The 72,089-nt window shown below is 48.3% G+C and overlaps 2 protein-coding genes across 2 annotated transcripts in view; both read right to left on the minus strand.

The window, feature by feature from the left end:
* Nucleotides 1–3,858: 3,858 nt before the first annotated feature.
* On the minus strand, nt 3,859–26,431 carry LOC133340536 (kinesin-like protein KIF3B). The gene is given in 12 exon segments (XM_061548835.1): nt 3,859–8,459; nt 9,207–9,430; nt 10,506–10,611; nt 11,204–11,320; nt 12,824–12,942; nt 13,583–13,705; nt 14,646–14,747; nt 16,250–16,429; nt 19,011–19,114; nt 19,117–19,813; nt 20,220–21,162; nt 26,216–26,431. Coding segments are annotated over 11 exon segments (2,277 nt in total). The 5' UTR covers nt 20,634–21,162; nt 26,216–26,431; the 3' UTR covers nt 3,859–8,368.
* Nucleotides 26,432–58,910: 32,479 nt separating this feature from the next.
* Nucleotides 58,911–72,089, minus strand: part of LOC133340853 (sex-determining region Y protein-like) — a gene marked incomplete at its 3' end in the record, with an annotated part of 23,236 nt that continues 10,057 nt past the window's right edge. Inside the window, exon 2 of the mRNA XM_061549290.1 lies at nt 58,911–59,848. Within this exon, the coding sequence (XP_061405274.1) occupies nt 58,911–59,848 (938 nt within the window). The remainder of the gene's footprint in view (nt 59,849–72,089) is intronic.

Consider the following 72,089-nt stretch of genomic DNA (forward strand, 5'->3'; position numbering starts at 1 on the left):
TTGCACGGTCGTAAGCAAGCAAGCAAGCACGCAAGCACACAAGCAAGCAAGCAAACTTAATATAAAGGATTTAAAAAGAAATCCACGCTGATGAAAAAAGAAGAGGCTTTTACCCTTTCCAGCAATAATAAAATAAATCCAGGTGTTAAAATGTTGAAACACCAAATAGACACCTGTTACCAGAAGACATATAATCGAGTCTGCATGAACCACACATTACGCTTGTGGGTAAGACAAGCAAAGAAAACGTGCTTTCTTGATTTGAAGCTTTCGTGACTGCAGGAATCCATACTCTTTGGTTCTTTCGGTAAAGTCACGTCGGTAGAAAATTTAAATAAAAAAATATATATATCACGACGTTTCGATCGCAAAACAAGCGGTCGAAACGTCGTGGTATATTATTTTGTATTTCATTATATTTTTCTACCTACGTAACTTTACCGAAAGAGCCAAAGAAAACGTGCTTTATGTTTCATTGGGTGCAATTGTGAACAATAGCCACATCAGACATTCGTACATGGAATCGACATAATCGTTGATTCACTGCAGCTCAAAGAGCAACTGAGAGTAGGATTCATAGGTCATGGGTTTGTTGACCCCTTGACCCCAGGCCAACTTCAGCAGTGCGGTGGAGGTAATACGCGATACCATGACCTGATCTGGAAGCATCCGAAGACTCATAACAGATCATGCTCAGGCATGAGCCACTCGGTCAAGGGTGGGGTGACCATCGTTGTTGATATACCCCCACAAATGTGTGCACTGTCCTGTTTGGGTTGATTTCGCTCCGATGTTTATTTTGATTGCTTCTCTTACAAATTGTATCTCTTCGATTTTGCGCCGATTTCTTCAGTACTTGGTTGGCCCTTGCTCTGGTTTTCATGTTTGCTTCGTTGTTGCCCATTCGATTGACTCCATTACGTTCGTCGTGTCGATGACGCCAGATCTGTGGAGCAACTCACTCGCGTCTCGGTTTAGCGAATAGCGTGACCGGCGTGGTTGTGGAATTCCCGACGTCCACACGTCGCCAATAATAGTATGCTCAGCTACCGTTACTAAACACCAGAGATCAGTGGTCGTAGCAACGATATTACCGGCTCAGAGGGTGCGGCAATCGATCAACTAGACCAGGGGTCGGCAACCAAAATAACAAGAAGAGCCATTTCTTTCCAATTCGATACAAAATTCAGTATTTCAAGAGCCGCAATGCATCTGAGTACATACTGTACATACGTACATATCGTCAAGAAGCAGCCCGTAAAGAGCCGCATGCGGCTCCGGAGCCGTAGGTTGCCGACCCCTGAACTAGATAGTGCCAGATAATTCTGGTTGCAAAAGTAGCTCCATATGCTACAGGCCCCACACTTTCAAGGGCCCTACGCTAAATGCTTTCAAGCTATAAATTCCGGTTCAGTGATTCTGCACTTGCTCGATTACTATAGTACTATACTGCCTTCAACTTTTATGAACGACTGGGTGTTTAAGGTTATCGATTTGTCGTATTTATATCTGGCTGTATAGCAAGTGAAAAAATACAATTAATCCGGCACTGCAGGTAGGGCCCCAATATTTGATTCGTCTCGCACGGTCATCTTGCCTCACCACATCATGGTTACGCTCACGGTCTCGAACATTTAACGCTGTAGGGGCGCTCCGTCTTCGCAAAATAATTGTTGTTGTTCTCTTACACCGCTGTTGAAAATTATCTCATGGTGGTTGTTAAGGGGGAGGGGGGGTGCAAGCCACCCACTGCCCCCACGCTAGTTACGCTACTGCCGGAGATTATTGCTCCAGATTTCCTGTATCGCGGATAGAATTTCCGTATCCCTAGATTGTCACCTGGTCACAAATGATAGCCCAACGAAGTGGTTTATTATTTATAATTAAATTTCCTTTTCCAAATGTTGTTATTTTTCCATGCGTAGGAAGTATTTGGAATATTGGTCCTTGACCCAATTGACCCAATGTTTGATCGGTACCACCCAAAGTGGCAAAAGCTAAAGATTATATTCCTTAGGGCATTTTACCTCCAGATCACAAAGATGTACGATAGCAATGTCACAATGTAGATGTAGTGTAATAGCGCCGGCTGGTGCCCAGCAGCGGCAACTGCGGTGGACAAATAGTACACACGCCGGTGAGCATATACACGGTGTGTGTGTCGGCAGGGCGGAGGAACTGGGGCAAGGGTCATGGAAGACCCCATCTGAACGCCCCTGGAACCTGTTAGTGGGTTCGAGAAGAGAGGCGCGGCCAGGACGGAGGCAGGCCGCGCAGGGAAGCATAAAAGGAGCTGAGAGCGGGAGCTCAGGGCTGCCGGTTTGGGGAGCGGACTCGCCTCGTCGTCGCTGTCGTCTTTCCGCCTTCGTCGCTGCCGTCTTCGCGAGATATTGCGCGGCCGGATAGTTGTTGGCTGCTCCGGTCAGCGCCATCAGTGTTACATGGTCAGGGTTGTGTTTAGACTAGGCTCGACAACCAAGGAGAGTGTACGGGTGAACCGGTGAAGTGTGAAGGTGTTGAATAAAGCAGGCGCCGCCTCCTGGAAACCCTCCGAACCGCTGACACTGCAAATGTATGTTGAACTTCTTTCGCACGGTACATAGCCAACCATGCTAATTGGAGGTGCGGGAGGACAATAAACTGAACACAAAAGGCAGCTCAAACGACATGAGTTTTCAATCTGGATGAGGATTTGAAAGTGCATATCTCCAGTGGTTTCCTAATGTCGGAAGAGCGTTGCAGACGGCCGCAGAAGCACATCTGAAAATGCACGATGCAGTGACCGTCTCTACGCGATGGTTAGCCAAAGCCGCTGCGAGGATGACTGGAGTTTGCGTGATGGTTTATGCTTCGTGAAGAGATCAGCAAAGTGTTGTGGTTCATTTCTAGCAAGCTCTTTGGGTGTAATGAGTGCGACCTTAATAACGTATTCGTTCAGCAACCGGAAGAACACGAGGAATGTCACACTGCAAGATGCCTCTGCAGTGAAAAACGGTGATAAGGTGTGAAAAGATGGTAAAACATACCATCTTCTAGCCATGTATTCAGAGGGTCTCAGCTCTTGGCGAAGGACGGACAGCTGTGCGCCAGTATTTGGCCTCTCTGAAACGTGCAGTCACTTCCACACATCTTTAAGGATTTTCCACTCTGCAGAGGCGTCTTGCAGTGATACTTTTTCATCGTAGATATAATTTGCCACAGATGGTAGCAGTGGCACTCATCACTGTGCGACCACGGCAACCCAGGCTTTCATAAGCGGGAAGATGGCTATTACGATTCGGTCACTATTCACATGCCAATTTAAAAACTGGACATTTTTTTTTATTCGTATCACACCCCGTGGTGTGTAGTGCAGTCTTCAACTCGTATCTATCTGGCATCTCTATGTATCTACTATGAAGGGGAATTGTCCCAAACGTTGCCTATCGTATATATATATATTTTTGCTAGTAAGTGGGTAAAGAATTGTTGAATGTTCCTTGGCAAATACGTATTACTGTAACATGTGGTGTTACAATGTGACACAAAGATAAAGATCCCCCGTATAGCCTTAACAGACTGTAGGGGCAAGTGTTGTTAGCGAGCACCTATGAAGGCCGGAACGGTACACGAGGGGGTGGGTGGCCAGCACCACGCCCGACCGCCTTTGTCTCCCTAGCGGCGATGTTTACACACCACACTAGGTACTCATTTGAGGCTGAGTCGACCTAGGGGAGGCCCAGGACCGGTTCAGATGATCGTCAGTGGTGTTTGCCGTGAGCGGGAATCGAACCCAGGTCGCCAAGTTCGTAGTGCAGCGCGCTAACCGCTACACTACCACTCCCCACACAATGAGACACAGACACACACACACGGTAATTAAGGCAAAACAAAAACATCCGTTTATTTGCCAATTAATAGATCAGTAGCAGCGTGCATTTCCCAAACGTGAATCTACAAAAATATATATACGTCAATCCGGAATCTGTCACAAACATGCTGACGCACATTACAAAAATCAACAGAAAACACTCTTAATAAATATAACCGGCTCTAAATTAATCGATTAAAACTGTATTTTTGTTACTTTAACCATTAATAACAACCCAATTTCTTACACGACTCCTCACGACACCAACGCAAGTGTATTCATTTTATTTTATAATAAATATTTAGGTGGAAACAGAGGGTACGAAATTCCAAGAGCAAATCTGCTAGTGGTGTTAACAGTTTATAAAGTGTTAGCCCTGCAATGGCTTGCCTGCTCACACGACTGCTGGCAGAAAGGGCATCCATTTGTATATTTATGGCCACAAATGTTACCCTTATAACGTTTGTAAAGTAAGCCGTGTTGAAGTAAAGGTTAGTGACGCCTTACGCAATGTATGTTATGTACGGTGACCTTCTTTCGCACCGTATGTAGCCAACCGTGCTAATCGGAGTAACAGCCTTACAAACCAATCCACTGCGTATGATTCATATATATTTGCACGTGTATTACACCGAATCAAATAAGCTAAGCCTTACTTGACTAAAGTTGGATAAGAGGCGACATTAAATCGTAAACTGGTCGCCATAACAGCAGTGGTGTATAATCTTTAGTGTTATTTAATATAGTGCGTTCTCTTAAGATTTTTTGAGTTATGTAACTGTACATTAAGCGGAATTGGCAGACAATGCACGAGCCAAACTAAGGCAGCCTTTTATAAAAGGAGGGTTCTGTGTCGATTGACACAAGGGTTCTTTATCAGCCGAGACAAGAGTTCTGTATCGGATGAGATTAAGGTTTTGTATCGGATGATATAGGTTCTATACCGTACGGGTAAATTACTCTGTTATCATAAATCGGATTCTCAGCTACATAAATCTAAGGGATAATTGTTTTTGGTAAACCTAACCTGTCCAATCATTATAGCTCATTTAACTTCAGATATATATTTTTTCCTACCAATTACATCCCAATCGCGCTGTCGACAGTTGAGGTATGTGGAAAACACCCCCCTCCCCCATTCTGGCGACTCCTACAGGCGGCAAAATCTTCGTGTCATCACCTAAGGCAGTGTTCTTCATTGCCAAGCCCGCGGGCCACTGGCTCCCTCAGGTGGCCTTTAGTGCGGCCCCTGACGTGCGCCCCCACCTCCCCCCCTCCGACAAATACACACATTTGAAAACACTCCTTACAGGTGGTGTGGTGGACCTCAGACTTATCTCTTATCGGCGAAAGTGCCCCCCGCCCTCCCCTCTCCGAAAATTAGTGAAGAACACTGCCCCTAAGGGAATGGGCCCCGAAAGTTGACACTACCAAGCCACTTCAAAAGGCGTCACATCGCGCAGAAGCCTCTCTTATCCAACACACTAGTCGGCGCACCTTCACGATCTGTAAACAGCGCATCACCGTGTGTCACTCGTCCCATATATTTGCACATTTCAGCCCTCAATGATCAGCTGGACTGAATTAAGTGGAAAGCTGTGTGCACGCGTACGGTAAAGGAGCAGCCGTAGAATTGCTTTGCTCATGCCACTGCTGGCGGATGGGCCTCCACGAGAGGGCTAGAGCCCCGCCCCCCCCCCCCCAGTGGGTAATTGGCCTACTCTTCCATGCTACATTTGCATGACAGTTTATTTTTGTGGAATAATTAGTCGAGAGCCCCAGTCTTGCTCTGCACAAACATAGGCTTAATCTCAAACCAAGGATCTTAGCGGTGCTCGCTCAGTGCACTGAGATGGCCATTATAAGCCCTGTGAACCATCCAGCCAGCTCGCCAAGATGGGATTACGAGTTGCTACTACTGGCGCCGCGTAATAGCTTGTGAGGACTGAACTGTCTGTGCCAGTAACGCAAAAATTCAGCAAGCTGTACCACTACCACTACTAACTGGCAGCGGCTAAATCGATGATCTCTTAACAATGCAGCAGCTAAGTCGTTTGCCTGTTTTGTTAATAGATGCACGAAGACATTAACAATCACTGCTAATGGGGGGGGGCAAAGATTTGTGACAATTTTGGTACCAGTAAAACCTAGCGTGACACAGGCATTTACCACGAAATAGGCATTACAAAACATTTGCGACTTTTGTCGACCTGAATATGAAGAACATTTTCCCCGTGCCACTTTAGAGCAGCCAGGAAAATCAAATGGTAGCCAGTTGGGTTAGAGGATCACTCGACGGTACTCGTAAGGAATTCTGGGATAGCTGTTCAAGAGGGCGGCAGCAGTAGGGAATTCCAGGACTGCGACAGCGGGAGGCTTTTGCAATTGTGCTGCACAACTCTCCGGAGCGATTTTGGGCCGCAACATCATACGTTGTCTGGCACGACGTCCGACGTTCCCCTCCACGTGCTGCGAGCTTCCTCGGGAACTGAATTCAGCTAATTGCTTCGAGCTTTGTCAGGAAGATCCCTTCCTTCTTGGTTCTTTCGGTAAAGTCACGTAGAAGGAAAGTAATAAAAATAAAACATAAGAAAATAATATAATTACTTTTTATTACTTTATTATTTTCCTTCTACGTGACTTTACCGAAAGAACCAAGAAGATGAATCCCTGCAGTCACGAAAGCTTTAAATCGAAATTTAAGATCCCTTCCGTTTAGGCACCGAATCGAGTTCCTGCAGAAGCTCCCAGCACCTGGAGTGAACCGTTGGACGTTACGCTGAACAACGGCGCGGGAACAACCCGAAAACGCATCGGAGAGCTATCGCTCTGGAGCTGCTGCGAAGCAGGGCAGCAGTAGTGCTGATGAGGGAAAAGTAGTACCGGTATAAAAACGGAGCACTGTTTCAGTTTCAGAAGGCCCGCGACTGCTCCTCGGTGTATTATTACCGCGCGACTGAAATAGTTGATAACCACAGCGCGACGGCTGCCATGAAAAGGAATTGCAAAAGACCCTGTGACGTAGTTACTCGCACGCGCGCAGACCAGCGCACGCCAGTGTCATTCGAAAAATTACTATCCAACGTACAAAAGGAAGTACACGCTGTTGTCCCTGACGTCCAGTTATTGCAAAAGATGACTGATGTTAAGGGCATTCCGCTTGCCTAATTAAAAAAGACGATTACTTAAAATGAGGGATGTACTGTAAAAATGGAAAATTGATAACCCACTTGGAGATATTTATGATGGCAACCCATGCTGGCTTCTTTGGAACACTTTACAATCCACTTTCGATAGTTTTTGTTGTATCCTCTCCTCACGATGAACGTAATCATCCACTCACTCAAATCTGCTCAACTACTCTCTGAACAATGATATTCGAGTGGGTTATCAAGTCTTTCCAGGACCATCCCACAAATGATAGTGGACATCACGGAATGGACAAAAGTGTTTCCAAAGACTTAAAAGGACAAATGCTCAGATTTCCGGCTAAGATTAGGCTACGGTAGGGGTAGGCGTGTTTGTGAGTACAACGGTTGGGGAAGCCTCGTGTCTACCATCAGAAATATTTACAAATTTTAACCCCTCGACGCATGGGCTGGGCGGGTGTATGTGAAACGCTAAATCTGATTGAGGGTTTTCTTTTTTGTGTGTATGTATGTGCAGTCATTGGGGACTGGGTTGAGTCAGACTCGTTAATGCTCGAGGAGCGTGCTGCAATCATGGGTGGCCGAGAAACCCAGATTTGAACTCGCAATGTCAGTGGTGGGTCCACTCAATGGCTCCGACATGGCCATTTTTGTATTGTTGGTTGTTCAAAGTTCTTGCCCCATGCTCCTACTGGACATCTGTGAAAAAGAGCTTTATAGCTCATCGAATTCCTCCAGTATAAATATTCAGATTCTGATGAATCCCGTGAGAAATAGACACACACACCCAGGATCTCAATGGTGCCAGCTCAATGGGGTGTTGTAACAATTCACCCCCACATGTAAATTCCACTAAGTGTCACAATTCAGGATCACAAATTCAACCTGACAATCAATTATTTTTCTTTTAACACTGTGGTGCATTGCCTCACCCCTAGTGGTTGCAGGGGGTCATGCGAACCCATTACATACAACGCATAAGCACTCAAGTACAATCGATTCTTGAACACGCGATTCTACGTATGCTCTGTATCTCGAGCTTGATAATCGAAATGTGACCGTTACGGACCAAAATCACTCTCACCCCCTGACAGAGATGCGTCCCAGGATCTCTCAGCATTGCCGGCTCAGTTACCACCCCCCCCCCCCCCCCCCCCGACAAAGCCATTATGGACCAACTGAGCCACCCGCGCAGCCACCTGACAGCTTTTTCATGGTTCACGTTCAATTAGAAGCGTGAAAGCAAAGTTAAAAGTAAAGGCGACCCTCGGCTGCGCGAGCGGAGACACGTTAGGTCGACAAGAGTCCGTCAAATTTCTATTCTCTCCCTGCCTGTGCTTGACCCCATAACTTGACCGCACGCACGCCCTTATTTGGGCACGAGCCCCCGGGGTTGTGGGTAAAGCTGCGAGGGGGGAGGATGGCCGCTCGGAGACGGAGATTTCTTCGCCGTTTTGGGCCTAAAAAAAACACAAAAGCGAAGAAAAATGTAAGAAAAAACGATGACAGCCGTAAGAGATGTTGAATGCCTCGTTGCACGCGCGTGAGCGAGCGACTGATGGCCAGGTCATAGTTTGCAGTAAAAAACGGAGAAGTAGCCGTCGTTGATGAGGAGAGGCGTGCGCGCGTTTTGTGAAGTGATTCGTTGACGCGGCGTTTTGAACTGGAATTTGGACGGTTGATTGGTTTTAGTTGTACGAATTGACCAGAAGTAGCAAATGTTCACCGAAATAAGACTAGAATACGATTAATGCGACGAGGTTTCAGTATGGGATGAAGTGAGGGTCAATAGGGGAAGAGATAAGAGTTCTATAGCTGATGACACGGGGGTTCTGTATCTGATCGGTCTTTGTAGCAGCTTGTGCAGGGCATCTATTATATATCTTATGCAAGGTGACTCATTTATCTTATACAGGGTTTTCATATCCACCTCATGCATCTCAATCAGAGCATCATATCCATCTCATGCAAGGTGTCTCAATCAGAGCATTATATCCAACTAATGCAAGGTGTCTGAATTAGAGCGCCAATCTATCTCATCATGCAGGACGTCTCAATCCGAGCGTCACATCTTTCCCATGCAGGGCGTCTCAATAAGAGCCTCACATCTTTCTCATAATGCAGGGTGTCCCAATCAGATCCTCGCATCTTTCTCACACAGGACGTCCAATTCATCTCATGCTGGGCACGCCGGCCCGGTGCCTCACCTCGCCCGGTCCCTCCTGCGCAAGGAAGCGCTGCCGCTGGTGCCCGTGGCGGCACCGGCGAGGTCGGCGAGGCCGTACGAGGCGCCGGCGTCCACGTGGATGTCGGCCTCCTGCAGCAGCGCGGCGTCCAGCGCGGCTTGCACGCTTGCCGCCACGGCCGGGCCCTCGTAGTCGCGCGTCGTGCGGTGAGGGGGGTCCAGCTCCAGCGACGCCACGTTCACCGCCTGCGGCGGGCAACGACAGCGCAGCGAGGGGGGAGGGGGTGAAGGGGGATGGGCGGGGGTGGTGACACGGCCGAGCGACAGCAAACCGCATGACAAGAGCCATTTTTTTCAAATTTGGTAACAACAAATACTTGATATTTTACGAGCCGCAATGCACGCGAATAAGAGACGGTGGCCCTTAATAAATAACGTCATGAAGCAGTCCTTCAAAAGCCCAACGGCCACCCTGGTTTATTCCGTGTAAAGTACTACACTACGCGCCGTCTCTGCTGAGGATGTTAAAGATCTCGTAAAATAATTTTCGCTAAAAGAGTGTGGGCCGTGTATGGTGGCGTCACGGTCCACATTTTGCCTAACTTTACCGATAGCGATATTGTCAGACTAATGTCCACTTGCAGGACAGTGCTGATTATTTAGCACTAATGGCTGCTGTGTTGCCAGCTCTGTAATGTCAGCCGGCATACACGTTACACAGACAAATATCCCCTGTATAGCCTTAACAGATTGTAGGGGCAAGTGCTGTAGTAAGCACCAATGAAGGGCGACACGGCACACGACGGGGTGGGGTGGCCAGCACCACACCAGGCGGCCTTTGTCTCCCTAGTGGCGATGTATACACACCGCACCAGGTACTCAATTGAGGCCGAGTTGACGTAGAGGTGGCCCAGAACCAGTTCAGATAATTTTCACTGGTGTTGGCCGTGAGCGGGAATCGAACTCGATTAGTCGGCGTCGCAGTGAAGTGCACTAATTGCTGCGCCACCGATCCCCGCAAACAAAACCACACCTCTCACGAAGCCTCAACAAAGATCCACCATGCAGCCTCAGGCTGTTGGAGCAAGTGCTGATAGCAAGCATCAATTAAGCCAAGCACTGTCGCCCTGTATCAGGCACTCATTTAAGGCCAAATCGACCTAGAAGAGGTACAGGACTGGTTTAGATAATCACCACTGATGTTGGCCATGATTGGAAATCAATCTCGGGCAGCAGGGTTCGTAGTGCAGTGCACGAATCCACTACGCTACCGCTCCCCGCACAGACACATCAGACACACACACACGGTTGCCATAGATACCCGGTAACGAGGGTTTGGAACGATGACTGATGAGTCCAGGGCATGCTGGGAAATGGGTCTCTTATATCCGACGGCTGATGCAGGCCGCTGCATCATCTGCTGCTCCCTGTACGCATATCATCACGATCACCACGATCAACACCACCATCACCACTATTATCACATTACCATCAACACCACCACCATCATCACTATTAGCATATCGCCGTCAATATCACCACCATCACCATTGCTATCATCACTACCATTAACTCCACCGTAACAACTACCACCACATTGCCATCACTGTGTCTGTGTGTAGCTACATGTGTTTGTGTAGGCCGTAGGAGGACCGTGCATGCGAGTGTCTGCCATACGCGTATAAACAAATACAAACGTGTGTCTGTGCATGCACGCGTGTATGTGTGGCGCAGTGGTTAGCATGCTGCACTACAAACCAGGCAATTCTTGGTCACTGTCACCAACAACAGTGACGATTATCTAAACAGGTTCTGAGTCTCCGCCTCAAATGAGTCCTGGGTGCGTGCAATGTGTAAACATCGCCACTACGGAGACAAAGGCGTGTGTGGTACTGGCCACCCACCCTCACGTGCCGGCACGCGAGGGTGCTCGCTAACAGCACTTACCCCTACATTATGTTAAGGCTATACAGGGAATCTTTGTCTTTGTGTGCGTGGCTTCCTGTGCGCGTGCCTCACCCCTGCGAGCGAATCAGCGGCTGCAGTTTCCACTGCTCTTCATCCTCATCGAAGAAAACCCTCTTCATCAGTTTCGTCTTCTCCTCGGGAGGGATGAAGTTCTCGATGATGAGACACCTGAGGCACGGCAGAAAACTCGGTCACGTAACGATTCGCAGAGGCGACTCCTGTGTCACGCAGCAACAAGATCCTGGGCTCGATCCCTGACTCGGGATACTCATCAAAAGTTCGGAAGTTTATTTTCCGAGTAAAGCCCATTCAGCTAAGAAGCTCTTTGCAAGTCTGCCGCAGTGGCAAGATGTTAACTACCTTGCCTGGTATGCAGGAGGTTGTGGGTTCGACCCCGATCATAACTCCTGTATAGTTGCAATTTGCATGTTCTTCCCGTGGTCACGTGGATTTTTCTCCGGGTCCTCCAGTTTTATCCTCCGTATTTAGAATCAACATGCGTTTTCAGTATTTGGCTGCTAGTTTCTCCCTTTTATAGCTTTAAAACACACACACACACAATGTAATTGGTGTTGGCCAAAACTTCCCAATGCTGAAAGGTTACCCGCAATTTGGATCGCACACACTGCAACATGCCCTGGGTCCCCCCACTGCAAAAACTTGGTAGGACCCTCTGGAGACTCAGCGAGGCTTTCTTTGGTAAACAAGCAAAATGTTAATCATCATAAAACAAATACCCCTCCTCGAACGATTGCATTGATTCCCCTTCTCTCCTCTTACTACAATTGTAATGAATACATTTCGTATATGCACATAGTATAGCCTGCCAGGAGGGGGCGATGCTGCCATCTGTTTTGTTCACAATAAAGTCGTAAGTAAAATCATCAGCCATGAAGCCCTCCCCAACAACACCGTCACCTCCCACAATCATGCGATGCAACAATCCATCCGGCAGCTGCATACGGACTTAATCCATCACTCCATCTCCTTGGTGGATGTCCTCTTGAACATATTTAATTCCTTGGCTGCCAATGTTATTATTCTTGACCATCATCCATCATCTCACGAATATAGTTTTAAAGGAATATTCAAATGATCTCCTGCTCATATGAGCATCGAGCAGTGAAAATTCCCCACTCTGATGGCAGGGGCGAGTCTATCCATAGAACAACCAATATTGACATCCCCACAAAGTGGTATTCATTTTATCATCGCTGGAGGGATCCTGGAGGGATAATGGCTCTACCGCCGAGACATTAATAAGACGTACGGATCTGAACATTGAACTCTGAAAACAGGGAAGGGAAGCAGATGTTGCAGCACAGACACAGTGATGGTGAGATGGATCTCATGGATCACAAGAATGGATCACGTGAGATCTCGCCATGGTGGTGGTGGGATCGATCCCGACCCTGACGCCTGTATATTTGGAATTTGCGTGTCACTCTCTCTATGGTCGTGCACATTTTTCTCCGGATCCTCCAATTTTTCACTCCACATTTAGAAACATGCATGTAGAGTTTTTGGCTACAATACATACCCACATGATAAGCTATAATTTGTGGCCAAGTCGCTTCTGAAAAAGTGCAATATAGCTCAGTGGGCCTTACCAGGTAAAATAGTTTAAAATAGTTTAATAGGTGAAGAGATGAAGACGATGATGAGACCCACTTGAGCTTAAGTTCCCGCGTGAACTCGTTCTGAGACTGCTCTTGCTCCTGCCGCTCCTTGCTGTGCTCATCCTGCAGGTCGGTGATCTCCGACTTAATGGCCTGCAGCTTCGCAAACAGCTGGGAAGAGAAGAAGGAGGGGGGGGGTGGCAATGATACTGACGATCCCCAACAAGTGTGAGGCTTGCGTGGCGGCAGCGTGTGGAGTGGCAGAATTAACCACGGTGTCCTGAGGAGCTCTAATTCAAGGTGAAACCTTCACCGACTCGCTTTGGCTATACTGCACAGATGATCATGCGTACAGAAAGAATCACGTTCAGATTTGTCACGTGAAATGGCAGGGATATCCATTCCTATGCTGATTAATTCTAATCAAGGTGAGACTTGTACGAGTTGTTGCATTTAAACTGTGTCGATGATTGAAAACACAGGCGCAACCTGTACACCGCTATTCACCCTCTGCTGATGAACTCTAATCTTCACAGGGTTGTTATGTCGAAAATATGAACGTTTACATTTTGATTGAAATCTAATTTCTTTACAACAGCTTTTTCTATTGTTTGTTGTCCTTGCCCTGCACCTCCGATTACTACAGTTGGCTACGTACGGTGCATATGAATTTTAACATACCTATATACATACCGGCGATCGTAAATAACGGTAGAACGTGTACCGATTTGTCTTGTCAAGTGGCAGGGCCCATGCTGTGCTGATGAACTCTAATCAAGGCGAACCCTGTACAGAATTGTGATGGTGGCACCTTTTTTAACTTCTTGGTCTTCATCTCGACCTCCTGCTGCAGCGTGGTAAACGTCTCCCGGAGCTCCAGCGTCTCCTCGTCACGAGCCTCCATCTTCTGCTGGATTTCCCGCTCGCGCCGAGACTGAGCGACACAAGGTAGCACAGCCACAGTCACACCACGTGACGTGGTGACGTCACTGTCGCGTGTGAAGCAACACATGCTGCAACACAGCAGTATGCTGTAACCGTGTAACGTAACAAAGCAGCTGTGAACCTGTATGGCAATGCAACGATGCTGTCACACTAACATGAATGTTACTTGCTTAGCAATTTAACACAATTGTCACGTGACTATTTCCCATGCTCCCCCGCCTCGCGATACGATAGATTGTCACAATTCCACGGTCATGTTTTTGATTCAAGAATTTATTTCTGAGCAATGTCGTGAATCCTGCAGTAATTTAAGCGGCACAATAGGAATAAAAAAATTATATCAAAATGATCATCACATCCACAATAATGTGGATGTATGGGTGTAAAAAATTAGCATGCGTTGCCAGTGGTTTCATCATCATTGACGCCATCTATATGCGGACAGCACACGCAGTTTTCCAGGGCTGGTCTGGTCGGAGCACAGCTGTTGCTCAGCATCATCACCACAGGTTGCCTGTGAGTTCCAATTATTATAAACTAAAACTAAACTATCTTTAAATTACCAGGTAAGGCCCACTGAGCTATATAGCTCTTTTTCGGAAGCGACATGACTACAAATGAGAGCTCAACAAAGCGGCTTATCACGTGGAAATTTATAGTAGCCAAAAACGTGGAGAGATAAACCGGAAGACCCGGAGAAAAATCCACGTGACCACAGGGAGATCATACAAACTCCAAATATACAGCAGGCGACAGGGTCGGATCGAACCCACGACTTCCTGCATACCAGGCGAGGGAGTTCATATCTCGCCACCGCGTCGCCCCTGCATGACCCATCATCACCCCGAGACTGGGAAACCCAAGCTGGGCTTTGCTGCCACCTCAAACCGGAGCTACGAACTGCCACTGGACACTAGCGCAGCACCCACCTGCTCAGCTATCTCCTGCCTGCGCTGTTCCAAAACCTTCTGCTGCTCATTTGTCCGGTCCACAATGTTCTTCCCGCCGACCAGCAGTTTACTCTCCATCGCCTGTGCCCACACACACACACACACAGATCCCTCGTTTAAACATAAAGGCCATAACGCACATCAGCTTCTTCTTGGTTCTTTCGGTAAAGTCACGTAGAAGAGAAATAATAAAATAATACAAATAAAACATAATAAAATACAATAATTCTCACGACGTTTCGGCCACAACACAAGCAGCCGTCCTCAGGTGAAGAACAGGTTTGTCGGAAAGACAAGATAGTTTAGTTTTAGTTTATAGCTGTCTTCCCGACAGACCTGTTCTTCACCTGAGGACGGCTGCTTGCGTTGTGGCCGAAACGTCGTGAGAATTATTCTATTTTATTATGTTGTATTTGTATTATTTTATTATTTCCCTTCTACGTAACTTTACTGAAAGAACCAAGAAGATGAATCCCTGCAGTCACGAAAGCTTTAAATCGAAAGCACATCAGCTTATACACAGATTCGTACACAAACGGGCACTCACATACATACGGATACATAACCAGACACACGTGAGACACTTGTGCATCATGTGACCAGCACCATTATGAAGCCACTCCCTTGAGAGATTTTGAGCCAGACAGCCAAACCCAGGGCTTGAACCCAGAACTTCCAGCAGTGCCGGCCCAGTGCTCCGACAACCATCATCACTTAATATTTATAAACGTACTACTCATTCAGGATATCCAAAGGCGTCCTGTGGCAGGGCACAGCCCCCGGTGGCAGCTGTCCCTAAAAGGCACAAGGTTTACACAGCACTGACTAGTAAGTATCCGTCTGCCAACAGGGGGCAGTGTTGCTAGGTGGCTTGCCCAATTAAGTACAGGTAGTCCCCGACTAACGATGGAGATGCGTTACAACGACCCCATTGTAAGTCGAAAATATCGTAAGTCGAAGATATCGTAAGTCGAAAATGGCCTAGCCTACCCAGGAGTGATCATTTAGCAAAACAGAGCAATTTACAGTACCGTACTGTATAAACTATATACTGTATGTATTTATTAATTACAATACTGTATTGCACAGTAAAATTTTTAGTAAAAAAAACAAGGTGAATTCTTAGCATACCTATATGAACTGCAATTTCATAGAAAGTTATATCAGGAAACAATCCTATCTGCTATAAAAACTTTTAACACCGAGACAACTTAACTCCGTCGACCACTGGTGAGAGCGAGGCATCACACAAGGCGAGAGATGCGTACAGTACATCCCGGCAGCGTCCCAACGTACAGTATCGTACCTCATACGCTGCTGCGTTTGCCTGCCGCGCGAAATGTAAAATATTTTACAATTTTATCATCGCTATCGCCATCGTAAGATCGAAATATCGTAAGTCGGACCATAGTAAGTCGGGGACTACCTGTAATGAACTACCATTCATCTCACACCTACACCTGAGTGCAGCACGGGTGCTGAGAGACAGTGAATGCACCCAGCAGTGGATATACAATGGCTTGAAGGTAACGATGATGATTACGATGATGATGACGACGATGACATCGACGAGGACGAGACACCTTGATCTTAGTGGCGAGTGAGTCCCGCGCATCCTGCTGGTGCTTGAGGTCGTCCATCTTGAGCTCGGTGTCGCGGATGAGTCGCTCGCGCTCCCCGGCCAGCAGGCTCTGGTCGTCCAGGATGCTCTGCCTCTCACGCTCCAGCTGCTGGCGGCGCTCCACCAGGCGCTGCTCCTCGTCCTGCTCGCTCACCTGCACACGACAGCGAGCGGTGCTCGGGTTAGGCACGGGGGTCAGCGAGAATGGATGTGGCGCTTGAGGATGCCAAATGCTTAACGCGTGGCGATAATGCGTTTTTCGCTACAATGCGGTTCTTCCATGGTTAGAATTTTATTGAAGACTAGCAGAAAGTACCCGGCTTTGCCCGGGGGGGGAAATATATATATATTTCAAAACTTGTCTTCTCTTAAAAAACACGTTCCTTCGGAGTGGGCAGGTAGGAACTTGGTTGGACAGCGCATTCGTGTGATCCGTGTCACGCGGCGCAAGCTGCGTGGGGCGGCGCGTCACGTGGTGCGGAGCCCGCCCGAAGCGCTCTATGAAATACAAATCGAGGGCGTGGCTATGCACGACAGACAGACAAATAATCCCTGGTGGGCAGTGTGGAACTGTTGTTCCTACCTGTAACATAACATATACATACACAAATACTCAGCTATAATGAAAGCCCGGCGTTCCGTTTGTCCATTTGTCCGCCAACAAAATTATAAGAGCCTGTCAGAAGTCCTGAATCAAAAATGATAGAAAGTGGGGGTAAAACTTTGATCTAAAAGGTTTCCAAATGTTGTTGACCCCCCCCCACCCAATTTTTATTTATTTTGCAGGCATATATATCTACACACCCTACATAAAAAATAAGTAGTATCTACGGACTCCACAGTACTATATAATGACTATAGTAGTATTTACTGACTCTATAGTAGTATCTACTAACTATAGCAGGAACTACTGACTCTATAGTAGTATCTACTGACTATAGTCTTATCTACTGAATCTATAGTAGTATCTATTGACTCTATAGTAGTGGAGTGACATCGCGGGATGTCACTGCATAATGTTGGCCCGAGAGAGGCACGGCGTGCGATGAATTGTCATCGCGGACACCACTTACATGTGGATGCAGTACCGGCCCTAGAGGAGCTCCGTGAGCGCTGATCGATAGGCGCTGGATGGCACCACGCTCTGTGTGCAGTGCCGACCCATACAGGATATGGTGTGGGAGTGCCAGCCAGGGAAATAGGGTTACTAAAGGCCGTGGCACTCTGGTTGACCCCAGACGACACGTGACCAGTTAAGTCTGCACAGGGGCCCCAAGTGGGGGCTAGGGGTGGTCACGTGTCAGGGTCGAGATCCTGCTGGAGGATTCTAGAAGGTGGTCGTGGCCAAGGGCGGAGCCAGCCACGCCGCAGAGGATAGAAGCCGGGTCCCCCAGAGGGACCGGCACTGTTATTCATCATCCTGAAGAATCTACGTTCTACGTCCTACAAGGGTCTCCAACAAGTGGACCTGGGCCCAAGCTGTGGTCCGGTCCGTTGTAGCTAGTTGTGGTGTAATTAGTGGTTAGCCTGGTGGTCACTACCATAGGTTGTTGTTCTGTTAAGGGGCAGTTACCCCATGTGGTGGTGTTAATAAATGTGTTGCCTCCAAAGAGTACGTCTGCGACTCAGTTGAACTCACTACAGTAGTATCTACGGACTATAGTAGTAACTGCACACATTGGGGTGAGGGGGGAGAAGGGGACATCACGCTGTTCAGGATTTACCTCAGCGTGTTCTTCTGCAGCAGTAACTATGTTTTTTTTATTTTTGTAATTTTTAACGCCAAGAAAAACCTCCCTCCCATCTCCACTAAGCAAGCTTGTTTGCGTTGCTAGGGGCAACCGCGAGTTGGCACATGCGCAGATGCGTGCTTTGGCCGCCAAAGTTATCATTATGATCAGCGTACATTGTTACAAAGTGTGATTTTTCTTAGGTTAGATTGGACCAAGGGCAAAAACAAATAACGAGTTTTCTTGGGGGGGGGGGGGGGGTCTTAGTTTGTTGTGTCCGTGTACTCTGTTGAAACGTAAACCCAACAGTTTGTCAGTTGAAAGTGTTACAAGGACAGGCGTCCACACACAGACAGACAAAAAGTTACTTTTACAGGTAAGAAACACTTCTGTTAAACACTGCGGTGCACTACAGTGCCTTCAGTGGGGATTTGTGATCCCCGTGTGTATTTGTGGGTTTTGGACAAACATCTCAACATATGAGCCATCTGAGCAAGAGTTGAGACTTGAGGATAAGTATAACTTTATACTGGGCTCATCGTGATATACATCATAATTAACAATATAGAGCCCTTCGTCAATATATCTCACTGGATAGAGGCCTTATCGATCGTGGGGATTGTTTAACCATATTTCACCACGTTGGATGGTGCAGGTTGGTGGCCAGGAATCAAACTGAGGTGACCACATATGTAGCGCAGTCCACTAACTGCTGTGCCACCGTTCCACCCTGTGTGTGGATAAGCATGAATAAATATGAAGCGCCGCTGAGGAAGTACGGGATTTTCTGCAGGTCAATTCAGGGGGCACGGATAAAAGAAAGATACAAGGATGAGAACAAACTTTGACTTTAAATGTTTTCTCAAAAGTGCCACCTTGAACAAACGTCCACCACCTGAAGCGGAAAGCGACGGCAAAACAAGCGCACCGCAAGCCACCGGCCTCACCTCCGCCACCTCATCATCATCATCATCCTCCTCGCCATCATCGGGCCCTTCCCCGGGTCTCTTCCTCCCTCCCCTCCTCTTCTTCTTTCCGCCGCCGCCACCGCCCACCCCGACTCCTCCACCTCCTCCTCCTCCTCCGCCGACGCCCCCCCGTTTCTCCAGCTGCTCCTTGAGTCTCGCGATCTCCTCCTGGAACTCGCGCAGCAGCGCGTCCTTGGGGTCCTCGTTGACGCGTGGGCGGTTGCGAATGTTCTTGGCGCGGTTGGCGTAGCGCAGCGTGGTGAGCGACTCGTCGTAGTTGTACGACGCGGGCCCCACGTTGGCCACCATGACAGTGCGCGCGTTCCCGCCCAGCGAGTCCTGCAGGAGGCGTGTGAGCTTCGAGTCGCGGTACGGCACGTGAGTGCTCTTGCCGTCCACCAGCGCCGAGATGACGTTGCCCAACGCCGACAGCGACAGGTTGATCTTGGTCGCCTCCTTGAGCCGCTCGCCCTGCGCCCCCGTCTTCGCCTGCCGTTCGCTGCCGGCCAAGTCGACGAGGTTCAGCTTGCCGACGCGGATGTGGCTCTCGCCGTCGGCGCCCAGCTCGCTGCACTCCACCGTGATGACAAAGATGGCGTGCGAGCGCGAGCTGTGCTCGTTCATGTTGGTGGCGCCCACCGAGCGGTTCTGGTTGCCGATGCCCATCACGTGCTCAATCTCCCGCGCGCTCTTCGTCACGAAGGACGACAGGTCCTTGACGTGGATGCCCGTGTCGGGGCGCTCGCGCAGCTCCAGCCGCCGTGACTGGTCGCGGGAGAGTAGGTCGCGGATCTCCTCCTGGTAGATCTCCAGGTAGGAGGCGCGCACCTGTCGGGGGAGCACAGGGAGGTGCCAGTGCGGGTGGGGTTAAATATTATAAACTCAGACTGGTAGGCTGACGCACAGACAGGTTAACAGAGCCATGATGACTGACAAGCCTAGATACAGATTGGTTGCCCGAAACGTTGGCATAGATACAACTTTTTTCACCACCTCCAGGGAAACAATCAAAACCTCCTCAACCACTTTACATCTGCCACCACCACCATCACTACCTCTACCACCCTCCCTTCTCCAAATACTACCCTCCCTCTCGGCACCGCCATCACCACCTATCCCCCTCCACCACCATCACCACAACAACCACCACGTTCCCTCTCCCACCGCCACCACCACCACCTTTCCTCTCACCACCACCGCCGCCGTAGTTACTGGCGCCCCCTCTCTCACGTACCAGGTACTGTTGGTTCTGCGAGCGGGAGATGTGTGTGAAGATGTGCTCGAAGGAGTTGGGGATGACGCCTCGGCGCTCTGGGTCGGAGCGCACGCCCTCCATCGTATAGGTCTTGCCGGTGCCCGTCTGCCCGTACGCGAAGATGGTGCCATTGAACCCGCACAGCACCGAGTCGACGAGTGGCCGGAAGCTCTCCTCATAGATGTCCAGCTGCTTGGCATCGCCGCCGTACACCGCGTCGAACGTGAACGTGCGCACTGGGTCGGCGTTGGCACGCGGGTTGCGGATCGCCACCTGCCCGGCGCGTACGTCGATGGTGATGACGCTCTCGTACGATGCCGCCGACTCGCGCGGGTTCATCGGGCGGCACCGCACCACCACGCGCACCGTCTCGGCGCTCTTGGCGCGAGACATGGCCGCCAGGTAGTGTGGAGAGGGAGGAGGGTGGGAGTGGGAGGTAGCAAGGGAGAAGATAGATCACAGTGGTGGTGCTGCTGCTGCTGCTGCTGGTAGAGGGTGGTACTGAGGTGAAAGACAGAAGATGGTCGAAGTGATGGAGGGGGTGGTACCGGAAGGCAGTTGAGGTGGTAGTGGTGGAACAGAGAGGTGGAGAAAAGAAGGAGAATGGATGTATTGGGAAAAGCAAGGACAGGGGATGTGGTTGTGGTGAGAGAGGAAATACAATTGTGGTGGTGGTAGCAGTGGTGGAGAGAAAGGTCACTTCAGGTGAGGTGATGGGAGATTCTCGTGGGCGAGGAAAGGTGGTGGTCGTTGTGGTGTTATGCTGGTGGTTGTGACAGAGTTAAGGGATTGAGGCAGTGGTGGTTGTAAAGACTGGGCAGTAGTGGCGGTAGTGATAAAGGTCAGGAAAGAGTGGCGGTGGTGGGGTCGGTTGAGGCCACGCTGCTGGTGGCCTGGCGATGGCAGGGTGAGCAACTCCAGTCTGCAAAAGAAAGTACGGCACTTATTAGAAATTCTGAGTGGAATAAATCGACCTTCAACTGTACATTAACAATACACGCCTGACATCATCTCCACTGTACATGACTGACATCATCTTCAAAGATGACCACACCCACTGACTATCGGCTGATCGGATTAAAAATATTTTTAAAAATTAAGCGCAGAGACACACGGAAGTCTGTTTATTTCTCGAATAATGGGTGCTGTATGAACAGTTGGTCTCTGCAATACTCAATGCAATACAACTTGGATTTGTACAACATCTAAATGCAACTGCATTTCAAGATAATGTACAGACAAAGTGGGCAAGAAAGAAATTATTTTTTATGCCTTGGCTTAACCAGGCAATCAAGAGTACTGAGTTCCAGGCAATAAAAAAAGCAGATGATATTGATCGACCTTCCACTGAGTGAATGTTGAGAGGTTTCAAAGCCTTGGCTGCTGGAACGGAGAGTGCATAGAGGAGAGTAGAGCATTTAATGTTTCTATGTAAATTAAATATACGCACGATATTAATGAAAACATGCATATACAAATTCATAACATATTCAACGATACATATGCACATTTATCAATCACAAGGCATCAACAATACACATCCTGTGAAAAATATGAATCACCCCGTAAAAGGAACGTGGAATTTCCATAATTGTCTTGGGAGACTCCCAACCCTGCTAGGATGCGAGGTGGAGGTGGCAGTGTTATCCCAGAGTGAGTGTGGGTTTTCTACAGATTCTACAGTTTTCTTGCACCTGCAGCAAAACTCTGGATTTATTTTAAATAGCTATTGGCCAAACATCTCAATGCATTGTAAATGTTGTGGCTTGGCTCCCCAACACACCGATGTGCTGTACTCGTGACGAATTGGCACGTTCTGTTCACGTGACAATCCTTACTAGTTGGCTGTGTCGGGCGGTGGCGGGTTTAACGACACATGTATATATTTACGCGATCTAACCCAAAAAAAACTTCCATTATGGATCTCAATGTATGTATGTTGAACTTCTTTCGCACCTTACGTAGCCAACCGTGCTAATCAATCAATGCAGACAAAAAAAATGTATCAGGCGCCACCAATTCCACGTTCATGTATGGACATACGCTTGAATTATTTTGCGAGTACTGTACATTATTTAAGTCTAGTTCAAACACCAACGCACGTATTTAAATTCAACACCCGTAAGAGGTGGTGGTTCAGAGGTCAAGGCAGTGGGACCTTAACGTCAAACAACTACGCCCGCTCTCCGGCGGACTGGACTGCACTGTATTTGTCGCGATAATCCCGAAGCTATCGCGTGGCTCGCAAACTTAAAACTTGGGACGTATAATTTACACGCACTGTAGCTGCCATACGCTAGAAGAAGTCGGGAGAGCTGAGCCGAGGGTGACGAGATGATGGCGTTAGAATGTAGGTAGCCGCCCGTGGTTTAAACGGAGTTGTTACGGCATATCTGTCAACCCATACGGTTTACCCGTATCCTTGTACCGGGAACTTAAGTTTTCAGATCCATACGGCGTACAGCCCGTTTCAATCCGGGCAAAAAAATTGTGTATTTGTTTGTGTTTGCCCCTTGTGATGGGACTTTGTAGGATGAACGATGACATTTATAAGGGCACGGGGTGACCAATAAGGTCTGAATCGGTCTGCAAAAAGGTAGGGCACTGATAAGGGGCTGACAGTATGTTAAGGTGTAATAAGTGAACCCATGATCTCAACTCCGATCACAAAATGACAAACACAAAACCCCCATGATATTAAATGTGTTTTTTTCCCTTCATATATTATCCTGGATAGTGCATTACATTATTACACTGCCACCGTATATAAATCACACATCATATCCCCTGTCGATGGGCGTAGCTGTCAGTGACCATCAGAATGTCTCTCGCCAAGTCAGCAGGCGTGTCGCGCGTCTCGACTGCATTGAGTCACCCCCAATGACGCCCTTGCATTAGCTAACAACCGTTGATGTTAGCGATTACAAGCTCATCGAATACAGCGTATGAATCATTCAGAATTCACGCACCCATCGTGCCCATCGACCGTTAGAGTCAGAATCTTTATTTATCCTGGTGAGCTACTAAGCTCTTCTTCTTGGTTCTTTCGGTAAAGTCACGTAGAATGGAAATAATAAAATAATAAAAATAAAACATAATAAAATAATTCTCACGACGTTTCGGCCACAACGCAAGCAGCCGTTCTCAGGTGAAGAACAGGTCTGTCGATAAGACAGAGTTCAGACTCGATAAGACAAAGTTCAAAACCAAGAAGATGAATCCCTGCAGTCACGAAAGCTTTAAATCGATACTAAGCTCTTGTTCACCAGGCGTCCAGTGAGGGGAAAGGCCTTCTGGGTTGACGCTTGTGGGCGATGTTCAGAACACAAACGCGGCAGGCAATCGAGAGTTAGGCTGTCAGTACAGACAAACTTAACAGAAGATAACTGCACCGAGATTCTGTCGTACAGCACGTGGGACGACGACGGGAGGTGGGGGAAACAGCGGAGGCGAGCGAGCGAGAGACAGCCCCGATACCAAGTTCCAACTAAAGCAAACCCGATGCTTCAATCGATTCGTAAATCAAGTCACGAATGACATCGCGACATTAATTTGCATTCACAATGCGCTTAATGACGACGAGATATAGACCAATGCTAAATTAGACTGGTGCAAGCAATACGATGCGACTACTCCACCTTCAAATAAAGAAAAACTTAACCACCAATACATGACTAAAGACAAGCTTAAAACGTCTCTTACATGCGTTCATTCGAGTCTCATCTGCAACCCCAATCGCTTTCGCGTCCTCCCAATTCGATCAGCAGCGGCAATTCGATAAGTATCGGCTCGATTGAAACGAAGACCTCCTTTTACTTGAACAACGCATTGCGAAAATCACAGCCACCCACCCCCTCATCTCTTCCCTTTGTCAACCCACCGCTTAACGGAGGGGCTTTGCCCACGCCCTTAGCCGCTCGTGGGTCGGTTAATATTTAACATTTAACCATACTTCACCACGTTGGTCACCGCTGTGTTGGCATGCAGAGAGTGCCGATGGGGGAGGGGCGGGGAGGCCTAAGACCGGTGCGAGACACCACTGGCTACAGCTGTCACCACTGGCCACAGATGACACCACTAGCCACAGATGTCACGACTGCCCACAGATGTCACAACTGGCCACAGATGACACCACTAGGCACAGATGTCACCACTGGCCACAGATGACACCACTGGCCACAGATGTCACGACTGCCCACAGATGTCACCACTGACCACAGATGACACCACTAGCCACAGATGTCACGACTGCCCACAGATGTCATCACTGCCCACAGATGTCATCACTGGCCACAGATGTCACCACTGGCCACAGATGTCACCACTGGCCACAAATGCCACCACTGGCCACAGATGTCACGACTAGCCACAGATGTCACGACTAGCCACAGATGTCACCACTGGCCACAGATGTCACCACTGGCCACAGATGACACCACTGGCCACAGATGACACCACTGGCCACAGATGTCACCACTGGCCACAGATGCCACCACTGGCCACAGATGTCACCACTAGCCACAGATGTCACCACTGGCCACAGATGTCACCACTGGCCACAGATGTCACGACTGGCCACAGATGTTGTCACCACTGGCCACAGATGTCACCACTGGCCACAGATGTGACAACTGGCCACAGATTTCACGACTGGCCAAAGATGTCACCACTGGCCACAGATGTCACGACTGGCCACAGATTTCACGACTGGCCAAAGATGTCACCACTAGCCACAGATGTCACCACTGGCCACAGATGCCACCACTGGCCACGGATGTCACCACTAGCCACAGATGTCACGACTGGCCACAGATGTCACCACTGGCCACAGATGTCACCACTGGCCACAGATGACACGACTGGCCACAGATTTCACCACTGGCCACAGATGTCACGACTGGCCACAGATGTCACCACTGGTCACAGATGTCGTCACCACTGGCCACAGATGCCACCACTAGCCACAGATGCCACCACTAGCCACAGATGCCATCACTGGCCACAGATGTCGTCACCACTGGCCACAGATGTCGTCACCACTGGCCACAGATGTCACGACTGGCCATAGATGTCACGACTGGCCATAGATGTCACCACTGGCCACAGATTTCACCACTGGCCACAGATTTCACCACTGGCCACAGATGTCACCACTGGCCATAGATGTCACCACTGGCCACAGATTTCACCACTGGCCACAGATGTCACCACTGGCCACAGATGTCACCACTGGCCACAGATTTCACCACTGGCCACAGATGTCACCACTGGCCATAGATGTCACCACTGGCCATAGATGTCACCACTGGCCACAGATGTCACCACTAGCCACAGATGTCACGACTGGCCAAAGATGTCACAACTGGCCACAGATGTCACCACTGGCCACAGATGCCACCACTGGCCACAGATTTCACCACTGGCCACAGATTTCACCACTGGCCACAGATTTCACCACTGGCCACAGATGTCACCACTGGCCATAGATGTCACCACTGGCCACAGATTTCACCACTGGCCACAGATGTCACCACTGGCCACAGATGTCACCACTGGCCACAGATTTCACCACTGGCCACAGATGTCACCACTGGCCATAGATGTCACCACTGGCCATAGATGTCACCACTGGCCACAGATGTCACCACTAGCCACAGATGTCACGACTGGCCAAAGATGTCACAACTGGCCACAGATGTCACCACTGGCCACAGATGCCACCACTGGCCACAGATTTCACCACTGGCCACAGATTTCACCACTGGCCACAGAAGTGACAACTGGCACGCGAATGCAATTGAAGGGAGACGGCTTCAGGAGTCCGTAGCGCAATGCGCTAACCGCGACGCCCACCCCTCGATAGCAATACAAATAAATACGTAATAACAATAATAATTTGCTCAATAAACAGAACGTTTTTAGACGAACAAACATTGTCGTCGCTAAGACTCGCATAGGCCGGGTGCAGGCCTCACCTGTAACGCGGTGCAAGATATCTCCCGTTCAGCCGTCGAGAGCTCTTGACGGCGCACGCTTGGTCCCTCGTCGTCGTCTTTTGATACACACGAGCATTAATATCACATTTTGATTCCCGTATTTGTTTCTAATCATAAAAATACATTTGCACGAACATCACCAACGCGACGGTAAGACTAGCGGCCCGCCCTGTACTCGCTCCGCCATGGTAGCTAAATCCATAGAGCGCATGCGCTCGACCCGACGCTCCCAACCAATGGGCGAGCGGCATCGCCCGACCACGTGCGCGCGCGCGACCAATGGAGCGCGACGTAGGGCGAGTCGGCCCTCGCCTATCCGCGGTGGGAATTGTAGACGGGGCGGGCTTGGTTGCTAGGGCGCGTTACCAGGGCAACGCGAGGCGGCCATAGTTACGCATTTAGCTTTCCAAATAAATTAATCTTAACTACGCAACGAATATTATTGTTTTATTAATGCACGGCAAGACCTTGACAAACCATCCAGCGTGGTGCATTCGATTGCTTACAGCAGCAGATAATGTTGACCGGGATTTCCGGATTATAAGACGCACGTCCCTAAAGAGAAGCCAGGATCGATACATAAAGTTATCCCAACATTGTCCCGCCGGATTATAAGACGCATATAACAGACGAGTAGTCAGTTAAAGTTAAAGTTAGCCCAACATTGTCCCAATTAAAAGAGAAAAACGCCGGATTATAAGACGCATATAACAGACGAGTAGTACGCTAAAGTTAGGCCAACCTGGTCTCACACACACAGAGAGACAAACAAAAAAAAACGGATTATAAGACGCATATCCATCATGAGTTATATTCTTAGGTTTTTTCGGTAAAGTCACGTAGGTAGAAAATGAAAATTTAAAAAAGTAAAATAAAAATAAAATAAAAATCACGACGTTTCGGAGGCAACACAAGCTTCCGTCTTCAGGTGGAACCGTCACAGCACGATAGCTGTACAAATATATTTTTTAAGTAAGATACAGCTGTCGTGCTGTGACGGTTTCACCTGAAGACGGAAGCTTGTGTTGCCTCCGAAACGTCGTGATTTTTATTTTATTTTTATTTTACTTTTATTTTTTTCATTTAAAATTTTTACCTACGTGACTTTACCGAAAAAACCCTAAGAATATGAATCCTTGCAGTCACGAAAGCTTCACATCTAGAACCATCATGAGTTGCCAGTATCAATGAGGTTATCCAAACCTGGTCCCGCAGACACACAGACAAACCTGATTATAAGACGCATATCCCTCACAAGTTGCCACTATCAATTAAGTCATCCCAAAATGGTCCCACACACACAGACAACCAAAAAACGGATTAAAAGACGCATATCCATCACGAGTTGCCAGTATCAATAAATCATCCAAACCTGGTCCCACACACATGCAAACACACCGGATTATAAGACGCATATCCATCACGAGTTGCCAGCCTCAATAAAGTCATCCAAAAATGATCCCACACACACAGACAACCAAAAATCGCAACTCCCTGACTCTTTCCTGAAAACACAGAGGCAATGTGCGTTTTATAATCCGAAGAAAACTGTACACAGCAACAAGATTTGTTTTTTTTTGTATTGTAAAGCTTATGAGATCGTGGCAATCACTGCATGAGTGGTGTAGACCGATATAAAAAATATACACACACAGAAGAACAAGTTTGTGATATGATAATTGGTTTTCTACCCTTCTATCTGGCAACAAAACTGACACCTTTTTTACAAGGAGTCATGTTTGCATTGACCACAATACCTGCAGTCATAAAAAACACAACTCTGATAATGTATGCACTGTCTTTGAAGTTGATTGGTCCACACCCGAGACAGGTTTTCTTAGAGCCTAGTCTCACATGGTGTTGCACCAGATGACGCCAAAAGGCACACAACTCAAAGACAATGCACCATCAGAGTATGATGGTGTAAATGCTTACCCCGAGCTCTCATACTGTCATGGTGCATTGTCTTTGAGGTGTGCGCCTTTTGGCGTCATCTGGTCCAACACCATGTGAGACTAGGCTCTAAGGAAAGCTGTCTCGGGTGTGGACCAATCAACTTCAAGGACAATGCATGCATTATCAGAGTTGTGTTTTTTGTTTGCATTATGACTGCAGGTATTGTGGTCTATGCAAACATGACTCCTTGTAAAAAAAAAGTGTCAGTTTTGTTGCCAGATAGAATGGTAAAAAAACCAATTATCATATTTTTTTACTGGCAAATGAGGTTCTAATGGTGTAAATAAGTTCGTGATAATAGGATCTGGGTGTGAAGTGGGCTTCATCCAGCAGTGGATATAAATCACAGTTCACGATTATGGCGATCAAGGTTATTCACGGGATCGTTGTAAACGCATACTCTCAATGTTGTGGGTTTACTCTCCAACACACCGGTGTGCTGTGCTCGTCACGATGTGGTATGTTTTATTTACGTGACAAGCTTTACGAATTGGCTGTGCCGGGTGGTGGCGGGTTTCACGACACATTTATATAATAATAGGGGTTTTCCCCCTTTTTTCTGGCAACAAAACTGAAACTTTTTTTACGAGGATTCATGTCTGCATTAACCACAATACTTTCAGTCAAAATGCAAAAAAAACACTATTATAATATATGCATTGTCCTTGAAACTGATTGGTCCACACCAGAGACGGCTTTCTTTTGAGCCTCGACCCAATTGGTGCTCGACCAGAGGACGCCAAAAGGCGTACACCTCAAAGACAATGTAGATACACATGTATATATTTACGCTATCTAACCCCAAAAAACCTCTATCATGGACTGTCATCCCATTTTATTTACATACAATATAGAAGATCACTGGGTTTGATCTTCCACGAGGTTCATGGTCCACCCTTAAACCGCATTCGCTGCACAAACCATGGAAACAGTAGATGCAGATGGCTGATGATACACAAATGTAAAATTCAAACTCTCCAGTAGTAGTGTGGCGACTGCGGTCATCCAGAACGAGAACGTAACAACGTGTGACGACGCAATGCCCCGATCCACAAATACGAAGGTAGACATCACAGCGATGATGATGATGCCGCTAACTCTGCTACGGCTCCTGATGGCGGTTGTCTGCTGGTTTCACCACCTGAACGTGACATTGTAGCTGCTACTCTGCGTCTACATCATTAGCCATTAACACCATTATCACCAGGAGTAGCATCATTATCACCATCATTAACATCATCACCATCAACACAATCATCATCATCACCGCTGTTATAATCACCACTATAATAATCATCATCATCACCATCATAATCATTATCTGCTGGCTTCACCACCTGAACGTGGCATTGTAGCTGCTGCTCTGCATCTACATCAGCCATTAACACCGTTATTATCAGGAGTAGCATCATTATCACCATCAACACGATCAATATCATTAACATCATCACCATCAACACCATCATCTACATCACCGCTGTTATAATCACCACTATAATTATCATCATCATCACCACCACTACTATCTTCGTCATCAACATCATCATCACCATAATCATTATCTGCTGGCTTCACCACCTGAACGTTGCATTGTAGCTGTTTCTCTGCATCTACATCAGCCATGAACACCGTTATCATCAGGAGTAGCATCATTATCATCATCAACACGATCAATATCATTAACATCATCACCATCAACACCATCATCTACATCACCGCTGTTATAATCACCACTATAATTATCATCATCATCACCACCACTATCTTCGTCATCACCATCAACATCATTACCATAATCATTATCTGCTGGCTTCACCACCTGAACGTTGCATTGTAGCTGTTACTCTGCGTCTACATCAGCAGCCGCACGACAACAAGAAGTAGAATATATTCCGGTTTTTGTTTAATTGTAGTCGAGAGTTGCCCCAATAAGATTTCGTGCAGCATGAAGAACAATCCGGGCGACCATGTCTGATAAAAAAAAAAGAAACAAAGTGGAGTTCTTTCAAGGAGATGGTGTCCAGGCGGATCAATGTGAGGGTCTCCTACTGATTTACTTAACTGGGCTGTGAGGGCAAACGTGAGCCGTGGAAGGTGAAGTATGCTTAACCTGCCCCCGTCTGCCTCCTATCTGCAGGCCAGCTCACACCCCATGGCACGGCCGTGTTTGCACAGAGACCGCCACCGCTTCCTCCATCTGCACCGCGGCCTCCCCATCTTCGCACCTGTGTCGCCTCAGCTTATCGGAGGTCAACATGCCATCTTGTACAAGTCAGTGCGCGTACGCGTGTCTGTCTGTCTGTCTGTATGCACGTTGGACTTCTTTTGCACCGTAGGTAGCCGGCCGTGCTAATCGGAGGTGCGGGGGGGAAGGACAACAACACTAAACACAACAATAAGCGGTTCTAAAGAAATTAGTTTGTCAATCTAGATGATGATTTAAAAGTGCAGAGGTCCAGTGGCTTCCTAATATTCGGAAGGAAGAGCGTTCCAGACGGCCACCAAAGCGCGTCTGAAAGCGCATCGCGATGCAGTGACTACCGTTCTTGTTTGATGATTAGCAGCCAAAAGCCGAGCTGCTGCGAGGATGACCACCGGAGTTTGCGTGGTGGTTTATGCTCCTGGACGAGATCAGCAAGGTACATGTGTATGTTGAACTTCTTTCGCACCGTACCTAGCCAACCGTGCTCATCGCAGGAGCGGGAGAAGGACAACAAACTCAACACAACAAAAGCAGTTCTAAAGAAATTAGTTTGCCAATCTAGATGATGATTTAAAAGTCCAGTGACTTCGTAACATCGGAAAGAAGAGCGTTCCAGACGGCCGCAGAAGCGCGTCTGAAAGCGCCCCGCGATGCGGTGACAATCGTCGTCTTTTTGTCCGATGGCTCGCAGCCCAAAAGCCGCTACCGCTGCTGCTGCGAGTGTGACCACCGGAGTTTGCGTGTCTGGTGTTTTATTCTTCTGGACGAGACCAGCGAGGGTGTTGTGGTTCATTGGTGGCAAGCGTCTTCTTGGTTCTTTCGGTAAAGTCACGTAGAATGGAAATAATAAAATAATAAAAATAAAACATAATAAAATAATTCTCACGACGTTTCGGCCACAACGCAAGCAGCCGTCCTCAGGTGGAGAGCAGGTCTGTCAGACTCTGTCTACTCGACAGACCTGCTCTCCACCTGAGGACGGCTGCTTGCGTTGTGGACGAAACGTCGTGAGAATTATTTCATGATGTTTTATTTTTATTATTTTATTATTTCCATTCTACGTGACTTTACCGAAAGAACCAAGAAGATGAATCCCTGCAGTCACGAAAGCTTTAAATCGAAATTGTGGCAAGCGCTTTGCGTGCGCAACGAGCGCGACACCTCGTTAGAACCACGTGTTCGTTCGGCAACTGGAAGCCATTGCAGCTCGGCTCGCACTGGACGGACACGGTCGCATCTCGCAGTGCCCGTCACGACACGTGCCAGAGAATGTTGTGCACATCGCAGCTTGGTAATGTGTTTTTTTGGTATTGTTACCAGCAGCAGAAGCATCGCTATCACGACATCCAGCCCTACCTACGGGTTGAACCCTGAAATCAAAGCTGTCCACATGGCCATTATGTTGACATTGCCATTTTCAGGGCTTGACACGGCCATTATGAACCTTTTAAAACGGACACCCTGGCTCAGGATTCTAACCCATGGACTCAGAACGTACTGGCCCGATGTCTCTGACACCAAATGACCTTCAAGGTTAAGAGGCAAAGGTGCATCCCTGCAATTGCTTGCTAATGCCACTGCCGGCGGTAGCTCCCGGAATGTATTTGGCCTACTCTTCCACAGCGGCCATACGTATTGGGCGTTCTCACACATTACACACACCTTACTCCACCACTCGTGTCCTGTCGGTCAACTAACTTTGGTCGTACCCATGGACACTGCTGCGTGGACAGAGGCAGTGTTGTGGTCAATGCAAACATGACTCCTTGTAAAAAAGGTGTCAGTTTTGTTGTCAAATAAAAGGGTAAAAAAAACAAAATCATTTTTTGCTACTGACAAAGGAGGTTCCAATGGTGTAAATGCTTACCCCGAGCTCTCATACTCTGATGGTGCATTGACTTTGAGTTGTGCGCCTTTTGGCGTCACCTGGTCCAACACCATGTGAGACTGGGCTCTAAGAAAAGCTGTCTCGGGTGTGGACCAATCAACTTCAAGGACAGTGCATACATTATCAGAGTTATGTTTTTTGTTTGCATTCCGACCGCAGGTATTGTGGTCAATGCAAACATAACTCCTTGTAAAAAAAAGGTGTCAGTTTTGTTGCCAGATAAAAGGGTAAAAAAAACAATTATCATATTTTGCTTTGGCAAAGGAGGTTCCAATGGAGAACAACAACCACCGTTCACCACTAAGCGGCGGTAACGTCGCCACGGCGCTTGTACCACGCAAGGTGCACTTTAAGAACGTCGCAGAGACACCCACACACACACATACCAGCGGATGTGCAAGCGGGGAGCGGTGGCGCAGTGGTTGGCGCGCTGCGCTCCGAACCCGGTCAACATCGGTGACGGAATATCTGAAGATGCGGTCCAGGTTAATTCTGGTGTGTCCCCCATGTTTGCTGCTCGTGTGGACAGAAACTCGCATCCCATTGATTCACCTGCCGAGCCGTGAGAGCGAATCGAAAACCGGCGACCTTTGGATAAAAATTAGAGGGTGCTGATCATTAGCTTCGAATCACTTTTACCAGGCAGTACGCAAAATATGTGTGTGTATCTATATATATTGAAATTAACAAAAATCAAAGATCAGTAAACATGGGACGTTGGACCAACGCTGGCCCATCGATTCTAACCACGTGCCAACGTCGCACCAACGTCGCGCCAACGTCGCGCCAATGTTGGGTCAACGTTGCAGGTTTAAAGGACCCCCGCACCCCGCACTCTCACACACACTCGTGCGCACACACGCGCGTGCGGTAATCTCGCAAGCCCAACACCGCTTTGTGTGCAGGAAACGTGGCGGCGCGACAACTGATGAAACACACATCCTCGGAAAAGTGATGTCCTGCACAGATTAGGGGCGGCGATTGCACAAAAACGTGCCACATCTTCAAACGCGGGCCCCATGCAGAGACAAATACAACGGTGCCCCGTGTAGCCTCAAGAGACTGTTGGGGCAAGTGCTGTTAGCGAGTCGCGCCCATGAAGGGGGTCAGTGGCCGGCATCGCCTCCGACCGCCTTTGTCTCCGCAGTTCTGATGTTTACACACCGCGCCAGGTACTCATTTGAGGCTGAGTCGACCTAGAGGAGCCCCAGTGCCGATTCAGATAATCGCCACTGGTGTTTGGCCGTGAGCGGGAATCGAACTCGGTGTGGCCGGCTTCGTAGCGCAGCGTAGCGCTAACCACAGCGCTACCGCTCCCCGCAGAGAGAGCATTTACACAAGCCATACGCACGGAGAGGTCATGCTCTATGCATTTGGCATCATCAAAATACATTGAGCAAAAGGCATGAATTGTGTCTGTCTATGTGTATTTGCACGTGCTCAGCCATCGCGTGTCCAGTCACCGTATGCCCAAGCAGCTTCTGTTTTATCCGGGCAGAGGGGGCTAAACGGGCGCTGCACAGGCTGGAGAAGAGATGGAGCTGATGCGATGCAGGAGGATGTGGAGCTGAGCGAACAGGCCGATTACTGATACCAGCGGTGTCAAGATCGGCCCCTGTGAAGGAGGCTCGTGATGGATGCGACTGGGCAGTTGGAGGCAGTCGCCCTCCAGCAACAACGGAGGGTGGAACAATTACGCTCACAACAACGAGCGGAGCGCCGGGGGGCCTAGATGGTGCATCAGCCGTTCATCTCAGTCAGTGAAGCCATGGACACGTGGGTCTGTCCCGTGAACTCCTGACAGCAGCGAGCCTTCCACACTTCACGTGGCCTCAGAGTGCACCTAGCCTGGCACAAGCGCCGTGATGACGTCACCACCACTTCGTGGCGTATAGCGGTTGTTGTGTTTTTGCGTGTGACTGCGCTACGAACCTGGCGACCCGAGTTCGATTTCCATCGATCACGACCAGTGGCGAATATTTGAAGCGGTCCTTTATCTCCTAGGTCGACTCAGCCTTAACTGAGGACCTCGTGTGATGTGTAAACATCAACACTGCTGGCCACCCACCCCAACGTGTGCCGTGCCAGCTTTCATATTTGCTCGCTAACAGCACTTGCCCTCACAGTCTGTTTAGGCTATATGGGGGGTCTTTATATTTGTAACACGTACGTATATGCAGGTGTGCATGCACGTGCACGTGTATGTGTGCGCATTTAAATTCCCTATATATCCACAATGAGATTGATCCCACTTATTTAACCAGGTGAGGGGACATCGATATATTTTCCTTTGCAAGGTCAGGGTCAGGTGGTTTATTTAATTTACTCTCACTGCAGGCCTTTGTCTCTCTGTGTGTATCTGCGTGGATGTGTGCGACATGCGGGGGAGCGGTGGCGCAGCGGTTAGCGTGCTACGAATCGAGTCCCAGTTACGGCGACCATCAGTGGCCAATTGCAGGATGTTTAAAAAAACATGGACCCGATTTGAAATCGCTATATCTTTGCAACCACGAACCGCCCATGAATGAAACTCTTACCACTTGAAAGGACGGTGCATAGAGTTGCAGTTCAGCAAGACTGAATTCGTAATTGCGGTGCAGCGTGCGTTTCATCGCACCCTGCGACTTTTTCCTGTGGGGATACGTCAAAAACCCGGGTTTTGTGCCACCATTAGCGACTAATCTGGAAGACCTCGAAAACAGAATCACGGCAGCGGTGACTTCAGTGGAAGAAGACACTTTGAGAGGCGTTTGGGACGAATTCAACTATCGTCTCGATGTTGTCCGTGCAGCAGGTGGAGGGCACATAGAGCATTTATAAAATGGTTAGTAAAACTTAATAACTCATTAAACCGTTTGTAACTTTTTGTGTAATTGTAACATGTTGCCATCGTGAAATATACTGCTTTGAAATTGGATCCATGATTTTGAACACCCTGGAAATCATAACCTGTCCTGGGCCTCCCCTTATGTCAACTGCGCCTCAAATTATTTACTGAGTGCGATGCGTAAACATCCATCCCGTTGTGTGCCCTGCAGGCCTTAATACGTGCTCGCTTACAGCACTTGCCCCAACAGTCTGTTGAAGTTATACTGAGAGCGGGGTCTTTATCTTTGTATGGGTGGTGTATGTCTATCTAAGTACATGGTGTCCATGTGTCCGTGTGACTGTTTCTCATATCTGTATACCATGGTGTGCCTGTCCATCAACCTGATTGTCTGTCTCCCTGCATGTCCATCTGTAATCCAGTCACCCAGGCCACCTGCCTATTTGTTTTCATACCCCTTCATCGGCTCGCCTCTCTCGCCATACCCACCTGGACCAGTATATCTATCGACCGGTCTCCTTGGCTTGTCTATCTACCAAGCACCTTGTCTGGCGGTCCTCCCGTCTTTCCGCCCACCCGCATATCGATCTGCCAGTGCCCCGTCTTTATCCTTATGCAGTGTCGTGTAGCTTTTATTTTACGTTGAGAGGCATATATATGAAGGAGACATTGTCTGCTTATTTAATTTGGCTGTCTGTCATCTTGTCAGCCTATGTTTGAGCATATCAACTTGCTTACATACCTGCCTACCTATCTGCCTGCCTGCCTCCGTGCCTGCTTGCCAATCTACCTACCTTCCTACATATCTGCCTACCTACTTACCTCACTACTTACCTCACTGGTTACCTATCTGCCTACCTACTTACCTCACTGGTTACCTATCTGTCTACCTACTTACCTGCCTGCCTAACCAAGCAAAGAGACTAGATGTTAACTACCTCGCCTGGTATACAGGAGGTCGTGAGTTCGATTTTGACGTTGACGCCTGCTGCTGTATATTTGGTGTTTGAATGTTCTCCCCGTGGTCGCGTAGATTTTTCTCCGGGTCCTCCGGGTTTCCCTCCACGTTTATAATCAACATCACGCGTTTAGAGTATTCGGCTGCTATGAATTCCCACATGATGAGCCACTTCGTTGAGCTATCATTTGCGACCAGGTCGCATCTGAAAAAGGTCTATGTAGCTCAGTGGGGCCTTACCTGGTTAGTTTTGTCCATCATCATTATCTCTGGCCAGCCACTGCACTTTCCACTGACCACCTCCCACCGCCTCACCCCCCCCCCACACCACCCACCCACTCCTCCTTCCGTCACTCCGTCTCCTCCTGCAGTGTCTCCTCCTCGTTCCTAATTCCGGTTCAAGGCTGTGTTCGCGTGCGCGCGGATTTCATTGGGAAGCACCTGATAGCGTGGCGCGCGCTGGGCCCTCAGACCCAGGGGGGGGGGGGGTGGGAGGGGGTGGGAAGAGCGGCTCAATGCGCGGAAGTGACTCAGAGATTACGACCGCAGACACGCAATGTTTAAATAAATTACGCCTTGACAATGCAGCAGTCACTGCTACCGCTGCTGCGGCTACGGCTGCGATGTTTGGATGAATTGCCGCCGATCTACCCCGCGTCCCTCCCCCGCCCACATACGCCGACCATGGGAACGTGGAATTTCCACCGCTGCCCTTTAGGACCACGCTAACCCATGCACGCTATACGTCTAAACCGGGAAAGACGCTTTTGTTTGATTGTGATCGTGTCGAAGAAGAAAAAGTGGAAATTCCAATGCTGCGTCGTGCTAATAATTTAACCAATAAATATCTCACTGAGTCTCAAGACACCTTATACAGGAGGGTCCTGCTACATTGGAATGCTGGCTCAATTATATTTCGAACAATGAGGGAGTTGTGTGGCAAAACGCCACGCTCGGTCGCCTTTGTTTCCCCAGTGCTGGTCTTCACGCACTCCAGAAAGAATACCTTTTGATCTGACGCGACCTATAGATAGGAGAGGCCCAGGACTGATTCAAATATCACTCAGTGGGCTTCGTACGGTGCGAAAGAAGTCCAACAGACAGTGAAATAATACTCGCCACTGATGCTAAACGTGGCAGAAAATCTGACCTAGGCCGTCGGTTTCGTAGCGAAGTGTGCGTCTCATGTGTCTGTGTAAATGTGTGGGTTCCGTGAGTCTGTCCGTTTGTACGAGTCTGTATGTACGCACGCGAGTCTGCGGGGAGCGGTGGTGCAGCGGTTAGCTCGCTGCGTTACGAAGCCGCGGATCCGAGTTCGATTCCCGCGCACGGCCAACACCGGTCCCTTGGTCTCCCCCAGGTCGACTCAGCCACAAATGAGTATCTGGTGCGGTGTGTAAAAAATCACCGCCACTGGGGAGACAAAAGCAGTCGGGCGTGGTGCTGGCCACCCACCCCCTCTTGTACCGTTCCAGCCTTCATAGGTGCTCGCTAACAGCACTTGCCCCAACAGTCTGTTAGGGGCAAGGGCTGGTAGCGAGCAGCAGCGCCTATGAACGAGATAAAGACAAAGATCCCCCGTCTAGCCTGTAACAGACTGTTGGGGCAAGGGCTGGTAGCGAATAGCAGCTCCTATGAACGAGATAAAGACAAAGATCCCCCGTCTAGCCTGTAACATACTGTTGGGACAAGTGCTGTTAGCGTGCACCTATGAAAGCCGGCACGGCACACGAGGGGGCGGGGTGGTCAACACCACGCCCGGCCGCCTTTGTCTCCCCAGTAGTGATGTTTACATACCGCACCAGGTACTGTACTCAGGACCGGTTCAGATAATCGTCGCCGGTGTTGGCCGTGAGCGGGAATCTAACTCGGGAACTCAACAGGTGTGTGTGTGTGTGCACAGTGTAATCCGCACACACACACACGCTCACACAAACCCAGCCGCACACACACAAACTCATCCGCACACACACATTCACACAAACCCAGCCGCACACACACACTCACACTAACCCATCCGCACACGCACACTCACACACACCCAGCCGCACACACACTCACACACACCCAGCCGCACACACACAAACCCAGTCGCACACACACACTCACACAAACCCATCGGCACACACACACTCACACACACCCAGTCGCACACACACACTCACACACACCCAGTCGCACACACACACTCACACAAACCCAGCCGCACACACACACTCACACACACCCAGTCGCACACACACACTCACACAAACCCATCGGCACACACACACTTACACAAACCCATCCACACACACACACACACCCAGTCGCACACACACACTCACACAAACCCAGTCGCACACACACACTCACACACACTCATCCGCACACACACACTCACACAAACCTATCCGCACACACACACTAACACACACCCAGACGCGCACACACACACTCACACAAATCCATCCACACACACACACTCACACGAACCCATCCGCACATACAGTCACACAAACCCATCCGCACACACACACACTCACACAAACTCAGCCGCACACACACACACTCACACACACTTAGCCGCACACACACACACACCCATCCGCAAACACACTCACACACACCCATCCGCACACACACACACACACCTGTTGAGTGACCAACCCCCGGGAGGGTGGCACGTGCCTGCGTGACATCCATCACGACGCTGTTTTCCCAAACAGCGTTGTGATATGAGCTCGAAAGATGAAGAGAGAGAGGGGGGGGGGAAAGAAAGATTTGTACATTCGGCTGCCTTATTTCTTTTGTAAATCCGCCAGCTGTCAAAAGCACCCGATAAGGAGTGTTTTTGCGGGAGTGTTTTTGCCGGAATGATTTTATTCTGGAGGGGACCCGGGGGTGGGTTGGTTGGCACAGAGGGCAAATCACGCTGAGCTTGGAACCACTCAGAGGCCTGGTGGTTCGATTCCTGGATACAGCCCCCCAACCCCTAGTGATTGCTCCGCGGTGGCTAGGAGATGTTAACTACCTCGCCTGGTATGCAGGAAGTCGTGGGTTCGATACCGACCCTGACGCCTGCTGCTGTGTATTTGGAGTTTGCGCGTTCTCCCCGTGGTCACGTGGATTTTTCTCCTGGTCTTCCGCTTTTTCCCTCCACGTTTAGAGCATTTGGCTGCTGTGAATGTCCACGTGATAAGACACTCCGTTGAGCCAGAATCTGTGGCCAGGTCGCTTGTGAAAAAGAGCTATAGCTCATATTCTTAGGTTTTTTTCGGTAATAAAAGTAAAATAAAAATAATTTTTTTTATCTTACTTTTATTAATTAAAATTTTTTACCTACGTGACTTTACCGAAAAAAAAGCCTAAGAATATTAATCCTTGCAGTCACGAAAGCTTCAAATCTGGAAGCTATAGCTCAGTGGGCCTTACCTGGTAAAATCAAACATTGTTTAATAGTTCAGTTTATAGATTGGAGCCGGGTTCTCAAGGGTACAGTGTAGCTTCAGGGGGTCGGAAACATGCAGTTCTGGAGCCGCATGCGCCTCTTTACAGACTGCAATTATGGTTCTTGAAATGTTGATTTGGGGGGGGGGGGTGGGGTTACCGAATTCGTAAAATCTCTCCTCTTGTTATTTTGGTTGCTGAGCCCTGACCATGGAAGTCCAGTTCATCATGGGAGTCCAGTTCACCATGGGAGTCCAGTTTAACATGGATGTCCAGTTTACGATGGAATTCCCCTTTTAATATGGAGGTCCAGTTCACAGTGGAAGTTCAGTTTACCGTGGGAGTCCAGTTCACCATGGGATTCCAGTTTACCATGGGAGTCCAGTTTGCCATGGGATTCCAGTTTAACATGGAAGTCCAGTTCACCATGAAAGTTCAGTTTACTGTGAGAGTCCAGTTCACCATGAAAGTCCAGTTTACCATGGGAGTTCAGTTTACCATGAAAGTAAAGTTTACCATGGAAGTCCAGCTTACCACGCGACTCTAGTTTACCATGGGCAGGGGTCAGCAACCTGCATCTCCGTGGTACTATTTATTGAGGACCGTCTCGCATTCACCACACAGTGCATTGCAGCTCTTGAAATTTACCGACATCGAAAAGAATGTCTACTCCTGTCATTTCCATTATCTGCCTGGCGGAGTCTAGGCAGTACGCTCACCACTGTGCCACTACTCCTAATCATTGTTGCACTGCACTTTTATGTTTCTCTGGAGAGTGCCGCAAGTCCTCGCTTAACGCGCGGTGTTCACACCTTGACGCGTTTTCGCTGTAACGCGATTCTTCCATTTGGGAACAATTTTCGTACGACACGGAACGCGTCCCGTTACAACACGGAACGCGTCCCGTTATAACGCGGTTTCTGAGCGGTCGACGACGAACTACTTTCTTGAGCTGCGAGGCTGGGCGGGACGATGCAGTGCGCGGAATGGTACAGTAACACTGGGGCGCACACTCAGTAATTCGTCCCGCCATCTCACCGCGTGTGCGTAGTCACATCGTTTCTCGCCAAACCTCGCCGTTATATTATTTATGGGAAACAGTTTTCGCTCAACGCGGTTTTACCGCTTAACGCGGTATTTTCCATCTTCCGCGACAAAAACGAGGACTCATTGTACTGCACTTCTATGCTCCCACGTGCCCTGTTGGCTACGCTGCACGTGGCCGCCTGTAGTCATGCACTGTGTGGAGCAGGCAGCAGTGGGGTGTTGGGGGATCAACGCACTGATGCTGTGAAATGTCCCTGACGGTACAGCCACAAACTGTGTGGACGAATCTCCATCTGTTGATTCCATCTGTACGGGGGGGGGGGGTGAAGCGTAACTCCCCTCGCACAAAGGCGTGGGCTATCTCTGGGCGCTCCCGTTTTCCGAACACATTGTATCATAAATAACTCATCGTTAATTGTCTAAACAGAGCCTAAAATAAAATACAAACTGCAATAGGAACCTCCTGAAAAGGAGTAATTTTGACTCAAACGTTTCGCTGTCCTGGATTGATTAGTACAAAAAAGTTTTATTGTTGTCAAGTACGGTACAAAAGAAAACCCCACGGCCTTCTACATCCAACAGTTGATTAAAAAAAACCAGGGTGAACATTCATTATTAATATTGTTACGATATAAGAAGTCATAAATGCAAACAAAGGGGCAATTGAAGTGTTATTTGTGGTACACAATGCGGCCGTTTTCTCTCCCCATTGTGTCGGCCCAAAATATACATCACGTGAAGAAATACATCGTTTATTCCGTAAAGAATTAACAACAACAAAAAGCCAAATCAGTCAAACGTGTTGACAGATTAAGTTAAATAAACCACGGGGGGGTGGGGGTGGATTGGAGGGAGGAGGGGGGGCGAAAGAGGGCTCTGGTGGTGGGTGGTGGGTGAATATCAGCGTGACTTTGAAAGTGATTATTCCATCATTACCAGCCTTGATCTATCCACTGCTAAATGAACCCCCCCATCCAACCCAGCCCAATTCGTGCAGGTCAGGTCTGTTGTTTGACACGAACCATCGCGCGATCTCAGAATGAGCCCAGCAGATCGATGGGAATGGAAGAATCGACCCAGCGTTCGTTTCACAACCCCATTCCCCCACCCCACCCTGTACCTCTCTATGCCTTACTCCAAATTTTCTTGTTCTTCTTAGCCTGGGGTGCGCGCACATCCCTGATGAGTGCGAGATGCCCTTCCTGGGGGTGCGAGACACGTCCAGATATGTTTTTAGAAGGTGAATCATCGAAGACATAGATTAAGCACGGACATGTAAGCACAACTTACATACTGTTTGGTTCTTTCGGTAAAGTCACGTAGGTAGAAAATAACATAAATTAAATCACGACGTTTCGGGCGCAACACAAGCGTCCGTCATCAGTTGGGACAACCATAGCAAAAAACAATTCAGCTGAAACAATTCAGCTGAAACAATTCAGCTGAAACAAGTCAGCAGTTGTTTATTGCTGTGGTTGTCCCACCTGATGACGGACGCTTGTGTTGCGCCCGAAACGTCGTGATTTAATTTGTTTAATTTTCTACCTACGTGACTTTACCGAAAGAACCAAACAGTATGGATCCCTGCAGTCACGACAACTTCAAATCGAGAAAATAACTTTTTTAAATTTTATTTATCAAACCCCTTTGAATTTATTAACATTGTAAAAAAAAGATTTTTTACGATTAAGAAGCAACGGGGTGCATTTCTGCAATCAAGGTTACGAACCACTTTGCCTTAATCTAGAATTGAAGCTTTCGTGACTGCAGGAACCCATACCCTTTGGTCCTTTCGGTAAAGTCACGTAGCTAGAAAGTAAAATAAATCACGACGTTTCGATTGCAACACAAGCAAATCATCATCAGGTGGGAAAACCACAGCAAGAAAAAAACATATTTTTGGTTGCTGAAGTGGGAGAGAGAGCTGCCGTGGTCAGAGGCCTTACTCGAACCCAGCGGTTCTGAACTCGCGTGGCGCGATAGCCAATTCGGAGGGGAGGGGGGGGGGGGCGCAGACTGCGGCGTGGATCCTGTGCAGGATAAATACAATTTTATAGAATATGCGACGGTGGGGCGGGGTAGGGGGCGGCGGGGGAGAGACCTTAAGTTGCGCGTCGCGGCGTCAAAGCACACCGCTCCACAGCGTGATACGAAATGACTTCCAACACCGCGTTGGACAACGTGATCTGTTTGTGTATTGTGGCCTTCGTACGCCGGTGGGGTGGGGGAGGGTGGAATAGACGGGGGGGATGGTGAGCACGTGGACCAGTGGACTTCATTGGGGGGGAAAGGGCATCGTACCAAACATCATAACAAGCGTGTTGAGAACCACGGCCCTAACACGACCCGACCCTAACCCCGGGGCCGCTCTGTGCGGTGCGCAGCTGCGTGGCTTACGCGACGGCCCTAATGCACTCACGGCTATGAAGTCGAAATTGGCCCCTGAAGACCAATAGCGATGGGCTGGGTCGGACGGTGTTGACCCTGTGGCGTTTCCTCCCTCGCCCAGTGACAGTGGCAGCTGAGCGTTGTGTGTGGGGGGAGGAGCGGTGGCGCAGTGGTTAGCGCCACTGCGGTACGAGCTTCCGCCGGACGACTGTGAAAGAGAGCTTCATAGCTCTTCGGATTCCTCCAGGATCAATAAATATTCTGATTCTGACTGTATGGGCCTGCCTCAGTCAGCCCCCCCCCTCCCTCCACCTCTCATAGCCATGCACCCCCCCTCCCACCCTTGTGTGTCACGAAGGCCTTAATAGGTGCTCGCTAACAGCACTTGCCCCAACAGTCTGTTAAAGTCTTCTTGGTTCTTTCGGTAAAGTCAAGTAGAATGGAAGTAATAAAATAATAAAAATAACACATAATAAAATAATTCTCACGACGTTTCGGCTACAACGCAAGCAGCCGTATTCAGGTGAAGAATGAGACACTGCCAAGCTTGGAGCTTATATATAAGCTGGGTTGGAGGTGGAAGAAGAGCGCCTTATGTTTTATTTTTATTATTGTATTACTTCCCTTCTACGTGACTTTACCGAAAGAACCAAGAAGATGAATCCCTGCAGTCACGAAAGCTTTAAATCGAAAGTCTGTCAAAGGTTATTCGGGGAATATTTGTTTTTTCTATATTCTTGTGGGGAGCGGTAGTGTAGCGGGTAGCGCTACGCTGCGCTACGAACCCAGCGGACCCGAGTTCGATTCCCGCTCACGGCCAACACCGGTGACGATTATCTAACCCGGTCCTGGGCCTCCCCGAGGTCGACTCAGCCTCAAATGAGTACCTGGTGCGGTGTGTACTAATATCGCCACTGGGGAGACAAAGGCGGCCGGGCGTGGTGCTGGCCACCCACCCCCTGGAGTGCCATGACGAGCTTCATAGGTGCTCGCTAACAGAACTTGCCCCAACAGTATGTTAAGGCTATACGGGGGATATTTGTCTTTTGTGTGTGTGTGTCCAATACCAGTGACGAATATTGGAACCGGTCCTGGGCCTCCCCTATGTCGACTCAGCCTCAAATGAGTACTTGGTGCGGTGTGTACTAATATCGGCACTGGGGAGACAAAGGCGGCCGGGCGTGGTGCTGGCCACCCACCCCCTCGCGTGCCGTTCCGGCCTTCATAGGTGCCGCTACTCGCAAGAGGCACTTGCCCCAACAGTCTGTTACAGGCTACACGGGGGATCTTTGCATTTGTCTTTGTCACGTTATTGTGCAAACCCGTCGTCTCTTCGGAAACGACTCCCCCTCCCCCTCGTCCCCACCCCGCCTCAGTAACAATGATGCTTGTGCCTTGCCTATTAATGCATTGTTTCGTGACTGCAGGAATTCATATTCTTCGGTTCTTTCGGTAAAGTCACGGAGATTTTATTATTATCATAATATTATAATTTTATTTACTTTTACTTTTTTTTATCTACGTGACTTCATCGAAAGAACCAAATAATATAAATGTAATAATTAATGATCAGAGGCTTGGAGTGTGGAAATAAGTAAATAATGTGTTTTGTGGCGGGAGGGAGCATGGGGGGGTTGGTGGGTGAGGGGTGAGTATGGGGGGTTGGTTGGTGGGTGGGTTGGTGGGTGGGGGTGTTGGTGGGGGGAGGGTTGGTGGGGGGGTGAGTGGGGGGGGGGGGTGTTGGTGACTGGGGGTGGTGTTGGTGAATGGGGGGGGTGTTGGTGAGTGGGGGGGGGGTGTTGGTGAGTGGGGGTGGTGTTGGTGGGTGGGGGGGTTGGTGGGTGGGGGGGGTGGGTGGGGGGGGTTGATGAGTGGGGGGGTGTTGGTGAGTGGGGGGGGGGGGGTTGGTGGGTGGGTTGGTGCGTGGGGGGGGGGGGTTGGTGAGTGGGGGGGTGTTGGTGAGTGGGGGGGAGTGTTGGTGGGTGGGGGGGTTGGTGGGTGGGTTGGTGGGTGGGTGGGGAGGGTTGGTTGGTTGGGGGATTGGTGGGTGGGGGGGTTGGTGGGTGGGGGGGTTGGTGGGTGGGGGGTTGGTGAGTAGGGGGTTGGTGAGTGGGGGGTGTGTGTGGGTGGGGGGGTTGGTGGGTGGGTTGGTGCGTGGGGGGGTTGGTGAGGGGGTGGGTTGGTGAGTGGGGGGTGTGTGTGGTTGGGGGGGAGAAAGAAACAACACAAACTGCGGCTCGCAAAACAGGAAAACTACAACTCCCACACCCACTCACTCCCTCGCCACACAAAGACAAAGGTCCCCCGTGTAGCCGCCAACAGACTCGCTGGAGCAATCGCTGTTGGCGAGCAGCAGCAGCAGCGCTGTCGGTGAGAGGGCCGTGGGTTGGGCCGACGCACGGCCACCCACCCCTCATGCTCAACCCCCATTGTGACGCTCACCCTCACCGCACACTCGCCGCACACCATTCTCATACACACACCATTCTAACGCACTCACATCACACCCTAACACACCATTCTACCGCACCAGAACACACACCATTCCAGCACACACACACGCGCGTGCGCACACGAACCACTTTATACTGGTAGGAACCTCTGTTTACACCAGCCCACAGAGGATTATTGTGTCCGTCCGTCCGTCGTGCAGGGAGGGGCTGGGTGGGGAGGGAAGGGCAGGGTGGGGAGGGAAGGGTGGGGAGGCGCTGGGTGGGGAGGGTGGGGAGGGGCTGGGTGGGGAGGGGCTGGGTGGGGAGGGTGGGGCTGGGTGGGGGGTGGGAGGGGTGGGGCTGGGTGGGGAGGGGCTGCTCACCCCGTGGTGCCCTTATAAAACTCAACGTTTAACCTACTCACGACGGCTTGTGCCCGCCCCTCACAGTCGGGCATATTTGCGGAGTACACCACGCCGCCGTTGACCCTACCAGCTCCCTCCGCAGGAATGTGTTACAACATCGCTGCTGTTGTTGGATAAAGTGACTGACACACAGACGCGCGCGCGTGAGAGGCTCGCACACGATAAGTATTGTCAAACACGTGGATTATGAAACAATTTCACTTGAAGTCGTCCGTGTTAAGCGTTGTTCACTGCGTCACGCGGTCATTCCTCACTTCGTATGTACTCATCTCAGTCACTCTTCGCAACGTTCTAGACAACGTGGGACGGTCAAGTACCTTACGAATGTCAAACAATCATTATTATGAACAACAATAATAATGATGATGAGCATATGTCACGGAACTCGCTATATACTGCAGACAGTGCCGGATTATCCCAGTAGCACAAGTAGCTACTACATATGTATGTAGTAGCTGCTACTTTCAAGGTGCCCCGCGCTAAATGCTTTCAAGCTATCAATTCTGGTTCAGTGATTCTGCACCTGCTCTATTACTATAGTACTATACCGCCTTCAACTTTTATGAACGACTGAGTGCTTAAGGTTAGCGATTTGTCGTATTATCTGGCTGTACAGCAAATGAAAAAATACAATTACTTTACCGTGCAAGTAAAAAAATTAGTGTTTTAATATTTACGTATATTGTTTTAGGGCCCCTTTATAACATACGAGCGGGAATTACCCGGCGTTGCCCGGGCGAAAAAGACACACACATACACATCGACTTACACACACACACACACATCGACTTACACACACACACATCGACTTACACACACACACACATCGACTTACACACACACACACATCGACTTACACACACACACACACATCGACTTACACACACACATCGACTTACACACACACACACACATCGACTTACACACACACATCGACTTACACACACACATCAACTTACACACACACACACATCGACTTACACACACACACACATCGACTTACACACACACATCGACTTACACACACACACATCGACTTACACACACACACACATCGACTTACACACACACATCGACTTACACACACAAAGACATCAACTTACACACACACACATCGACTTACACACACACATCGACTTACACACACAAAGACATCAACTTACACACACACATCGACTTACACACACACATCAACTTACACACACACATCGACTTACACACACATCGACTTACACACATACACACACATCGACTTACACACACACACACATCGACTTACACACACACACACATCGACTTACACACACACATCGACTTACACACACACACACATCGACTTACACACACACACATCGACTTACCCACACACATACATCAACTTACACACACACACACATCGACTTACACACACACATCGACTTACACACACATCGACTTACACACACATCGACTTACACACACATCGACTTACACACACAAAGACATCGATTTACACACACACATCGACTTACACACACACACATCGACTTACACACACACACACACATCGACTTACACACACACACACCATATCCTACAGGCCACCGCACGAGCTGAATCCGGCACTGGCTGCAGAGTGACGAGTAACGTCCGAACCCGGAGTCCTGATCATGGGACGACCGGTCGACTTGCATCCCTTGGGGAGACAAAGGCGGTCGGGCCGTGGGTAGTTTTCCGGACTCGCGCCCGCCTCGTGCATCGTGTTGATGAACGTCATAGGTGGCTCAGCTCACACAAAATGCTTGCCCCGAGAGTCGGCGAAGGCTACACGGGGGACCTTTGTCATTGTATGCTTTATTTGATTGATGGTTTGACATACGGTATAGTTTGTCAAATCATCTCGGTCATCTCGGTCATCTCGGTCAGTCGACCCGTGGCACCTGCTGGGTCTGCCCCGTGACCTCCTGCCAGCGGGCGTTCGACACTTCACGTGATAGCCTCAAGGTGCACATGGCCTGGCACAAGCGTCGTGGTGACGTCACCACCACTTAGTGGCGAATGGCGGTTGTTGTTGTTGTTGTTATAGTACACGTGTGTGTACGTGCGTGGTTTGCCGGCCTTCGTCGGTGTTACTCAGCGAACAGCACTTGTCCCAGCAGTCTGTTAAGGCTATACGGGGGATCTTTGTCTTTGTAGGTCACACTTGCACCATAGCCCTGTTAAGGCTATACGGGGGATCTTTGTCTTATGGTTGACAGATAGACACGACGAGACGCAGTACGAGCATAGTGTGAATGTTTTATTTACATGAAACTAAAATATTTTCATTTCGCCTGGGATGCCGCACTGAGCAAAGCAGCTCTTTCTTCAGAAGCGACGTGGCCACGAATGACAACTCAACGAAGTGGCTCATCACGTGGATTGTACAGCAGCCCGAAACACTCTAAACGCGTGAGGATGTCGATTCTAAATGTGGAGGGGAAAAACACCGGAGAACCGGGAGAAAAATCCACTCGACCACGGGGAGAGAGAGATAGACTAATTCTAGATTTGAAGCTTTCGTGACTGCAATGATTCATATTCTTAGTTTTTTTCGGTAAAGTCACGTAGGTAAAAATTAAAATTAATGAAAGTAAAATAAAAATAAAATAAAAATCACGACGTTTCGGAGGCAACACAAGCCTCCGTCTTCAGGTGGAACCGTCACAGCACGATAGCTGTATCAAGTGAGATAAATTCCAAGCAAACAGAGAGAGAGACGCCGCAAACTCCACATACACAGCAGGCGTCAGGGTCGGGATCGAACCCAACGACCTCCTGTATACCAGGCGAGGGGTTTAACATCTCGCAACCGCATGCGATGCACGTCCAGATAACATTAACCATTCGGGCAACTGCCCTGGAGAAAGGGGGGCCAGGGCTTGACCCCCCTCCTCCTCCTCCTCCGACTTAAAAAAGTGAAAACGCGAAACTGGCGCACAAAGAACTCCCACGTGTGTTTCGCCAAATACGCGAATCGCGTTTTCCCCTGGCAGCTTCCCGTCGTCGGCATCCGTTTTGCTAATTGTAAATCATTTTAAATTCCGAGGGCAATCACGCGTTGAAAAGCGTCGTTACGTAACCAATAGCTGCCAGTGCCCCTACCTTTATTGCGGACCAATTCAGACCGTGTTGGTCACCCCGTGCCCCTTATAGATGTCAACGTTCATCCTACAAAGTGACATGGGTTGACAGGGTTGACAGGTTTGGATAATCCGTGCACGTGCACATATATATAGTTTGTTGCTGTAAATTGTTAATTTGGGCAAGAGGACAACAAGGGAAATAACTCATTAGTAACAGTGTAGCCATCATCATCATAAACATCGTCATCCACATCACCATCAACATCATCATCGACATAACCATCATCATGAACATCATCATCATCCCTCACTGTATCTACCACCAAATGCACTCGATGCTGTTTGATTGCACTCTACATGAGGCTATGCGGTCGGACGTGGAGCATTAGGGGTGTGTACTGTGTGTGTGTACTGTGTGTGTGTACTGTGTGTGTACTGTGTGTGTGTACTGTGTGTGTACTGTGTGTGTGTACTGTGTGTGTGTACTGTGTGTGTACGGTGTGTGTACTGTCAGTACTGTGTGTGTACTGTGTGTGTACTGTTTGTGTGTACTGTGTGTGTACGGTGTGTGTACTGTCAGTACTGTGTGTGTACTGTGTGTGTACTGTGTGTGTACTGTCAGTACTGTGTGTGTACTGTGTGTGTACTGTGTGTGTGTACTGTGTGTGTAGTGTGTGTGTACTGTGTGTGTGTACTGTGTGTGTACTGTGTGTGTGTACTGTGTGTGTACGGTGTGTGTACTGTCAGTACTGTGTGTGTACTGTGTGTGTACTGTATGTGTACTGTATGTGTACTGTGCGTACTGTGTGTGTACTGTGTCAGTACTGTGTGTGCTGTGTGTGTACTGCGTGTGTACTGTGTCAGTACTGTGTCAGTACTGTGTGTGTACTGTGTGTGTACTGTGTCAGTACTGTGTGTGTACTGTGTGTGTACTGTGTGTGTCAACTGTGTGTGTACTGCGTCAGTACTGTGTGTGTACTGTCTGTGTACTGTGTCAGTACTGTGTGTACTGTGTGTGTACTGTGTGTGTACTGCGTCAGTACTGTGTGTGTACTGTGTGTGTACTGTGTCAGCACTGTGTGTGTACTGTCAGCACTGTGTGTGTACTGTGTGTGTGTACTGTGTGTACTGTGTGTGTACTGTGTGTGTGTAGTGTCAGTACTGTGTGTGTACTGTGTGTGTACTGTATGTATACTGTGTGTGTACTGTGTGTGTACTGTGTCAGCACTGTGTGTGTACTGTGTCAGTACTGTGTGTGTACTGTGTGTGTGTACTGTGTGTGTACTGTGTGTGTGCTGTGTGTGTACTGTGTGTGTACTGTGTGTGTACTGGGTGTGTGCTGTGTGTGTGTACTGTGTGTGTACTGTGTGTACTGTGTCTGTGCTGTGTGTGTACAGTGTGTGTGTACTGTGTGTGTACTGTGTGTGTACTGTCACTATTGTGTGTGTACTGCGTGTGTACTGTGTGTACTGTGTGTGTACTATGTGTGTACTGTATGTGCACTGTGTGTACTGTGTGTTTACTGTGTCAGTACTGTGTGTACTGTTTGTGTACTGTGTGTGTTTAAGGTGTGTGTACTGTGTTAGTACTGTGTGTGTACTGTGTGTACTGTTTGTGTACTGTGTGTGTACTGCGTGTGTACTGTGTGTGTACTGTGTCTGTGTACTGTGTTAGTACTGTGTGTGTGTACTGTGTGTACTGTGTGTGTATACTGTGTGTATTGTGTGTGTACCGTGTGTGTACCGTGTTAGTACTGTGTGTGTACTGTATGTGTACTGTGTGTGTGTACTGTGTGTGTACTGTGTGTGCTGTGTGTGTACTGTGTTAGCACTGTGTGTGTACCGTGTGTGTACCGTGTTAGTACTGTGTGTGTACTGTATGTGTACTGTGTGTGTGTACTGTGTGTGTGTACTGTGTGTACTGTGTGTGTACTGTGTTAGCACTGTGTGTGTACTGTGTCAGCAATGTGTGTGTACTGTGTGTGTGTACTGTGTGTGTACTGTGTGTGTACTGTGTCAGCAATGTGTGTGTACTGTGTGTGTGTACTGTGTGTACTGTGTGTGTACTGTGTTAGCACTGTGTGTGTACTGTGTCAGCACTTTGTGTACTGCGTCAGCACTGTGTGTGTACTGTGTGTGTGTACGGTGTGTGTACTGTGTATGTGCTGTGTTTACTGTGCGCGCTACTCGGCAGGCAGCAGTCTCCTCGTGCCACGGTGGCTAGGAGATGTTAACTCCCTCGCCGGGTATGCAGGAGGTCGTGGGTTCATCCCGACCCTGACGCCTGCTGCTGTATATTTGAAGTCCGCAAATGTATCTCTTACCGTGGTAGCCTGGATTTTTCTCCGCGTCCTCAGTTTTTTCCCCTCTACATTTAGGATCATGGGTTTCGAGTATTTGGCTGCTATAAATATCAACGTTATGAGCCAATTCGTTGAGCTATCATTTGTGGACAGGGCGCTTCTAAAAAAAAAAAGAGCTTTCTATAGCTCAATGGGCCTTACCTGATAAAAAAAATATATAAGTAGTTGAGTTAAAAAATAAATCGTGTCGTAGCCTTATGCGCACTATTTTTTTTATATTAGAAGACATCTACCGCGTAAAGTGAGGGAACCCTTTGCAAGATGTGCCGTTGTATTCTCCGCATCGGGACTCGAGTGCTTTCTATCCGCTTAGGCGTCACACTCTTTGAGTGTCAGCCACTCGAAAGTGTACGAACGGTCAACACTGTGACTTAATTACGCTGATATTTAGCAACCCTGCACCACACAACTCAGCACAGCTGTACAAACCTTCCCTAAGCCTAGCTTGCGAATGTCGAGGTGGTTCCAATGTGCGATGCATGTCGTTAAAAGCGTAGAGCCGCCTGCATCTGCGTCAAATTGCGGTTCTCAAATCCCTTCCACGACGTTTTATAAGAAGTTGACATCGACCACAGCTCGGTCGACGTCAAATGCCGACATGGACTCAAGAGTTCGAGAATCGGAGCCAGAGTTGGCCGGCAACTCAGCCCCATCATCAATCATCAGCTCAGCTTGGTCGATACAATTACTACCATTCAGTGGGATGTCAACTCAACGATGGCCATCCTATAGAATGGACTGGCGGTCACCCGGCCAGGGATTGTGGAATTTCCACCACTGGCTCATGAGATGCGCCCACCCCCCCCCCCCCATTTGAATCTAATTATTGATCTAAGTGAAAATGTCCACAAGTCTGTCAATCGGCTGTTTCTCCACACTGTTGTTGAAGTGTGTCCGTACTGCACCACGCTGATTCAGCGCGGCTTGGTGAAGTTTCAGGTTTCAGTTTCAGTTTCATTTATTAGTGGGGGTGTGTGGGAGTGAAGCGGGGGGGGGGGTCCGTCACCGGTTCGGGTACCACTCGCCACTGACGTTTAAAAGCCGTGGTCGGGAATCGAACTGTGGGCGTTTGGTTCACCTGGCAGGGCATGTGAAATGCACGCAGTGCCGGATTATCCTCGTAGCACAAGTAGCTACTACACATGTAGTAGCTACACATATAGTAGCTACACAAGTAGTAGCTACAACACATGTAGTAGCTACATATGTAGTAGCTACATATGTAGTAGCTACACATGTAGTAGCTACACATGTAGTAGCTACACATGTGAAGTAGCTACATATGTAGTAGCTACACATGTAGTAGCTACACTTGTAGTAGCTACATATGTAGTAGCTACACATGTAGTAGCTACATATATAGTAGCTACACGTGTAGTAGCAACACGTGTAGCAGCTGCACGTGTAGTAGCTACACGTGTAGTAGCTACACATGTAGTAGCTGCACGTGTAGTAGCTACACATATAGTAGCTACACGTGTAGCAGCTGCACGTGTAGTAGCTACACATGTAGTAGCTACATATATAGTAGCTTCACGTGTAGTAGCTTCACGTGTAGTAGCTGCACGTGTAATAGCTTTACGTGTAGTAGCTACACGTGTAGTAGCTACTACTACTACTGTGTAATAGCTACTACACGTGTAGTAGTAGCTACACGTGTAGTAGCATCACGTGTAGTAGCTACACATGTAGTAGCTACAACATGTGCAGCTACTACATGTGTAGCTACTACATGTAGTAGCTACACATGTAGTAGCTACGGGCCCCTCACTTTCAAGGGCCCCGCGCTAAATGCTTTCAAGCTATCAATTCTGGTTCAGTGATTCTGCACTTGCTCTATTACTATAGTACTATACCGCCTTAAACTTTTATGAACGCCTGGGTGTTTAAGGTTAGCTATTTGTCGTATTGTCTGGCTGTATAGCAAATGAAAAAATACAATTATTTTACTGTGCAAGTAAAAAAAATGTGTGTTTGAATATTTACGTGTTTTTGTTGTTTAATTTAGGGCCTAGATTAATCCGGCACTGGATACACACGTACCGAGAATATTAACCATACATCACGGAGATGCAATGATTCCTACGGAAGGAACCATCAGGTCTCATCCCACACAGAACATTCCTCGCTTAGCAAAACGCGCATTAATCACAACAATAACTACCGATACAACCAGACCTTGTTGTCGTTGTTGTTGTCAATAGACGCCACGAATATGTAGAATACTCACACGCACGCGCGCGCGCGCGCCACGCGTTAGCAGGAGGCGAATTCACCGTCGATTAACCTTGACTGCGTTTTAAAGTCGAATACGCCACAGGCCGAACAATCGTTCAAGTAAATTTGCGGAGAAGCGTCGTAACCGTGACAGTAATCGCCGTCTACTCCGGATTATAAGACGCTCCGGAAATTAAGACGCACCTCACCCCCACCTCCCCCACCACCCCTCCCCTCCAAAATCCTGTGCTCGGTATCATTCGCTCATTCAATAATCATTAGACGAATGCGGGTTTCATACTTACCGGTTTATAAGACGCACGCGCCAGCAAAAGTGCTGCGTCTTACAATCCGGAGAATTTGGATATCGTCAAGGGTTAACTTACATCAACGATGTACAATACGGCACTGCACTTAGAACATCGCCACGTATAGCAAAAGTCAAGAATACGTAACTTATTGTCAATTTATCGTCGTGTTCAATTAAAGAGGTCTTGAATTAAATTTCGATTGAAAGCTTTCGTGACTGCAGGGATTAATATTCTTGGTTATTTCGGTAAAGTCACGTAGAATGGAAATAATAAAATAATAATAAAATATGATTGCTCGTGTTGCAGTCGAAACGTCGTGAGAATTTTTATTGTTTTATATTCTTATCATTTTATTATTTTCCTTCTACGTGACTTTACCGAAAGAACCAAGAATATAGGTCTTGAATTATTTCCATTAGTCTGGCCCTTAAAGAGTTGCCTGGATTACCTTCAACCGTATGGGATAGACCGGCCCTCGTCATAGGAACGTGGAATGGTTTCGCCAATTCGCTCAAGGGCGTTCGTTTCTCGTTTTGAGTTGAGTCTTCTTTAGATTCTTTCCAATCACCACGATTACTTGAAGTCGCCACCATCGGCGCTGGTTGGATATTCAACCGTGTGGGCACCTGCCTCTCGCAATGCCACGCGCAAAGCAGATCGGTATGATAATTGTTTTCTAACCCTTCTATCTGGCAACAAAACTGACACCTTTTTTTACAAGGAGTCATGTTTGCATAGACCACAATACCTGCAGTCATAATGCAAACAAAAAACATAACTCTGATAATGTATGCACTGTCCTTGAAGTTGATTGGTCCACACCCGAGACAGCTTTCCTTAGAGCCTAGTCTCACATGGTGTTGGACCAGATGACGCCAAAAGGCATTTACAGATCGGTATTGTTCTATCCACTGCTGGTCGACGGATTCCCCAAAAACGCCACCACCGTCGCTGATGTTGAAAGTGTGAATGCAATTTTACGACACAATTTCTATTATTAAGCTTGTTTTTTTTTAAATATGTAATTGTCGAATGCTGTGATGTCGTCCACCGGCTGAATCTCACTTTAAAAAAAATAGCTTCTTAGCTCAAAGGGCTTGACTCGGAAAATATAGCAGTAGGTTTTTACCCTTTCAACTGGTACAAAAACTTACACCTTTATACAAGGCATCATGTTTGCAATAACCACAACACAAGCAGTCAAAATGCAAACAAAAAGAAACAACTCTGATAACGATAATGATATGCACTTTCCTTGAAGTTGATTGGTCCACACCCGAGACAGCTTTTCTTAGAGCCCAGTCTCCATTGGTGTTGGACCAGATGACGCAAAAAGGCGTACAACTCAAAAACAGCGCACTATCAAAGTATTGAGAGCTCGGGGTAAGCATTTACACTATGAGACCTCCTTTACCAGTGGCAAAATATAGTAATAGGTTTTTACCCTTTCAACTGGTACAAAAACTGACACCTTTATACAAGGCATCATGTTTGCAATAACCACAACACAAGCAGTCAAAATGCAAACAAAAAGAAACAACTCTGATGATGATGCCTTGTATAAAGGTGTCAGTTTTTGTACCGGTTGAAAGGATAAAAACCTACTACTATATTTTGCCACTGGTAAAGGAGGTCTCATAGTATAAATCGGAAAATACACTCAAGATTCTGACATTGGGCAATTCAGATATTATTGGTCACCCCGTGTCCCTTATAAATCTCAACGTTCATCCTAGTCCCATCACAAGGGAGAAACACAAACACAAAAAAACGGATTTGTGCCCGCATTGAAACTGCTGTGCGCCGTATGGACCCGAAAACTCAATTTCCCTGTACGAGAATACGGGCTAAACCGTACGAGTTGGCAGCTATGATTCAGGTATTACATCAATGGATTACATCTTGAATCCTTGCCTCACTTGATGCAGCAAATCTGGCTGTGACGGTCCACCTGATGACGGAGACTTGTGTTGCCTCCGAAACGTCGTGATTTTTATTTTATTTTACTTTTATTAATTTTAATGTTTTACCTACGTGACTTTACCGAAAAACCTAAGAATATAATTCAGGTACGTGCAGTAGTATGGACACTATGGGAGAATTGAAGATTAGCTAAACATTTTTTTTTATTAACTCCGCGAATGTCACACGTTCCATGAAGAAGGGGCCACTGCCCGAAACGTCGTGTATGATATATTTATTTATTTTCACGTAAAAGGCCACACGCACAAAACACGCACGGGTGTTGCCGACCAACGCGTCGAATTATTCGATATCGATAATGCGAGTGGGCAGTGGATGACGTTGCACGGCCGATAATCGATTACTCGGATTATGATGAACACCATTCTCAAGGCCATCGTTGAATAGTTGTACATGCATCGACACCGGCTAAGGAGGCATGCAAATGGTGACGATTATTGCATCGAATCATGACGATTAATCGATGTGGGGGTGGGGGGGGGGGTATGAAACGTGAAAAAAAATCGTCTTGATCAGTGACTAAGTCACTTTAATAACAAGATATAACTCACACACACACGGTATATTCACGTGGATATAGCGATTGAATGGATGTCATTTTCTCCCAACTCTCATCATCATCATCAGAACGTCCGACTCGCAAATCCTTCATGAGGAGGGTCGCGAAATTGAGTACCAGTTTGTGGGAAGACAAAGTCGGGTTTTTAAAAAATGTTTTGTCATATACTGTTTCGAGACAGACGGAGGGACTCGGCCCCGGCCACTGGAATGTGGAATTTCCATCGTGGCTGGAAATATAACGCCACGAAAACATACCCCGATTTTTGGTTTTAACGTGATTAGCTCCTTACACCATTGGAACCTCATTTGCCAATAAAAAATATGATAATTGGTTTTTTACCCTTGTATCTGGCAACAAAACTGAGAAAACAAAGGTGTCAGTTTTGTTGCCAGATAGAATGGTCAAAATACAAATTATCGTGATTAGCTCCTCTTGATTGTCACGGCTGACAAGTCATCAACACAGCGAAACCTACGCCATACGATCTCTCTCTATATTGCTACTGACGCCGTGTCCAGCAGACCTCATACATTGGCCATCTAAACTAAACAACTGTTAACTTTTGATTGAAAGCTTTCGTGACTGCACGGATTCATAGTCTTGGTTTTTTCGGTAAAGTCACGTAGAAGGGAAATAATACAATTATTAAAAACACGATAAAATTCTCACGACGTTTCGACTGCAACACAAGCAATTATCATGAGGTGTGAAATCCACAGCAATTTTTTTTGCTGTTTTTTCACACCTGATGATTGCTTGTGTTGCAGTCGAAACGTCGTGCGAATTTTATTATTTTATATATATATTTTATTTTATTGTTTCCCTTCTACGTGACTTTACCGAAAGAACCAATAATATAAACAATTGTTTTAATGTTATCAGGTAAGTCCCACTGAGCTATACAGCTCTTTTTGTTTGTTGTTGTTGTTGCAAAAACGACCTGACCACAAGTGAAAGCGCAACGAAGTGGCTTATGTGGAAATGTATAGCAGCCAAATACTCTAAAACGCGTGATGTTGATTCTAAATGTGGACGGGAACCCCGTAGGGCCTGGAGAAAAACCCACGCGACCACGGGGAGAACATGCAAACTCCAAATATACAGCAGCAGGCGTCAGGGTTAGGGATCGAACCCAGGTTACCCTCCTGTATACCAGGCGAGGTAGTTAACATCTCGCCACCGAGGCACCTGAACTACAGTGCTACTGCCATCACACTCGAGGGTAGAAATCATCATCAGTTGGGCTCTGGGAACTCACAAGCAATGCCGTCACCGTAACGAACATTCGTCAACCAAAAACTCAACGACCATTATTCGTTACAAGAAACCAGTCCGCGGACATTTGTAACAAAAACAAAGTTCATTAAATGCACCTCGAATATGTATACCTCCGCGGTGAATCGTAACCTTTTAACTCGATATAATTCCACCTTTAGCAGAGTCACTCTCATCTTCTTGGTTCTTTCGGTAAAGTCACGTAGAAGGGAAGTAATAAAATAATAAAAATAAAACATAATAAAATAATTCTCACGACGTTTCGGCTACAACGCAAGTAGCCGTCTTCAGGTGAAGAATGAGAGTCACTCTCGCCGCCACTCGCTGTCTCCGAACGAAGACGGCCGTTGCAACTTCATCTGCCATCATCTTCATCATCTTCACCACCACGGAATCACGAAGCCAGTGTTAGTGGCCAGGCATAGCCGGTTGGAGGCTGGATGGATGTCCCGTCAGCCATACGGGTTGCTGCTATAATACATCGCCGTAGCGTCCGCAAGCACGGATAGAAAGCTGGCCATTTGTGGCTGCTGCTGCTGCTGTTGAGGCAGTGATTCCTGTTGCTGCTGCTGTTGCTGCTGTTGCTGGTGATGCATTAGTCCACCCTTGGCAAATCCACCGACGTCTTGCTGCTGTAGGTATTGACTCATGAGTCCGCCGTCACCGTTTGAACCAACAGACGTGACGATCACCAGCCCTTCGCCACCACCACGACCACTACCACCACCGTCGTTGTTGTCATCGTTCACTCCGTCCACAACCTCGTCACTTCCCACCGCCGCAACCTCCCTCTCCTCCCCCTCCTCCTCCTCCTCTTCAACGTCGCTGTATAAACGCCGCGGGTCGGGAGGAGGAGACGGCTCGCCGACCTCGTGGCTGCGAGACATTGGCTGGAAACCGCTGGCGGTCTGCTGCTGCTGCTGATGATGCTGATGATTGCCATGTTGATGGTGCTGATGATGGAAGTTGTGCTGCTGCTGCTGCTGATGATGCTGCTGCTGCTGGTGGTGGTACATCTGGCTGTAGTACAGAGGTAGGACGTGGTGGAGGTGGTTGCTGCTGCTGCTGCTGCTGCTGTTCGTGGTGGTGTTGTTGTTGTTGTTGTGGTGGTGGGCGAGCGACTCGCTGGACGTTTTAGCCGCAACGCTTCGGCTGTCTCCACCAGACTCGTCCACCTCCCGAAAGTGGTGGACAATCGTGGTCGACCTCCTCAGGTCGGTGGCGTATCCCAGAGGAGTCGCTCCGTTCTGCACCATCTGTTGCTCCTGCTGCGGATGCTGATTGTGCAGCTGCTGCTGCTGCTGCTGGAGATGATGATGGTGGTGCTGCTGCTGCTGCTGTTGTTGTTGCTGTTGTTGTTGCTGTTGGAGGAGTAGGTGGTGGTGGTGGTGGTGGTGGTGCGACGGGTATGTGCCCACGACGTGCGGACTCATCGCCTCGTCCTCCGCGCCTCCTTCGCCCGACGCGTTCGCCACCAGGAAGGGGCCCTGAACGACCTCCTGCGTCATGGGCGACGACTGCGCAAAGTTCGGGGCGTCGGTGTCGCCGAGGACGTCCAGCGGAGACATTTCCGGCGTCGGGAGCCCGAACGCGGCATCACTCACCAGGCTCTGCTGCTGCTGCTGGTGATGATGGTGATGATGATGTTGTTGTTGTTGTTGATGGTGGTGGTGGCTCTGCAAGAGCTGCTGCTGTTGCTGCTGATGATGAGGAAGGTTGTTGTGATGAACTCCTTGAAGGTGCGGCTGATGTTGGTAGTGCTGCTGCTGCTGTTGTTGATGCTGGTGGTGCTGTTGATGATGATGGTGGTGGTAGAGTTGGTGGTAGTGGTTTTGAAAATGTCCCCCGGCGACAACGCTCAGGTCTCTAAGCGCCGTTTCCGGCGGACGGCAAACAACGTGAACCGGATCCACCGCGGACAGCAGAGGATGATGCTGATGCTGCTGCTGATGCTGCAACTGCTGATGATGGTGTTGCTGATGCTGATGATGCAACTGCTGCTGCTGCTGCTGTTGAGACAACTCTTGGTGATGCTGCTGCTGCTGATGTTGTTGCTGGTGGTGGTGGTGATGATGATGGAGCAGAAGAGTCGAGTCCACCCGTTTGCCCAGCCTCTTGAGCTGCTTGCGCCTGCGAGGCCTGTACTTGTAGTTGGGGTGGTCCTGCATGTGTTGGACTCGTAGGCGCTCAGCTTCCTCCACGAATGGCCTTTTCTCCGAGTGACTCAGAGCCTTCCAGGACTTGCCTGCAAAGATAAAGAGAGTCAAACATAAGTATAACCCGTAAAAACAAAGTTTTTCACTCTAAATCCTTTATATGCGTGGCGGCTAGAGTCATCTCGTCCTCTGGCTTGAGATGGCTGCCACATATGGGTCAGATGATTGTCTGCCAGTATTAAGCAATTGGTAATTAAATATTTAATTTGTTTTCCCTAAACAGTGTAAAATTTTGGGAAAAAAATTTCACGAACATTAATTGTCTCGCACAACGAGTCTGTGTGCAAAATGTCAGCTCGATTGGATCACGGGAAGTGGATTAAAAAACGACCGAAAGATTTGCACGGTCGTAAGCAAGCAAGCAAGCACGCTGATTGGCCGTGTCGGGTGGTGGAGGGTTACGACACATTTATAAATAAACGCGATCTAAACCCAAAAACGTTGATTATGAATTAATATAAAGGATTTAAAAAGACAAAGACCCCGCCTACCCCACCCCACCCCACCTCCCCCACCTCCGTATAGCTTTAACAGACTGTTGGGGCAAGTGCTGTTAGCGAGCACCTATGAAGGCCGGAACATTCAGACGCTGCCTTTCCGACAGCCCTGTTCTTCACCTGAGGACGGCTGCTTGCGTTGTGGCCGAAACGTCGTGAGAATTGTATTTTATTATGTTTTATTTGTATTATTTTATTATTTCCCTTCTACGTGACTTTACCGAAAGAACCAAGAAGATGAATCCCTGCAGTCACGAAAGCTTTAAATCGACATTTAAGGCCGGAACAGTTACACGGGAGGGTGGGTGGCCCAGCACCACGCCCGACCGCCTTTGTCTCCCCAGTGGCGATATTTTTTATTTTACTTTACACCGCACCAAATACTCACTTGAGGCCGAGTCGACCTAGGGGAGGCCCAGGACCGGTTCAGAAAATCGTCACTTGGTGTTGACCGTGAGCGGGAATCGAACTCGGGTCGCCGGGTTCGTAGCGCAGCGTAGCGCTACCCGCTACAAAGATCCCCCATGTAGCCTTAACAGACTGTAGGGGCAAGTGCTGTTAGCGAGCCCCTATGAAGGCCGGAACGATACACGAGGGGGTGGGTGGCCAGCACCACGCCCGACCGCCTTTGTCTCCCTAGTGGCGATGTTTACACACCGCACCAGGTACTCATTTGAGGCTGAGTCGACCTAGAGGAGGCCCAGGACTGGTTCAGAAAATCGTCACTTGGTGTTAGCCGTGAGCGGGAATCGAACTTGGGTCGCCGGGTTCGTAGCGCAGTGTAGCGCTAACCACTACACCACCGCGACCACCCACACCAACACCACCATTAACACCACCACCACCACCAACACAACCACCACCCACACCACCACAACCAGTGTCGTCTTTGTGCCAGGGATCAGCAAACAAAGTAACAAGGAGAGCAGATATTGACGCGCGCGTTCGAATTCGGCAAATGCAGCTAGCTCGCCCTGGTTAACGATGCGGGTGCATTATCCACAATCATAATAATGCAACCAAAAAAAAATATAGCGTTAGATGTTATTGTTGCGGAGCGGTCGTGGCTACACGCACGCTCTGTCATTCGGGGTTGACGGATCGAGGTTGCCATACCCTGGCCTGGCTCTCCAACAGAATGCAGTCGGGAAAAGCGTCGTGACCGATGTCATCGTCCGTCTCTTTTCTGTACGGCATCGAGTGTTGTCCCCTCGCATTTCGCCGGTTTGTGTCCTACCCCTCCCGGGTGCTCCGGTTTCCTCCCACGTGTAGCAGAGACGAACATTCCGCTCGTCAATCTTGATTTGAAGCTTTCGTGACTGCAAGAATCCATACTCTTTGATTTTTACTCTTTGGTTCTTTCGGTAAAGTCACGTACAAAGAGAAAATAATAAATTAAATACTAGCATACAACGTTTCGATTGCAACACAAGCAACCATCATCAGGTATAATTGAAATAGAAACACAAATCTAGTATACTTAGAAATGTAATGTAATACAACAGAGAGTCGGATAACATAACAGTCAACACCCTACCTGGTTGATTACGTTCTTCCTGAGAATGCTAAATTTGAGAGAGAGATAAAACACAGAGCCATAGACATCTAGACAGACATATAAGTAGAGACAGATATCACAGAGATACATAGAGAGAGAGAGACACGTGGTTTTTGTCGGTAAAGTCACGTAGGTATAAAATAAAATAAAGCACGACGTTTCGATTGCAACACAAGCAATCATCATCAGGTGGGAAAACCACAGGAAGAAATATTTTTTTTCCCGCTCGTCGTTGATTATAGTGCGATGCTACTGCTATTGTTAATCCGGCTGTTATGGATTGACTTATGCAGCGAGCGAAGGATGCTCGTTTTAGTGATGTGTGTTTTGTGTGTCGCTATTGTCAATTTTTGATCACATTTGTTTGGAAAACTGTTACGTTGTTTATATAGCATTGTTTTAGTAAGTTTTAGAGGGGCTTGGTTTGGCCCGATTTTTTTTTATTTTGTATAGATTTATACTTAAAATTTTGACCTGTATTGTATTATGATTGTTATTGGGATCAAACATCGAAATGGAATTGTTTGCACTTTTTGCACGCAGCATGGACGGGTTGTGCTTTTTCTGTAGGATTTTATTGTTTACGTACGTGATGTTTAGATCTGTGTACAATTAATTTTATGTGTATCTTGTAATTTTATTGTTTGTTGCGGTTGAACCCAAATCAAGAGCCGAATGGCTCACAAGGTAAATCCTAATAAATTAAACTGAAAAATAATAAATGAAACTGAAACTGGACACATCCTGTGGCAAAATATAGTAATAGGTTTTTACCCTTTCATCTGGTACTATATTTTGCCACTAGTAAAGGAAGTATCACAGTGTAAATGCTTACCCCGAGCTCTCAATACTCTGATAGTGCGCTATTTTTGAGTTGTACGCCTTTTGGCGTCATCTGGTCCAACACCAATGGAGACTAGGCTCTAAGGAAAGCTGTCTCGGGTGTGGACCAATCAACTTCAAGGACAGTGCATATCATTATCATTATCAGAGTTGTTTATTTTTGTTTGCATTTTTGACTGCTTGTGTTGTGGTTTTTGCAAACATGATGCCTTGTATAAAGGTGTCAGTTTTTGTACCAGTTGAAAGGGTAAAAACCTATTACTATATTTTGCCACTGGTAAAGGAGGTCTCATAGTGTAAATGCTTACCCCGGCAAAGAGCCCCCGTGTAGCCTGGGGCAGACTGTTGGGGCAAGTGCTGTTAGTGAGCACATATATGCACACACACACACGCGTGCGCGTGCCACGTGACAATGATCTTGCTAAGAGCAGCTCCATTTCCGCACGTAGTGCAATTGGACACTCGAAGTCGAATTGGAGGCGGTTTACGTCGCAAATTACGCCGGCGTCGTTAACTAATGACACCCCATTGTTTTGTTCCAATCGAGGTAAAGGTAAACATTTCCCGCACACACGTCTGTGTATCCGTGCGGGGATCTGTGAGTGTGTTTAGAGATATCACGCGTTGTGTGTTTATGGAATGGGAGCGGTGGCGCAGTGGTTAGCGCACCTCGCTACGGACCCGGCCCTTGTATAAAACACGGCAGTTCTGTATAGTGCGGAGTCTGGAATACAAAGACAAAGATCCAATGTATAGTCTTAACAGACTGTAGGGGCAAGTGCTGTTAGCGTGCGTGCATACACCACGGTATATGACCCGAGTTCGATTCCCGCTCACGGCCAACACCGGTGACGATTGTCCGAACCGGTCCTGGGCCTCCCCTAGGTCGACTCAGCTTCAAATGAGTACTTGGTGCGGTGCGTGTAAACATCGCCACTGGGGAGACAAAGGCGGCCGGGCGTGGTGCTGGCCACCCACCCCCTCGTGTGCCGTGCCGGCCTTCATAGATGCTACTCGTTAACAGCACTTTCCCCTACAGTATGTTAAGGCTACAACGGGGAGCTTTGTCTTTGTATATGCGTGAAGACATATGTGCGTACGTCTTTGGAATAACATTAATTTGGAATAACATTTAAGTTCTTATCGTGATTTGTTACGTATTTAATTACCGGTCACGAGAATGTGTGTGTGTATATATTGTGTGTGTATATATATCTGAGAACACAAAAAGACAAAGATCCCCCGTATAGACTTTAACAGACTGTTGGGGCAAGTGCTGTTAGCGAGCATCACCTACGAAGGCCGGCACGGCACACGAGCGGGCGCGTGGCAAGCAACCACGCCCGGCCGCCTTTGTCTCCCCAGTGGCGAATTACACACACCGCGTTAGGCAATCATTTGGGCGAAGCCGATTTGATCGCGATACACATTCTATGCAAAGACACAAGCAAATAGCCCCCGCGTAGCCTGGGGCAGACTGTTGCGGCAAGTGCTGTTAGTTCCTATGATCACTGTTTCTTTGCTTTCATGGCTTTATTTTGGTGATTTCAAAAAGTGTATTGGTTTGGCCATGTTTGTTTGTTGTAGTACAGAGTTAGACTGATGGCCTTAATCTAAGTTGTGTCTTGTGGTTGTTGTTGTTGTTTGACTTGCATCCCACTGGGATTTTTGTAAACAGCGTTGGTGTACGGTGCTTTTTATGAAATATTTTGCTGTCTTTTCTTGGATTTTCTGTTTGCACATAGTCACTTTAAGATGTTTTCTTGTTCATGTTTTTGTTTTTTTGTTTGTTGCGGTTGCACCCGATTCAAGAGCCGAATGGCTCACAGGGCTATACCTAATAAATGAAAAAATGAAATAAATAAAAAACTAGTGAGCACCTATATATACACACACACGCGTGCGCGTGCCACGTGACAATGATCTTGCTAAGAGCAGCTCCATTGCCGCACGTAATGCAATTGGACACTCGCAGTCGAATTGGAGCGGTTCCCGTCGCAAATTACGCCGGCGTCGTTAACTAATGACACCCCATTGTTTCGTTCCCATCGAGGTAAAGGTAAACATTTCCCACATATACGTCTGTGTATCCGTGCGGATCTGTGAGTGTGTTTAGAGATATCACGCGATGTGTGTTTATGGAATGGGAGCGGTGGCGCAGTGGTTAGCGCACCTCGCTACGGACCCGGACCCTCCCGAGTCGAGTTCGATTGCCGGCCGCGGTTTAACTACCGACCCTTCGTGCTGATTGTCCGCACCCGTTCGAGGTGGGCTGAGCCATAGGCGATGTGAATGTAAACATCAGCGCTGGGGATACAAAGGCGGCCGAGCGCGGCGTTGTTCCGGGCTCAACAGGTGCTCGCTAACAACACTTGCCCCCAGCAGGATGTGTGGGCTATACGGGGCATCTTTGTCTTTGTGCGCTATTGTATTGCCGTCGGTACATAACACACACTCCAGTAGTGTAGATCCCACGTGTAGCCTTAACAGACTGTAGGGGCAAGTGCTGTGAGCGTGCGCGTATACACCACGGGATATGACCCGGGTTCGATTCCCGCTCACGGCCAACACCGGTGACGATTGTCTAAACCGGTAATGGGCGTCCCCTAGGTCGACTCAGCCTCAAATGAGTACCTGGTGCGATGTCTAAACATCGCCACTGGGGAGACAAAGGCGGCCGGGCGTGGTGCTGGCCACCCACCCCCTCGTGTGCCGTGCCGGCCTTCATAGGTGCTACTCGTTAACAGCACTTGCCCCTGCAGTATGTTAAGGCTACAACGGGGGGCTTTGTCTTTGTGTATGCGTAAAGCCATATGTGCGTACGTCTTTGGAATAAGATTAATTTTGAATAACATTTAAGTGCTTATCGTGATTTGTTACGTATTTAATTACTGGTCACGAGTGTGTGTGTGTATATATATTGTGTGTGTATATGTGAACACAAAAAGACAAAGATCCCCCGTATAGACTTTAACAGACTGTTGGGGCAAGTGCTGTTAGCGAGCATCACCTACGAAGGCCGGCACGGCACACGAGGGGGTGGGTGGCCAACGTCACGCCCAGGCCGCCTTTGTCTCACAAGTGGCGATGTTCACACAATGCACCAGGTACTAATTTTAGTCTGAGTCGACCTAGGGAACGCCCAGTTCAGATAATATAATCGTCACTGGGTGTTGGCCGTGAGCGGGAATTCGTAGCGCAGTGTAGCGCTAACCGCTACACCACCGCTCCTCACCATACAGAAGCACACGCGTGTGTAGTGGGTACAAATGTGTACTCACAAGTACCTGCACAAACATACACGCGTGGCTTTCAGTATCCACATCTATCCACTGCTGGATGAAGGCCCCCCGCCGCCCCCCCCCCCCCCCCGCTATCAGCAGGTGCCAATGCACCACCGCGTATGAAGAGCCAGGTACATATAAGTATAACCCGTAAAAACAAAGTTTTTCACTATAAATCCTTTATATGCGCGGCGGCTAGAGTCCTCTCGTCCTCTGGCTTGAGATGGCTGCCACCTATGGGTCAGATGATTGCATGGCAGTATTAAGCAATTGGTAATTAAATATAATATTTTTGTCCTAAGAAGTGTAAAATTTTGGAAAACATTTTTCACGAACATTAATTGTCACGCACAACGAGTCTGTGTGGAAAATGTCAGCTCGATTGGATCACGGGAAGTGGGACCGAAAGATTTGCACGCTCCTAAGCAAGCAAGCGAACTTAATATAAAGGATTTAATAAACAGAACCCGCAGGGTAAAAGCCAGAATAAGTCGTGGGAGGGGGGGTCAGTTTTAAAGAGGTGAGTCTTCAAGACAAGACTGGCATGGAGCTAACGATGTCTGATTTAATCTCATTATAGCGAAGGCGAAGAGCCACGTCTGGATGTCTACGGATAAAACCAATATTTATTTGTTTATATCCTCCAGATTCCCATGCATTTCCTTGGATTTTTCCTCCAGATTTGTACCGACTTAAAACGCGTTTGTGTGTGTTTTTTTTAAAAACAGTTTTCTCTCCGGATTTCCTCTCGAATTTCTAAAAACATTGTTATTTTTTCGTGTGTTCCACTCTCGCTCCAGAATCTTCTACGACCATCTCCACCAATAAATACCGTCCCGATATCTCGCACGTTTTAAAAAGAGACGTGCATTCATGTTGCAGTTCGCACCAAATGACGATCTGCCTTCATACACCCGCAGAGCAAATTACGCTCTCAAACTTCCCATTTTTCTACGGAGTTGCTCCACCATCGCACGGCTACCTACAAACGATGGCGCGTTCCAGCAGCAACACCACCACCACGTTCTTGTCGGATCACAAACCACCCAGCAGTACAACAAAAGCAGTAATTGACCACTTCACAACTCCCCCTCCCCCGCTGCCCTTCCTGGCTCCTCCCCCCCTCAGCCACTATATAAGCTACAGATATTTTGCTGTGACGGTTTCACCTGAAGACGGAAGCTTGTGTTGCCTCCGAAACGTCGTGATTTTATTGTTTTATTTTTATTAATTTTAATTTCATTTTTTACCTACACGGTGACTTTACCGAAAGAACTAAGAGTATCTATCCCCCCCCAACCCTTTTGTGTTGTTTCGCAAATACGTCGCCGTCGCTTTATTAACCCGATTTGCGTCGATTCACCCCCCCCCCCTCTGCCCTACACTCACGTCGCTGACATCATCATCCGTCCTTCCTCGTTACCCGTCGTGTCTCAGCCCTTCGCCACCACCACCCGAGGCCGCGCTTCGCTTGACGTTGTCTCGATATACGTCGTCGTCGTCGTCGCATCGTTTTAGGAAACGCATCCCCGACGTTAACCGGGGAGTTACTGGAGCAGCTCCCCACCACAACCTACCGAGCTGATGGTTTTTGAAAGGGTCGAGATATTTCACTGGAATTTTACGAACAGCTGCTGCTGTACGCAAACTGGTGGTCAATCTGGCAACCGCGTGCCTGGCATCTCCCCCATCCACCGTTCAAAAATGATCGCGAATAATATCTACGGGGGGAGGGGTGGGGGTGGGGTGGCACGTGCCCCCCCTCCCCCCCAATGATCCGATCGAAATCCCTAATTTCGATCGGATCATTGGGGTTTATTAGTAATAAATCGGCATTTTGCGACCCCCGCTGCCACTGTGTAGTATATTATTACGTGCCAGGGACTCTATGAGATCATAGGACAATAGTCTGAGTCAATAATTGGCAATAAGTAACGGCAAAGCAGTTATAAGTGACTCACAGAATTGTGCGCAGTTGCGTGTATACAGTCCACACGACTTCCCTGAAGGCATTCACCTTCAGCGAGCGCGACGCCGATCACACAACGCGGTTCGAATTCGACCCTCGATCGGTGGCTGCGCCATCGCCGCACACGCGTCGAGTAAAAAGCAAGGGACAAGCCCTTACTTACTAACAACTCCTTACTTACTAACAACTCTTATCATTGTTCATTGCTGGAGGGGTTGCCCCCCCCACCTGAAAATCCTGGCTTCGCCATTGTACTGGACCCTTCTTTAAATATTATTATTTTTTGCCAGGAACAAGTTGATGATGATGATAAAAAAACAAAAATCGGCTTTACCCTGCTCGCGGCAAGAATACAGGAGGTGTTTAAATGTCCATACACCTAACAGGCACCAATCATCACAAGGCACAATCGAGTGTGCATTAACCACGCATGCTCGTGGTAAAAGGTTAAAAGAACAAGCGTGCTTTGATAATCATGTACGCATTGTTCTTGTAACACACGATGAGGTTTTTGTTGTTTTTGTTGAATGAATGGGGTACAAATGAACAGGTTGGAGACACGCTGTGGAAGAGCATGCGTACAGCGTGTGTATAGGAAGGTTAGATGGCTGGCTACAAGGAGACTGCCTGGAGCTCAACTGGGGTGCTTTTAGATAATACGAAAACTATTACAAATTAAACAAAAATAACGTGCCGAAACAAGATCAGAGATTTCAATCAGTGCACGTTACCCACAATGCTGTGTGGTCATTCATAGGCAATCAGTGCACGTTACCCACAATGCCGTGTGGACATTAATAGACAATCAGTGCACGTTACCCACAATGCCGTGCGGACATTAATAGACAATCAGTGCATGCTACCCACAATGCTGTGTGGGCATTAATAGACAACCAGTGCACGTTACCCACAATGCCGTGTGGTCATTCATAGACAATCAGTGCACGTTACCCACAATGCTGTGTGGTCATTCATAGACAATCAGTGCACGTTACCCACAATGCCGTGTGGACATTAATAGACAATCAGTGCACGTTACCCACAATGCCGTGCGGACATTAATAGGCAATCAGTGCACGTTACTCACAATGCCGTGTGGACATTAATAGGCAATCAGTGCATGTTACCCACAATGCCGTGTGGACATTAATAGACAATCAGTGCACGTTACCCACAATGCCGTGTGGACATTAATTGACAATCAGTGCACGTTACCCACAATGCCGTGTGGGCATTAATAGGCAATCAGTGCACGTTACCCACAATGCCGTGCGGACATTAATAGGCAATCAGTGCACGTTACCCACAATGCCGTGTGGACATTAATAGGCAATCAGTGCATGTTACCCACAATGCCGTGTGGACATTAATAGACAATCAGTGCACGTTACCCACAATGCCGTGTGGACATTAATTGACAATCAGTGCACGTTACCCACAATGCCGTGTGGGCATTAATAGGCAATAAGTGCATGTTACCCACAACGCCGTGTGGGCATTAATAGGCAATCAGTGCACGTTACCCACAATGCCGTGTGGACATTAATAGGCAATCAGTGCATGTTACCCACAATGCCGTGTGGACATTAATAGACAATCAGTGCACGTTACCCACAATGCCGTGTGGACATTAATTGACAATCAGTGCACGTTACCCACAATGCCGTGTGGACATTAATAGGCAATCAGTGCACGTTACCCACAATGCCGTGTGGACATTAATAGACAATCAGTGCACGTTACCCACAATGCCGTGTGGACATTGATAGACAATCAGTACACGTTACCCACAATGCCGTGTGGACATTAATAGGCAATCAGTGCACGTTACCCACAATGCCGTGTGGACATTAATAGACAACCAGTGCACGTTACACACAATGCCGTGTGGAGATTAACAGGCGTTCACGAAGAATGTGGAACGAAAGCTGGACAGAGAAGGGAGATAAGAGAGAGAGGAGAGAGAGACCTGTGAGGTCGCTTCGCGACGGCGCGTGGGTGGACCTTCATCCAGCAGTGGACGAGGCATGTCTAATCGCTGTGACGTCAATGTTTCACTCCGCGTGTTGGAGACAAAGGCGGCCGCGGCGTCGTGGGTACCAAGCCACACCACCCTCTCTCGTGCGCCATGCTCGCTAACAGCACTTGCCCCAACAGTCTGCTGTAGGCTACACGGGGGATCTTTGTCTTTGTCTCCTTTATAGGTGCTGCTGCTACTCGCTAACAGCACTTGCCCCAACAGTCTGCTGTAGGCTACACGGGGGATCTTTGTCTTTGTCTCCTTCATAGGCGCTGCTGCTACTCGCTAACAGCACTTGCCCCAACAGTCTGTTAAAGGCTACACGGGGGATCTTTGTCTTTGTCTCCTTCATAGGTGCTGCTGCTCACTAACAACACTTGCCCCAACAGTCTAAAGGCTACACGGGGGAGCTTTGTCTTTGTCTCCTTCATAGGTGCTGCTGCGACTCGCTAACAGCACTTGCCCCAACAGTCTGTTGTAGGCTACACAGGGGATCTTTGTCTGTCTCCTTCATAGGTGCTGCTGCTATTCGCTAAGAGCACTTGCCCCAACAGTCTGTTGTAGGCTACACAGGGGATCTTTGTCTTTGTCTCCTTCATAGGTGCTGCTGCTCACTAACAACACTTGCCCCAACAGTCTAAAGGCTACACGGGGGATCTTTGTCTGTCTCCTTCATAGGTGCTGCTGCTACTCGCTAACAGCACTTGCCCTAACAGTCTGTTAAAATATATATTTCTTGCTGTGGCTGTCCTACCTGATGACGGAGGCTTGTGTTGCTTCCGAAACGTCGTGACTTAATTGAGTTATTTTCATTTAATTTATTTATTATTATTCACCTACGCGACTTTACCGAAAGAACCAAAGAGTATGGATCCTTGCAGTCACGAAAAGTTCAAATCTAGAATGAGTCTGTTAAAGGCTACACGGGGGATCTTTGTCTTTGTCTCCTTCATAGGTGCTGCTGCTACTCGCTAACAGCACTTGCCCCAGAGGTCGCAAACGGGTTTTGATTCCTTACCCGTACCCGGCCGCACCAGGGTCGCAAATGGGTACCCGTACCCGGCCGGGTACCCGTACCCGTACCCTACCCGAAATGAGTGACAAACGGTTACTCACCGGTGACTCACGGCCTACCCGTACCCGTACCCCGCCGCACCAGGGTCGCAAACGGGTAGCCGGGTATCGGGTAGGGTACGGGTATCGGGTACCCGGTTGCGACCTCTGACTTGCCCCAACAGTCTGTTAAAGGCTGTCCTGGCTGGAGTTATTTACCTCTACCAATGAAGCATCATCAGCAGCAGCAGAATCTTGACGCGATTAATTCATTTAGCGTCGCTCTCCTTCGACGAATGAGACCACCGCGAGATTGGTGAACGTCGCCACTTGTGAGTGGAGCAAGACGCCGAGGATAGGTTTTTTTGTTCGTGCTTTGGCCCCCGGTTAGTGCAGAGAGCCGCGGTTAGCATGTGTGGCGAGGTTAACGGGCAGAAGTTCAGCATGTTCGTAAGGATATCTGCTCCGGGCTGTGTCTGGTGTACGACGATCCACGTTTACAACGTTTTACCGAGTGAGGCCCACTGAGCTTATATTCTTAGGTTTTTTCGGTAAAGTCACGTAGGTAGAAAATAATAGATCACTATTATTTATTATTCTATTATTTTCTACCCACGTGACTTTGCCGAGAGAACCAAAGAGTACAAATAGTTCACTGCTTTAGCCCACCGGCGTGTTGAAGAGTGAATCCCTTTCGAAAAGATACACATGAACACATTTTTCTTTTATATATACAGTATAGGTTATTGTTGTTACCATCATTATATTCTTGGGGTTCTTTCAGTAAAGTCACGTAGAAGGGAAATAATAAAATAATAAAAACATAAAACAATTAAATTCTCACGATATTCTTTTATATTTTTATTATTTTATTGTTTCCCTTCTACGTGACTTTACCAAAAAAAACTAAGAATATGAATCCTTGCAGTCACGAAAGCTTCAAATCTGGAACTTTGTGGAGCTATTTTGTCAGAAGCGGCCTGGCCACAAATAACATCCCGATGAAGTGTAAATGTACCGTAGCCAAGCACTCTAAACGCGTGGTG

The sequence above is a fragment of the Lethenteron reissneri genome, chromosome 10, assembly GCF_015708825.2.
Source record: "Lethenteron reissneri isolate LAM-NWPU_2019-01 chromosome 10, ASM1570882v1, whole genome shotgun sequence".
In the NCBI taxonomy this organism is placed as follows: Eukaryota; Metazoa; Chordata; class Hyperoartia; order Petromyzontiformes; family Petromyzontidae; genus Lethenteron; species Lethenteron reissneri.